Below are 72,089 nucleotides of genomic sequence, written 5' to 3'. Positions count from 1 at the left end.
GAAATCATCTCCAAATAGTAGACAAAAGATTATGAGTTTGAATAGAGTTTGGATAAAGTGGATAATGTGCTGCAAAATTCCCTGTGAAGTTGATAAAGGTTGTATCCCTAGCAATATCTGTAATCCCTAGACCTTCCTCTGATCATGCTATCAGCTCCTGTTGAAGTGCCCCCAAAAGCCTGAACATCTTCACAAATTTTTAATGTGAGAAACACAGAAGAATTGGGCTGGCTAATGCTGACTGAAACACAGTAAATGTTCAAACAAAAGAAAAAAAAAAAAAAAAAAAGATACTATATCAAAGCAGCTTTAGTTTAAATGGTTGAAACTTTCAAGTTCCAGTTCAGCAAAGTACTTAAGCATGACTTGGCTGGGTCATATGTGGTTTTGTTCAGTGTAGATTTACAGTAGAGTGTAGTGTTCTTCAAAGACCTCCAGTAACAACAGTTTTATTCATTTTCTTTTTTTCTCCTCTGCTTCTTTAATTAAGGGTTCTGTGACTCTGCAACCAGTACAGCTTGTGGTATTGCAGTGATATAATAAGAAATCCATGCCCAATTGGACACGATATCTTGACAATTTTGCTTTTCAGTGTGAAAGTGTTCACACAGCTCTACCATCTAACACCACTGACACTCACTTATTCTATCTCACACTGCAGCTGTTTGCATGCTGTTTCTTCCCAACTTCACTGCTGTTCTCTACTTTCTGACTAGCTTTCTGGTTTTGGACCCAACTGCCACTCGAACACTTTTCACTTCCCTCTACCAGCAACAAAGACGGCACAACCTAGAAACTTGTTTCCAGTTTCAGATTTGGTATATAAATTTGAAAAATGACTGACTATCAATTACTAAATGAAAACGATAGTGAGCTTCATTCCTGGCACCTTATGCAACTGCTTCTAATGTCAAAGGAAGTAGCATGCCATAGCTGAGGACCCCATTTGTCCCTCACTGATTAATAAATATATCTGATCTAGTACCTTCTTTCTGGCCTTATTGATAGATGAATATGTCAGGTGACAGAGACAGAATAGTCACTCCTGAAAACTGAAAAGTCTCTCTTCACAGCACTACAGTGGTTTTTTTTTGTTTGTTTGTTTGTTTTTTTTAGGCTAGATGCATTAAACTGATGTATAATTATGCGGGAGAGTGTGGTCCTCACTATGATACTTGCAGTACACTGCGCAGTTTATACACATTCCGCTTCTGGAAATTAAGAATTATGAAAGCACATTTTATTTTCCTTTCATATCTTCCACAGTGTGTATAAAGTTATTTTTAAACTGACATCCAGAAACTGTGCTCTTTTAATATTTACCCCCTCCACTGCATTTGTGCACAATGTACGCACATGCACACACGTACACACATGCTGCAGCCCTTGGAATCCACAGTGAGATTTGACTTCACTTACAGAGGATACTCTGCCATGACTGTCACCAAAGTTATATAATTGGAAGGAAACAATAAAATGACAGATTGCTTGTTCTAAATAATTGGATAGACAGGGTAGCAAACAGTGGGTTATGAAAAATATTCCTCAAAGGATGTCAAACTTCAATAACTCACATAACAAAAAGACACCGATATCTGTCCTCCTGTCACAATGGAATAATTTTAAGATCGAGTTATAATTTTCTACATCAATTTTTAAATCTTTTTTTTTTTAAGAAATAGGGAGAGAAAAGTCTAAGGATCCTTGCTGAACTTCTATTAAAAATGACACAAAAATGCTTGGCTGTATGTTTTGGGGTAGAATGTTTCTAACCTTTAAACAATGTGAAAATATTAAGCTCAATATTATTAATTAGTTTTCAGTCAACAGAACACACAGACCCTGACTGAAATCACAGCTCTGGTGTGAGAGGTGCGACGCACATATTTTGCCAAAGATAGTCCTTTTCTACAAGAGATTTTATCTTATAAACTGTTATTGAGGTCAAAGAAAAATAACTGCTTTATTCCACTCGAGTGTGTTAGTAAAAGAGCTTGGAATAAAACCTGATTTTCAAGTTGGCCTATCATCTAAACCACACTTACTAGCTGTCACTGTTTATTTTTGTACATTCTAAAAACTAGGACTTGTACAGTACCCACTAAGATAAAAGCTAGCATAACTGAGAGGAGTAAGATATTTCCATCACCTAGTTTTGCTACTCACATTTTAGCAATGGGCCCTGCAAACTCTGTCTTCAGAGACATCCTTCCTAGCACTGGAGAAATATCAGGGAGCAATTTTCATAGTCAGATGCTGGTTAATGGTTACTTGTGGCAGCACAACCTACTGGCCAATTATTGGCATTCCTTCCTGGTCCTGGAGATATCCATCTCCATCAGCTGGAAGATTTTTGCTTTTGTGACTGCTCTATCATAGATTCACCATTGTCCCCACTCACATATTACATCTTAATCAAGAGCCACCTCACTGAAATCCATACTCAGTGTTAGAAAATGTGAAGTCTGAATTAAGATTTTATCTGTGATTTATCTGTCATTTTACCTGGTTCACAAACCCACTGGAACAGATGTAAAGAATCCCATTGACATCAGTATTCTTTGGAGCAGCTACTACTCCAATCTCCGTGTAGCATCAAGCTTTTCACCAAAGCAAGCTTATTCACCAGAAAAAGCAATATGCTCATTGGTAGATCCTAGTGGTTTTCTCTTCAAGCTGAAAATAGCACAAGCATCAGGCTTTTAAGACTATGCTGCTACTTTTTACATCTTCATTAATATTTTCTGTAACTTTACAGAGTCTTATGCTACATTCATTTCTGTGGTAAACGAGAGCTGGAAGTGCATTCCCTATGTCATGTTTCTCTTCCACTGTCCTGGTTTCAGTTAGGACACTTTCCTTGAGTGAAACTTGAAATTTTGAAATTTCTAACTTGAAATTTTGATACGGTCAAAGGTTATACACAGTGTTTCTTGTAAGCAGTTGTTTCATATTTGTTTGTTTGTTTGTTCTGTGCTGCATGACTTTCTCTAAAGATGTGTTTATTTGCATCTTCTTAACTGAGTAGAATATACTTGAAAACAATTTAAACAGCAGAAAAATGATAAAGCACTGGCTTTCAGGCTTTCAGTGTGAGGCAACAGTCTATAGGTGAGTCTGCAGTTTGCAGGCTGTCTAGTCTAGAGAACAGTGCTGGTGTCTCTACCCGGGAGAAGAGTCCTCAGGGGAAAGAAAGAAAAAAAAAAAAAGTTAATAATATTTTATAATAATTCACAAATCAATGAAAATATATTCTTATTATATCAATTCTCACACAAAAGGTACTACCTTGTGCTACTGCACTACCTTTCTACCAGAAAGACAAAAGAAAGAAAAAATTTTTTTGTCTTTCCATGACTTGGAGTCTTTAAATCACGTCTATATGTCAGTTTAAGAGATACATTGCAGGTTATACACAAGTTATAGACATTATGCAGACATTCTGCGCCGTGGTTTTAAGGACAACCTGTGCCATTGCAGCTTGTGGGCAACCTAACAGATAATATCTTATATATAACCAAAGCAGCAGCAGTTTCCTGTACACACAAATATTGTTAAAAAGATCTGTGGGCAATATTTTACCTGAGAACTGTCTTTTGGATACAATAGAACAAGATTATCATAATTCTCATGGATGTAAAAGTGATAAATGTAAAAGCCTTGGTATGTCTGTTATTTGTTGTTTTGAGATCCTAGTAAAGGATTTCATTAAGGGAAATTAATACCTTAATTGCATTCTGTTTTTTTATTATCATCACTGCAAGCAAACCTCCAGAACAGGACTGGTGTGGTCTGGGAAGGGGTAAGGGGAAGGGGAAGGGGAAGGGGAAGGGGAAGGGGAAGGGGAAGGGGAAGGGGAAGGGGAAGGGAAGGGAAGGGAAGGGAAGGGAAGGGAAGGGAAGGGAAGGGAAGGGAAGGGAAGGGAAGGGAAGGGAAGGGAAGGGAAGGGAAGGGAAGGGAAGGGAAGGGAAGGGAAGGGAAGGGAAGGGAAGGGAAGGGAAGGGAAGGGAAGGGAAGGGAAGGGAAGGGAAGGGAAGGGAAGGGAAGGGAAGGGAAGGGAAGGGAAGGGAAGGGAAGGGAAGGGAAGAGAGAAGAAAGAAAAAGAAAAAGAAAGAAAGAAAGAAAGAAAGAAAGAAAGAAAGAAAGAAAGAAAGAAAGAAAGAAAGAAAGAAAGAAAGAAAGAAAGAAAGAAAGAAAGAAAGAAAGAAAGAAAGAAAGAAAGAAAGAAAGAAAGAAAAAGAAAGAAAGAAAGAAAGAAAGAAAGAAAGAAAGAAAGAAAGAAAGAAAGAAAGAAAGAAAGAAAGAAAGAAAGAAAGAAAGAAAGAAAGAAAGAAAGAAAGAAAGAAAGAAAGAAAGAAAGAAAGAAAGAAAGAAAGAAAGAAAGAAAGAAAGAAAGAAAGAAAGGAAGAAAGAAAGAGAAGAAGAAAGAACTATCTCTAGGAAGAAGAAAAGTCTTCAACAGAGTGTACGTGTTTAAAATGCTGCTTTGTGGTAGCATGAATGATATAAGGTAGTGGTCCATATGAATTGCTCATCCCTCCACAAATAAAGTGCAGTTGCTGCCAAGATATCATGGTAGTTTGTGTTAACTGCCAACCATAGTTGTCTTCAATAGGTTACAAAAAACATTCATGTTTAAGATATATTAATGGCACTGCGTTATCTCATAATAAAGTACTTGCAAATATGTGTCACTGCTGAACACCCACATGGCACCCTATTCTAGGGCATATGGTACTGTATGCTTTTACTAGGCAGTGAGTGGACTAATTAGACTGTGCCTTAAATAGGTATTGAGTTTTAAAGGGCTTCATGGTATTTAAGTATACATTTGGTTTAGTGAACAGAAGATACGTTTTCCTAACTGGGTTCCACACTAGTAATTCATATTTCTGACCGTGTATTTTGGTAAGCATCTCAGAAAAATGAGGTGTTAATTTTTAGAAACAATTATCGTCCTGACCTTGATGATTAAGTATGATAATTAAAAGACGTTGTGAGTAATATGTTTTATATCATAAACATTCATTTCTGATTTACTTACTGAAAAAAAAAAAAAGCCATTTTAGAAAAGAAATGAGTATTTTTTTAACATGATTAGCAAGCCATCTGTTGACATTTCAGTACAGTCTCTTATGAAAGTCCCTAGCTTATTGCTTCAGTTTTAACATAGGAAGAACCCAAAATAGTATATGTCTTTTGCAGTTAAATCAGAATAAGGTGATTTAGAAAGGGCAGATTCAAGAGAACAATAAAATACATAGTTCCTAGAGCTCTGCAAAAGTTTCATAATGAAGCCTGAAGGCAAGGGGAATTCTCCTGATTTTTTTTTATATATATATATATTATTTTTTTTTTCACACTGGAAATGGATCCAGATTCCACAAAAAAGATTAGCTGATGCTTGAAGATTTTTCAGCTAACCTCATCAGAGTTTCCAGATACCTTTGCTGAGTTTCAAAGTTTCAACCTGGGCGATGCCTGGGTGAAACCCATACTGGTGTAGGGCTTACCTACCTGAAGAATAAACTATAAGACTGAATAGAGACTTACACTACATCTGTCTGTCTTCAGAATTCCCCATACTGAAGGGCAGACAAAGGTGCTTTAGTAAAAGGGTGCTTTACATTTCTCTTTGAAAGTAGGACAAACTACCTCGTATTCTATGTGTGCTGAAAATGTCCTCATGAAGCACTTGCACGGTAGTCAAATAGCAATTCACAGCCTCACTTAGTACACACTGATTTCTTCCCAAACACATGCTGAAGATGAATAAAGAAATATTAAAGCCATCTCATAATTACACACCAGTACCATCCCAGTAAAATTAATAGTAAGTTCCTCAAACCTGATTCACCACTATGGTAGTCCACTGTCGGAATATGGAGTGTCCCTGTCAAATCCTTGTTGTCCCTGTCAAATCCTTGTTAAAGACACAAGATTCAGCAGAGCTTTACTTTGATATTCGGGGTTTATTTGAACCTGTATCTCAAAAGAACTGTCAAGCAGAACAAGTATGTATTATATGCCTTATGCCACCTGTGTCTGCATAAACTCAGCAAGTGCAGCTTCATAGGTCCATTATTTGGCTTTAGCGAACAAACTCGAGAAGATCTGACAGAATCGACCAGTGTGAAACAACCCATGTCTGGTGCATCCCACCACAGCAGGTCTCCAGCAATGCCCCTCTTTACTATGATAAGTAAAGGGGAAATATGCCTACAGAGCTCAGTGTCCTCTGTAGAACCTTCATTGGGAAAATCCAGACTATTTCATACCTGCCGAAACTAAGATTTTCTAAGGATCCAAAATACAAAAGCAAACCTAGGAGTAAAATTCACTTTTGTGGATTATTTATTTATTTAGAAACTGCACTAAGAAAACTTGTTTCCTTTACTTTTAGTAGTATTTAGTAGGCTAAATATACTTCTCATCACCCATTCTGATTTTCTGATACAGTTCGTATACAATTGCTCTGCTCCCGCCTGCTCTCAATCTCCCCTCCCCTACTCCTATTCCCTATTTATAGGAAGTTATGCAGGAAGAGAAGGAAAATGCAGTAACCAGATATCTCACAATGGGGAAAGGAAAATAAAAAGAAAAACTGGTGGCATTTTTTATTTTTTTTACTTGTCCTAATTTTTCTCACAAGCCTCAGTTAAGCAAAGCTTTACAAAGACACTGTTGACTTCCCCTTTGTCTGTGAGACTTTTGCAGATAGAGAATAGCTCCAGGGCTACTCTAATCTCCCCAAGCCACTCAATTAGCATTCGACCCATTGTGAGAAGCCCATGCATTGAATTTTCAGTCACCTGGGCCTGGCGGACATCTGTGGATGATGAATGTTTGCTTGTTCTCACGATACAGGGGTCCTGAACAAGTGGACAGCATATGTACCATAATTTCTTGGCTAAACACTGCAGTCCATTGCTAATTATTAAAGATGCAGAAGCCTCTTTCTTTCTCTCACCCTGTCTCTCCCTCTGCCTCTCTCACTTTCTTTCTGTCTTTGTTCTGAGTAGCAGCCTCAGCAATGGAAGAACGGCAGTTTAGACTCTAGTGTCTTGTTTGATTGAAGTGGGTTGAGTACAATATCCTTCCATTCTGTTATATTTACAAACCAGAACAGCTGAACTCTACATCAAAGAGCAGCCAAAACATTTCTTCTGTCACTTCACAAGCAGTGCATCTCACCAATGTCTGCTTATATAAAGTAAGCAATTAAGATTGCACTGAACTCCCCTAAAAAACTGATACACCTGCTTGGTGCTTGAGCTCCTCTTAGATCCAAACATCTTAATCTAATCAATTCTGGTTTTGTGTGTGTGCTGGGGATGGAGTTGAGTGTTTATTTATTTATTTTTAATCTTAAACTAATTAAGTTTGATTTATTTCTGGTCACTTTTGTAATTGAATGTACCTGGGCAGAATGGGATTTTAAGAAATGCTTAATAGACGAGGGCAAAAGGATGAAAGGACTTTGACCCAATGCATCATTTCAGTCATATCCTACTTTAAATCTTTTTTTTTTTTCTGTGCACTTACAAGCCAGAAATATATCCTAAAATATAAAATGAGGTAGACATCAAGGGCTCTGTTATAATCCTTGATTCAATACAAACAGAAGAGCAACCTTGCCCTTCTTCCTACATGTGGCTTGCCAGCACCATAACAGCTTATGAGGTGACAGTAGGGGGGTTATCAGTCACTGTCTTGGAGGAATGGGTGAAAAACAGACAGTGGAAGAGCTGTGGGGCCAGCCATCCTACCCCACAACTCTAGTCCTAAACCAAAAGCCAGACTGTGCAGTATTAATCTGGTTGCCACACTTCACCTTCCAGCTGGGATCAGATTGCTGTGCTCACCCCTAGCTGGCTTCCACCAAGGCTGTACAAACTCTGCTCAGTCTCATCCTGATGGTGTTTAGGTACCCATGGTGTCAACCAAGGACAGGAACAATGCTCATCTGAGACTTCCTTGGAGCACAGCTGGGGCTCACCAGCTAACACTGACCTCTCAGTTTTTAAATCATCTTGTTGCTTAAGCCTTTGTAGCCGGTGGACCCATGTCGTAGCATATTCCATATGTGCACCAATGTTTCAAACCCAAAAGACTGTAAAGAGTAAATTCCACTGAACACTTTTTAATGTGGTCTTTTGGCTGGGGTCAGAAGTAATGTACTCCATCTAGAAAATGTTTTAAATGCTTTCCATGTTCATTGTGAAATAACAATGTCCTCTGATTAAAAAGCCATATCAAAGCTAAAGGGGTGGGTAGCACAGCTTTCTACAAAGAATGTTTCAATTAGATCTGAAATTGTATCAATAAGAGAAAAGAAATGACCCATGCACGCTGAGCCTTATGCAGTTACATACCCCAGAGAAACTTTCTTTCTTCAGAGAGATCTGTGTTTGTGTGAGTGCACAGGGTGGGAGGGAAAGGTTATACTGCATGGCAGCTGTGCCAGACACTGAGCTTCTTTGCAGTGCTTACGTGATTGATCTCTGCTATTTAAATGAGTTTCTAAAATTACACACCTAACTTTTCAGAGGTTGCACAGCATGTTTTACTGTTAAAACAATAACTTTCTAAAGAAAACATTTCAGTGCCATTCCTTGTATCAGTGAAAAAAAATGTTAGTTGCTGGCTTCGAATCAGTAGGGTGGGTGCAGATGACTGTGGGCACAATTATCACTGCTGCTGCAAAAACACGGTGATACATCTCTTACCTTAAAACTGACCTGCACAAACAATGCATCAATCAGAAAGCAGATCTGTCTATGTACTTACTTGTCTGTCTCTCACTGCTGTATGGCTCTGATCATCATAGTAGTTTGAAACCTTTCCTAATCCACCTACTGTCCCTCCTCTTTTCTCATTCATTTTGACAGTGATAACTGCTTGAGTCTTTCCTGTCATCATTTGCCCTTGACTCTGGAAGAGTTTGGAGATCTTTCAAAGGCTTGGCCTGTTGTCAACATCAGACTATGGCAAGGAAATGGATGGTAACAACACACAGAAAGGTCTGTACTGTGGATCTTGCTCTACAATTAATTCATCTACTCTGCCTGAGAATTAACAGTCCTGAATCTATGTAGGAGCATAAGCGCTTCTGATATTGAATGAGCTTTAAAAACGTCTCTAGGAGCTAACCATCAAGCAATGAATTCTGTTTGTCTGGAGATTATTTCAGCTTATTAAAATATTTTCCTTTGTGGTATATCATGCAATCCCATACGTCCATCGTTGTTTAGAATCTTTGCCACTTTTTTTTTTTTTTTTTTTTTTTTAGATGACATTGCAGGTTATTGCTGTTTGATGCAGTTGGAGTTGGCGTTTTAAAATATTCATTTCAGATCAGAAGTGATGTATTTGCTTGAGACGTGAGTGGTTTATAACTGCCAGCATTGACTTTAAATTTAATGACACAAAGAATGTCACGTACATGTGACACAGTCATCATTCCCTTCATTGTAATGCAACTTTGTGGCACAGACGACATCATTTGTATGCGAGTTTCCATGCAAATAATGTCATTTGAATCCTTTTAACAGAAGATAATGACACAAAATTCCAGGAGAACAGGGAACAGGCCATGAAATAAGGACTTTCAAGTGACAAATGGCAAGTTACCTTCCTTATTTACATTTCTCTAATTTTTCTCCTTTTTCTTATTGCTCGAGGCCAGTTGCACCCAAAGGAATGGTCAGGGAGGGAATAAGAGCTACAAACACCTTTATGTCCCCACTAATACATAGTCTGGATAGAGGGGCACTCCCCCTGGACTGCACTCAAAGTTGCTCTGATAGTTTTATTCCATTCAAAGGCGGTGTTTTTTTTTGTTTGTTTGTTTGTTTTGTTGTTGTTGTTGTTTTGTTTTTGTTTTTGTTTTTTTTTTTCTTTCTTGTTTTTTCATGTTTGTTTGTTTTTTACTTTAAATCTTTTCACCATTCGTAATAGAAATGTCAGCACCCTTACCCAATACAGCAGGCTTTACAGACACAGCCACAATCCCTGCTCAAGTGGAGGAGGCAGTAAGAACCTCAATATGTACTAGTTCTCCCTTTTTTTTTTTTTCCTGTCTTCATCCTTCACAGATGAAATAAACCCAGGTTTTCTGTGGCCCTCTAACATATTGTCCACCAGTTTATCCCCTAATCTCCAACAAAGGGACAGCCTCATGCCTACCTAGCCTCATTTTCTGCAGCCATAACCCAGCTGTGATGAAATGAATACTTGGCCCCTCCAGACAGGGCTTTCCTACTTGCCTTGGAAAGCCTCTGGAAGTCTTACAGCCCCGTGTAAGTCATGCATGGATAAATAACTGCAGCATCCTGGACTGCCCACCCTGGCACTCTCTGTTCCATTTTGCTATCATGCCTTGGATTGATGCGTAGACAGTGCCGTTTGGATAGACTGTGTTCAGTTAGTCCTTGTTTATTGATTCAAGCATGTCTCTTTATTTCTGAGTGAACTGAAGTGCATCATTAACTGAATGAAAAAATAACACATAAAAGCATAGTTGTTGATTTGTTTTTGGTTTTGTTTTGCTTTGTTGTTGTCATTTTATTTTTTTTCTCTCGTGTAACTTTACCATTTTTAAGCATGGCGGTTTGTAGCTAATACATGTACTAGTGAATGGAAACACTATTTTGGATTTTTTCTCCACCTCCCTCCTACTTTAATTTATGCACACATATCTTTCTATTCTTAACATTCTTCAGAGCAGAAGGCTGATTACGTTGCCTTTCTTGCACTCTGCATCCTGAGATGGGATTTGACAGAAAAAATCAAACAGTTGCTCTATCATGCCCCACAACAATGTTTCCAGGGGTGCTTGACGTGTCAGTGCCTGCAACAGAAGATGAGGCTATTGGTTTTTTTTCCAATTTTTCCTTTTTTCCAATACTTGCATGTTTAAGCACTGCTGTCCTCTAAGGAGAGCACATATTCTCTATAAGGAGCTGTATTAGGGGCTCACCATGGCAAGTCTCAGCATCCAATTTGCATAGCTTTCTGGCACAAAAAGTAGCTTTCCCTATGGAGAGGGTGAGAGGATTACATGGAAAAGGCCATTATTCACAAAAATGAGTTTGTCTGTTATGTCATGTCTTTCACAGCTTTAGGCTCCAAAACTTCAAATATAGTAAAAAACAGCCCTCTTAAGGTAAAAGAAAAGGGTCAGCACTGTGTTTTCACATGATGAGAGAATAAATCACTTCCCTCAAAGTGGTACGGGGACATTCCCAAATTGGAAGTGATTTTGAATGTCTGTGCATTGTTATTTTTGCTGATCTTTTCACATCCCCACAAGAAATGAGCCATGTCATCTGTGCTGTTTGGATGGTTACTTGCATGGTGTTCACCATGTTTATAGGTGGCTGATCATTCCTTCCTCTCTGATGATGATACCACTTGCACTTGGTCAGGGGCAGTCCACAGGGCACCCAAAACCTGCACAGCCAATATGAGAGCCACTGCCCAGGTACTTGTACTTTCCAAGGTTTTGAACACCCCTGGAAACATCATGGTGACCATGATAAGCAGGAGTTTGATTCTTTGTGTTAAGAAGTCCCATCTCAGTATGGAGATGCAAGAGAGGCAACGTAACCTTGTTGGAACATCTGTAACATGCTGCAATTTGGGTGCTGGAGGCTTCCTACATGGATGTTCTCACTGGATGTGCTAAAGTGCTGGGCAGAAGAGGAAGGACGTATAGCTTGATGGTGCTTGATCTTGATGCATTAAACCACCAGCTGTCCCTAAGCGCTGCAGCACATCTGCCTTATGACATGTCCTAAATCCCGAATAACCAGTTCAGAAACCTGGCAAAATTGCCATAGACTCCTTTCATCTATTAATTTAAATTTTCTTCCTGCCAAAGAAGTGGGTAGGTATAACCAGGAGCTAGGGTTGCTATCAGTATAGAGGCAACTTTAAAGTATCTCACACACAAGGCCCCACAAGCACAATCAGCTTTAAATTGGAAGCATATGAAAGGCACAGATTTCAAGGCAGAGCAGTGTAGTTCCAATTTTAGCTTGTAGCACTGGGGCAAATACTATAAATTTTGAAGTCTGTGTAACCTGTGAAACACATCCATTTTTGCTGTGCAGATAACAGCACAGAGCAGCTCATATGCACCAAACTACGGTAGTGTAAGGCAAGCTGATCGTTGACCTACTAAATTCTAGGAGCTTCCCCAGCTGCTGCCTGCACCAGCCTGTATGCATAGGTTTCTCACAAAAATGTAATTAAAAGTGCCCTTTTTGAGGTCCATATGAAACAGAGATATATGCTGCCTCTCAATCTTTTCCAGACTACAGGGTCAGACAGTGACCAGACACGCAAATAACAGTCAAATTATACAGGAAGTTGTCAAAAGGGTCCTAGCACAGGCAGAAAGGACTTTTGACCTTCTCAGGTGTCAAAGGTCTGGTTCAAGTTTCTTTATAGTAATCTGTAGCTATGGCAATGAAAACAGACCCTTTGAGTGAATCAGTTTGTGGATTTTGCTTTGAAAGTTTCTTTGACTTTCATATTTGAATTGAATTTTAATTAAAAAAATGTTTAAAGTAGAATTTATTTACAATAGAAAAAGAACTGAGTCTGACAGCTGTGAGGGTGCGTGCAGGGAAAGAAAAAAAAAAAGAAAAGAAAAAAAAAAGAAAAAAAAAGAAAAATAAGGATAAAGCAAAAGTACTATGATGTCTCCCCACATGAGAATCAAACCAAAGTTTCTTCCTCCTCTGTCTCTTTCTCCCTCTTTCCCTTTGTCCAACCACTTAGGGAAGAGGTTACCTGCACTTCCATAGAGCCTAAAAATATTTTCAGAGACACTAGTAGTCTGTGAGAAAATCAGTAGGATGTGCTGACAGTGTCTTCAAAGTCAGACAGAAAAAGAAAAGGCTAAACGCAAATTAAAATGGTTTGCAAAGAGCAAAAAAGGGTTGCTGTTTTTTTCCACCATAGCCACTCATCATAATCAGAGCCATTCTTAATTTTTGTTGTTGTTGTAGTAATAGTTGTTGTCTTGCAGATTCATTAATGCAAGTATAGGAAAAGATTAAAAGAGTTTAGATTATGACACAACTATCGATATTGGTGCCTGACAGCAATATTATCACCTCATTGATATAAATGCTGAGCATAGGTGATTTTAAAAGTGTGACTGATTAAAGCAACATAAATAGTAGTCTTGGCACTAATGATGTCAAGCATAAATCTGGGACCTTGACAGTATCGTGTGAACCCAGCTTCTGACTGTCCTGAAACCTTCCATTTATGCATCTTTGCAAACATACCTGTCACCTTCTTTTTTTTTTTTTTCCTCCTGTTTTTAACTGAACACAGCAAAATTATTTTTATCAATTTTTAATGTTGTTCCTGAGCATCTACTGTATTTTATCAGCATCACCTTTTTTTTTTTATTATTAAAAACGAACAAGCAAACAAACAAACAACAACAACAACAAAGTTGTAAGTGTTCTCAGTACTAGCCAAAATAGTGCTGGAGAATGCCTGTGAGAAGGAGTTTTATTCAGCGTGGTTTGTAATCAAGGCAATATTTGTCATTAGGCTACCACATTTTTTACTAAATTTATATTTTTTTCCTCTTCTGGGATATTTCCTGCTTACAGCTACTTGAACAGGTAAACTCAATAGTGCAGATGGGCTGTGTACAATGCATCGTGTCCCATTAAATGTACTGACTGCATGCAAGCCGTCTCTGAAGCACATTTTCCAGTTGGTCTCAGGTTTATCAGTATAATTGTGCATAAATTTCCAAGAAAGAAATTCTGTACAGAATTCATACAGGTTTAATATCAACAGCTTTCACTCTCCTTCAGCCAAGAGAAGATACACAGAGGGAGCTTCAATGAGAGTAGATGGGAATGGTGGGAACACCCTGTGCTTTCCCTGTTTCACAGCTTGGACTCAGCTACTCTTTGCCAACTGCTGGGCAAAGGAAGTGCTCAGGACCACAAGATATACTTCACAACAGCAGGGCAGGGAAATATTCAGTGTCTGGGTGGCAATAACATCCGTGCATGGAGTCCAGGACGTCTGGCCAGGCCTCCTCAGCAGGGAAGAGGAGCTTTGAGCCAGAGGTAGAGATGGGCTGCAGACAGCCTTGGGGAGAGGAAGAGATGGGTTAGCATTTATGCATGTGCTCTTGTGTTCTTTCACCCCAATAGATACAGGCACAGAGACCTACAGTGTCATCCATAACATACCTGAGCTGACAGGGTAGGAGGAGAGGTTAGTAGGCTAGTTTTCTATGAAATCATCATCCAAAGCTGTCCAAAACTATATCATAACAGGACCTGTTCTTTATTTCCCATTGCTTTTAAGATTGGGTTATGGTCCTACTGTTTATCACATTCACCCTCCAAAGATAGGCAAACAATTGAATCAGACATCCAGATTACAACAAATACTGGAAACTGTAATATCCGTGTACCATGTGGCACAGAGGAAATGGTATTCCTAAAATCACCAGTCCTAATAAGAGGGAAAGTGTTATCTTAAAGTAACATATACACACACTAGGTTCTTTACAGTGTAAACATGCCATCAGCTATCTAAACAAACTCATTTTGGCTCCATGTAAAGACTTAGTAGCTATTTTGCACTTACACTTTAAAACATCTTTTGTTTGAGGCTCTTCTTGTATCCCATAATTGAAAATGAAATTATGTTCCCTACACATCCTGGAATAGTAATGGTTATTCCTTTTTTGCCTATAGTGTAGTGACTTCTGACTTCCATTATATATACACTACAGCACTTGAATGATTTTAGTGGAGTGAGGGACCCAGTAGTGATGGACACTTCGGGGCTCTAATAAGGCAAAGTGTGAATGAAAAATACCTTTCCTTTTACACCTTCTCAGCTAAATGGAATGCTATGCCTGTGTCCCAAATATGCCTTGGAAGACGCCATTCCAATGTACTGAAGTAGAGAAGGGTAGAAAATAGAAAACAAAGAGCTTTGAAAAAAACTTCTGAATCAGAAATAGGCAGAACTTCTAGAAATATTTCATCAAAGGAAAGGAAGAATAAGAGGACACTGGAACTCTTGCACTCCCTTATTTGCCCTACCCTTCCCACTCCTCCCCAGTCCAGAATATCCTTCCATTACAAAACTCACTAGGGACACCAAGAACTTGTGCTCAGATTTTCTTAGTGTCTGATACGGTGCACTGATTTTAATCCAGGTCTCTTCCACTTTGATGAATAGCCTACAAGTTATTGTAGGGCAAACCTCTGAAATCATCCTCCTACAAATTGTACCTCAAAGGAGAGAAAAATTTTTGCCCTGTGAGTGTTTTCAAAGACAGAAGAGGAGAGAATATTGAAAAAGTTCTGACAAGCTCCATGTTCAAAGTTTGAGAAGATTCAATTATTATTAATAATAATTGAATAATAATTGAATAACAATAATAGTAATAGTAATAGTAATAATAATAATAATAATAATAATAATAATAATAATAATAATAATAATTCAGAGAAACACCGTTCACACCCAAAAATCAAAGGATAACCACTGCAAATCATGGAGTATCTGGAAAACAAAACAAAACAAAACCAAAAACAACAGCAATAAAAACACCCAATGATTGAACCTTTAGATTACTGGTTTTAAAATCTAGATCTGTGTGTTTTAAAAGAATGTTACCTTTTAAAGAAAAAGAGGAAAGCTAAAATATAACACATGACAATAATCTGACTATAATGTTTTGACTCAATGAACTAATTTCTGCTTTTATTTAGACATCATTGCTGACTTATTCCTATTCTGTTTCGAATGCAAACAAGATATGGGCCTATGTTTTTTAGACTTTAGCAGAAGCTATCTGAATCAAAGCATGTAAATTGCATCATGATAGCTTTGGAGCAAGAGGATTCTCAGAACTCTTATGTTTCTCTCTCTTCTATATTTTCCAGATCCCCAGATTTTAGAAACAAGTAAAATGTAGCATCCTATGGTTTTAATAATTGGTAGTAGCAATGTGTTTATATATATTTGGATGGAAATTCACTATAGTTGTATTTTTTCTTCCTGGTTCCTCTGAGTAATGAGGTCCCAACTTTTTTGCCATTACAAGAAGTTTTCTGTGGTTGGAGGGCTGGAAAGATGGCATTTCTTTTAGACCAAGAAGGAAGTTAGTGAGAGAAAGCAAAAGCAAATGCCGCTTTTTTTTTTTTTTTCTTTTTTTCTTTTTTTTTTTTCTTCTTTTCCTATTTTTTTTTTTTCAATGCACAGTGGATAATTGCACTTTTGACAAGCAACATTTGATGGGACAGACTTTATTTAAAATGCCCCAAACAGCCTTCTACTAAGCAAACAGTAATCGGGCTTAAAGGAAATATTTTTGCTCCTTGTGCCAAAATAGAGATCTGATCATGTTTAACTAATCAGAGGTACTAAACAGGACTTGGCCTAGTGGATTTGTCTACTTCTGCTTTACAGAGAGAGACCTGTCAAGTGCAACCTAGGCTGTTCCACAGAAAGAATCATCATTTGAAAAGATGGTTAAATTCAAACATGCTTTGATTAAGGGAGTCAGAGAGCCTAATTCACCAAAGTACTAATTCTGCAGATTGAGGAGTAGAGGTGGTGTTGTATGTAGTTCCTGTAAAGTAGATGGAAATCCTATTACTTTCAAACTTAAATATGAATTTAGGATTAGAAATGTCTGCCTGTTAACTTTTTTTATTAAGAAAATAAAATTATTTTCTTTTTATTATTTATTAATTTGCATATTTGCATTAAGCATGTACAATTAAGTATGTATAATTTTCAAGCTCCCAACCACCTGATTTCAGCAAAAGAAACAGGTAGAAAAAAAAAAAAAAAAAGAAAAAAGAAAAAAGAAAAAAGAAAAAATAAAAAATAAAAAAGAAAAAAAGAAAAAAGAAAAAAAAAGAAAAAAGAAAAAAGAAAAAAGAAAAAAGAAAAAAGAAAAAAGAAAAAAGAAAAAAAAAGGTCTCAGTTGAGTCTTTTCACTTGAATCCTAAGAAAATCATGCAGGGCACCTTGCAGTATTCTTGGTCTAATTGATTCTATGAACATACAGAAGGATTTCCTTTAAAAGAGGTGTCATGTTAAAACCAGACAGGTAGACAGACAACAAAACTGAGGGGACAAATGGTTTTAAATAACTTACTAGAAGGGTGAAAACTGATAGCAAAATTTTCAGTGTAGATCTGATTCTGCACCAGTGCTTTCAGTGGGAGCAACCTTAGGTGCTTTGGGACAAATCTAAATCCCACTGATATCAGATGAAAACTTTAACTTTGGTGGGCAGAGGATCAGCTAAGTTTGATTAACTTTTGCACAACGTGTGTTTATCTATCTGTTCAGGCCTCCAAGGTCAGTGTCTTTCTTTTTCTCTGCATCTACCAGTTAATAGTACTCTCATTATGTAGTATCTAAACATATTTTCACCGTCTTCTTCCAGTGCAGTTCAGATTTTTTTTTTCATTTATTTCTCTATCCTCGTGATTTTTTATTTTTTTTTACTTCCCTATTAGCTATGAGAACTGTACTTCCTAAAACTCCTACAGGTGGCAGTTGGTAATATCTTATCACAGTAACTTAGTAAGAAACACTAATATGCCAGCCAAGCCATCAGGTATGTCTGACCTTCCCCACTTAGCAGGAATGCACTTTTGATCAGTTCTCATTGTTTCAGTCAGGAGTTTAAAACTGTGGTGATGAAAATGAATGTCTTTTTTGAGGAAAGGCAGTAAAAGAGTTATTAAAATGATACCTGCCAGGAAAAGGGAAAAGATTATAGTTAACAATCAGCAGATTAATGTTAATGTTTGCAGTACCTGGAACTGGAGAAGTATATTTCAGTTCTCCAGTTTAGATTCCACTCTCTCCTTTCTAAGGCCTTGCTTAAAAAAGTTAAGGTAAATCACTAAAAGCTTAAGTAAGAACACAGTATTTTGATTTATAAGAAACCAGTATGAATGCTTTTATTCAGAATTAGGATGTGTTTGCCTCAGTTTCATGCTTTATCAGGGTATCTCTGCTACGATACACAAAGGCCCTTGTACAACCTAATAGCTATCTATCTAGTCTTGAAGAATCAGTAAATATCTGAGGGCTAACTCTTAAAGTTGCCAAGTTGTGTACAGGTCTTGACTAATTAAATTAGTTATTACTATTACAATAATTTGGTGTTGTTAAATGTGCAGATCTAAACCACAGAGCAGTTAATCTTCCCAGAGTTCACTTTGCTCATGCTAAAAGTGGTCTCTCACTCCTTCTGTTGGTGTAGATTATGAATAAATAAATAAATAAATAAAATAAATATGTTGATACTTATTGTCTGGAAGAAAATCTTTTTCTTGCAGCGATAACCTTTCTAGTTAGTTAAACTTTCTTTTCTGTGAAGGAGATATGCACTGCCAAATCCCTTCTTCTCTCTCTCTCTTTCTGTTCTACACCCTTTTCCTCCCAGTTCTTTTCCTCTGTCCTACACTATTTCTTTCCTTCCTGCTTACATTTCCAGTTAAAAGTATATTTGCCTAAACACCATAACACATAGATAAGAGTTGGGTTTTACATTACCTCCTACTTCAGTCTGATATATATTTTTTTAATACTTCCAGAATGTTTTACCAAAATGTCTGACCTCTATTTACTATGAACAGATTACTCATTCAATCTCAGGGACAGTGCAATCAGGTTCAAGGACCACACGCTGAATGCAGACAGTGGGTTTGATGTCTGGAAGTGACATGAGGCAGATGTGAGAGGGGTGATTTTAGCCAGTTCCGTGCCTAAGGGACCCCCATTTAAGTTGCTGCTCCTATTTTTCACTCACACATTAAGCGTATATTACACTTTGTCAGGTGTCTTTGTCCAGTATCTGGCCAAATGGACAAAAAAATGATCTTGCATATCATTCTCCTTGGGTTTCTTTGTTCAGACCTTCTTAGAGGAAATCCTTTCAAAGAGCAGACAGGTGAAGAGGAACTTCCTGGTGACCTCTCTAACCCAATCTCTCATCACGCTATGTTTATTGTGCTCCCAAGCTGGCTTGTTTATTAAGGTGCTGTCAGTGCAGCCAGTTACTTCATAACATTCCAGTATTGATATTTCTGTGCTCATATCCAGAGATCTCTCCCTGAGTTCTCTCACACCCTTCCAGCCTGACTGGCTTGCTTTCAAAGGCCCTCACCAGAGCTGAGCACATGTAGACTTGTGTGTGTGTCCTGTGCAAGCTGTCCTAGGAGTAGCTTGGAGAGGGCAACAACAGCAGGAAACCACTGTATCTCCCCTCTGACCACATACCCTGGTAGATGGAGTAGGAAGGAGAGAAGGGGAAGCTCTTTGTGGCAGAGGACATGCATAGTGCCAGGCACAAGGATCATGTCTAGGGGATCAGTGACCCTATTGATTTCTATAAATCATTTCCAATCCTGTCCCTACAAGAGCCCAAAAAATGTACATTACTGCAGCTGCATGCTTGTGGCAAAGTAACCAACACTCGAAAAATGTCCTTTGTCCCCCAGGAGTTACCTACAGTAGGAAGAAGGGGGCTCACCAGCACCTTGTTATGTGCTCTCAGGAACTTCTAGCTGGAGGAGAACTACACAACTGGGATTTCTTTCCTGAGCGAGGTGTGAGCAAGAGGATGGTATCAGGTTAACCATTTTACCTTGAACCTTCCATGAATAATTCAGACACTTCACATTTAATATTCATCCACATAACCTCATTTGTCACTCACCAAGGGTCATTACTTCCTACCCACATCCAATTTTACTTGTTCCTGAATCTTTCCTTCACGTCCTTATAAAAGGGTCAGCACAAGTGGGAGAGATAATTATGGCCTCATCTGCCAGCTCAGTCCCCAAAGTGGAGGTTACTGTGTGAAGTCACGTGTGATTTTTGTGTGCACTCGTTCTCCTGCCATGAGAGGATACAGATTACAAAAATATATTTTCATAAACCCCACATTAAATGCAGCAGTGAATGCTTATGAACCGTGTGTCTTTGTGTTACCTCACTCAAGGTTCTCTTGAAAGGGACTTCTTGAAAACTAGCTCAACAGGGAGAACTGGATCAGTCCTTTGGTTCTGCAGACTGATCTTTCTAGTTTAGCAGGTGGCTCTCTGGTTAATATCACCAAGACGATTATTCCCAGAAAACCAGGCCAGAATTCCTAATGTTACAAGTGAAGGTTTGCACTAGAACACTTTATAGACATTAGACTCTTTTTATTAAGAAATCCAATGAACGTATATCAAAATGACAAAATGCCTGTGCTTCCAAACCTGCAAAGCTACTCGACTTTGCCAATTCTGTATCAGTGAGACTCTCTCTTACCTAGTCAAAACATTCTCAGGAACACAGATAGTGGTGCAAGTTAGAGCAGCCATCATGCTAGTAGGAGCACAGTCTAATTTTGCAAAAGCTTAAGAAAGAAGCCTGTTCAGAGTGAAGCAGTCCTCTTCCTGTAGACTGAAAAATGACAGCTAAAATCAAAAAATTGTAACCAGATGTTTCCTAATTATCCACAAAATTATATTTTTCAACATTAACTTAACTCCTTAATTTCCTGATTTGAGCTGAACCTTTGCACTTGCTTGGATATTAAATGGTAGGGCAATGATAACTTCTAGTGGTTTCTTCACTGTCAAAGAGCACAGCAAGGTCACAAAATCTTCTTCCTTCAGCTGGTAATTTTTTTAGACTGTAAATATGCCTGGAATTCCACTCAGATTTTCCTGTCCCAGTTTCCTTCAACGCCAACAAGCTATTGGTCTCTTCACTTGTAGTCACATCAGCCAGTGAAAAGAAGCCTTGGAAGCAAAAAAAACATCACTGATTGCTTCCACACTGAATGCTTCCACAATGCATATTTTTTAATATAAAATAACCCATATCTGTATCATGTGATAATGAGAGCAAGGCTGACAGTCACTGAACTTTCAAACCACTGTCAGACCAGATTGCAGGTATGGGTTGGTCCAGAAGTTCATTCTATTCTCATGGCCTCACCTACACACATAATTATGCTGTCACTCCTTTCTCATGAACATATATTTTCCAGGTCTTTTAATGTGTGCTTTTTACTATTTGTTTTGTAAACCATTTGAAATATAATATCTTTATCCAATAAATAAATAAATAAATAAAAATAAATTGTTGATGTGCAAGTGACACAAGACTGAAGAAGACTAGTAAGACTGGAAAGAAGAAGCCCTGATGTTACTCCCTAACTACAACTCTGAATGAGAGTGACCTTATGAGATATCATGGGAACTTTTCTTACCGGTTTTTCTTTTTGCTAGTCTTAAACACATTTCATTTACTAATAAATTTACTAATAAATACTTCTTCCCAAATTAATGAAGTTGATGCAGCGTTTCATACGTTATTTTCATCTGAAATTAATAATCTTGATTTGATCCAAGGCAAGGAGAAGTAAACTGTAGAATTCCTGGAACTAGTTTTGAGCTTCAGCAGTTCTACAGTTTACTTCTCTTTGCCTCCTTTGCCTGAAGTGAGCAACCTCCTCTGAAAATACCACAAGGACTGGTGATTTTGGAGCCTTACTGTTCTTTTGCTTCCACTCCAGCTAGAAATAGCAAGTGCAGGAGTTCACTACAACAACAACAACAAACAACAACAACAACAAAAGTCAGTGATGTTAAAGGGAAAAGTGATCAAACTTCCAAAAAAGTGACTTGATTGGATCTGTTTCCAAAATATGAGCAAAAATTTACACTGAGTTGGTCCTTGTAATGTCTGGACTCTCAAATTAATTGAGATGTATTTGAGCAGAATATAGTGAAAAGGGAGATCTTAATGAACTGAAGCCTGTTCTCAGAAACAGCTAGCTGTGTAAAGGGAACCCTGTAGTAAAGGTTAAGTGTACACTGTATATTATCATCTTTCTTTCTTTCTTTCCTTTTTTTTTTTTTTAATAAAAGGAAGAAAGGGAAAAAGAAAAAAAAAAATGTTGTGAAAGTTTAAAAGTATGACCTCCAGAACCAGACATGCTGAGACTGGGCAATATTGAAGCCAGAAACAGAAGGGGTTGGATAAAAGGCTTTGTGATATGAATCCCTGTCTCTCCTGCCCTCAGCAGAAAGGCTTAAATATCTCCTTCTTGGACAAACAGATCAATACAAGCTTTTTAACATCTTCAATGAGAGCTCATTAATGCTCTCATGGTGTCCTCTTTTGTGCCCTGATGACCTGGTGGGAGCCAGGGAAACTGAACTGCAGCTTGGTAATTATCACAGGAATAACACTTCATATCATCTCCTAGTGAAATGTGAATTGTTTTCCTAATTATTCAGGACAGCAGCGAGTGAAAGTGCAAACTAATTGAAAAGACATTATGATTTATTTGAGTATGTGAGATTGGACCTATTAGTTTGGGTTAAATGTTAACCAATAGAATATTTGCCATCTCTTTGAAGAGCTGAGTTCCAGTAAAGCACAAGAACAGAAAACTCCAACAGTCACTTTCTTCATTAAGTGTAGTTTATGGATTTTCTTTTGCCATTGGAAGCTTCTCAATGTTTCTTCCTTACAATGCTGGTGTTCAGGCTGTGTTCAAGTTCTTGAGATCTTTGAGAATTTAAGTGATAGGGGTGGGTTGTAAAGTGATGACTTTTCTTCAGACAAATCATGACAGAAGTGAGAGTATTAAGTGATGAATACACCGAATAACTGAATAAATATCCACTTATACAACAGCATGGGTGGAATTTTATAAGGAAGCTGTCCTCTTCTTTGTACAAACTATCTTGTGCATGTCTTTTAACATCATTTTTAGTCTATGCTGTGTTTCAGTAAAAAAGGGATGAAAAGAAATTTTCAGTTTAAAATATTTTTCCTTAAATTAAAGAAAGTACAGCACCCCCCGCCCCCCCAAAAATAAATAAATAATGGAATAGAAAACTCTAATATAAAATGCTCTGAGCTTACTTGCTACATAGCTTACATGCTACTCTAACATTCAAACTGACCAGTTTGATTGAACTCTTTAGTGGCTGGGGAAGAAAAGAGGTGTTCAGACATTTTAATGAAGTTAGATCTTCTTTAAACACTGAAAATTAGAAAAATCAAACCCTCTGCTTATGTGTGACTTTTAGTCCTGCAAAATTGGAATACTCAGAATCATTCACTCTTTTTGAAAACTGAAGCCACATATATAATATAATAGGTATTTAATTTATATGTTTGCTCATTCAAGCACCTGTCTCAAGAATCTTATTATTGACAATGTAGTTTACTGTAGTGCCAAGCTACTACTACTACTACTACTACTATGTATTAGCCTGGAAATAACACTGTATGCATGGAACTGGGAAAATGCTTTTTATCTTTGTAAATAGTGTGTAATTTTTGGGGTGACCCATCTGTTAGCCTAGGCATGTAATAGCTAATCATGATACAGTGCAAAGACACCAGAACCCACAATTTTTAATTAAAATAAAAATATACAGAAAAAAAAAAAATAAAAGGAACAACAACAACAAAAAAGCTGCTCTGATCTATTTTAGTCTCACTTTATAATCCTGTTTTTAGTGCAAGAATTTAATTATACATATTTTCATCATTTCTTATATTCTGACATATTAATTAAGGATGCTCTAATTCAATTCCTGTGGCACTATTGGCCTACCCTGTAAAAACATTTTCCTGTTTTTGTATAAATACAAAAATGAAGAGGAAGGTAAAGGCAGCACCTCAGTTTGCTGCCTACACGCTGCTGTTCCCTGTCATTGAAATAGCAGGCTAATTATTTTATAAAGTGATAGATTCTCCCATCTGTACAGTGCTTGGTGGCACTACCACTTAATAAAATATACATGGGAAAACAGCAGTCTCCTGAAGTTTCCTGGGCTGAAATGTGTGTTTATCTCTGACTGAAAAGCTATAAAAAACAAGGTGAAGTGCCTCACACTTACTATGACTACACATGGTCTCTTTCAGCATTATATACTCTTCGAAAACTTTTTAAGTAGTAAGTAAGGTTTATGGACTCTTATGTCTTCTAGGGTCCTCCTTAAGGCTCTTAGTTATGAGAAGGCATTACCTCGAGGCTAAAGGATATGGCTAAACAACTTGGTTTCTATTGTTTTTGTCACAATGGATTTAACCCTTCAACAAGGAGCCCATAGTCTGTCAGGTTCAGTATGCACAGGTGAATGTTAGCAGTAACTAATACAATCATATGATGATAAAGAGTGCACAGACTGCAGTCAAACAAATATCAAAGGCAAAGCTACCATCCATAGCTAGTAGGCCTTCAGAAGCAACGCGCCTAACATTGAATCCAACCATCTGAGACTGCAGCTAAAGTGGAGAGGTTACCACAGAAGATGTGATGACTTGATGTGCCTCAGTCAAGAGCTGAGCCTAGACTGGCTGGCAGAGCTGGCAGTGTGCACTCCTTAGCACTGCCTGACTTCAATACTTGGCCTCTGTGTGCACTGTTTCTCTGGTTCAGGTTACTTTGTCTTGAGGAGGCAGGGAAGGGAGAAGAGTGCTGCTTTCCTATTTTGTCAATTATCCACTAGTATTTCTGTTGTGGCTTGTGTCAAGCTAAATGCGTGCTGGGTCCATGTCCAAACACCCCAAAATGCACAGGGGAGTTTGGGAGCATCACTGACTAATGAGGGATATAGGCCAGTGTGGAAATTAAAAACAAAAATACTCTGACAAGCACTGAAGGGGACAACAAGGCCCACACAAACACTGACACATGCTCACAAGGGAGAGAGCAGAATAGCCTTGGATTCTTCAGTACTGGCAGGTGAATTAATGTCTGTAGAATTTGCTCAGACTATCATTAACATATGCCTGATAAATATGGCAGTGGGATCTCAAGGTCTCCACTGTAATCCTTCCTTCTCCTTTAATTCAAAAGAAAGTGTTGTACCTTAAAGCAATGCTGACATACAACAATCATTTACCCATCCCCTGCTCCCGTTGAAGGGACATGAGCTGGTTGTGAATCATTCCCTCAAGAAATCTTGACTATTTTTGAATTTCTTAATGTATTTTTATTTAAAGCCTAAATTAGACTTAAGCCAGTGATAGTGTGTCTTGAACCACTTTTGAAAATAAATGAGATATGCTGATGCCAAAATATTGGTAAAAGGGGATTAAGAAGACTAGGCTGCTTTCCACCCCAGTGGCTTTGCGTTACTATTAAGAGGGATGGATTAATATCAGATTTCTGGTATCTGGTTCCTCAGTGATACTGCTTAATTATCCAGATAAGTGATCACAGTCAAAGCATGAGTGGCAGCACAAATATAAAGAACATCATCGTATTTTTTTTTTCCCTAAAAAATGTGTATATTAGTTTTAGTATCATAAAAATACATTCTTAAAGTGCTCATTAAAGTTTAAATTTTAAGTAGTTTTTAGATACTTAGTTTGGGTTAGTCATCTCTTAAAAAGAAAAGTAGCAGTTTATTCATTCATTAACAGGCACAGCCAAGTGGCTCACACTGAAAGACTTCCATTAACACTGGCCTGCTTGTCCCTGTATTAAGCAATTTTTCATACCCAGTCCCCCCCATCAGATTATTCCATATTCTTTCTTTTCACTCTCAAGACCCTGTTGCAGAGACCTTACCCTTGTTGAGGGGGGTAGGCCTTCAAGCTTCCCCTGGCTCACATCAGAGGCTGAAAACATCTGGTCTCCCTGCTTAAGCTGTGGAAGGGAGGACCATGAATTCCCAGGTTGCTTCTAAGCCCTGATCTTCTTTATAGCTCTTGTCTGTGTTAGCCGGTAATTTTATACAACAGCACACTTGATATGCACATGCATGTGCATGCATTTGTGTGACTACCTCTTAACTTTCAACGTAGACAAGTACTTGGATTGATCAGGATCTTAACATGAGAGACAGATTTGGCACTTAGAATTGGTTCAAATAGATTTATATATTTATTTATTTATTTAAGTCCTTTGTTCAAGAATCTCAGATTGGTATCAGACATGATACAAAGAGGAAAAGATGATTTTAGCAAAAGCCCCCCACCAGAAATCTTTTGTGATCTATGCCCAGCCTTCTTAACTTGCCATCAGGGCAGGATTTTCAAGTATTCTGAAACTGAAAGGCAGACTGGAGATTTCTGAGAGGTAATTATTTTCTTGGTACCCTAAGGGCATAGAGGATAAAAGATTCTTACTGGTGTTGTTCCTCTATTCCCTAAGGAATCAGAAAAGAGAACAAGATGTCCATACCCACCATGCTTAAAAGAAAAAAAAGAAAACAATAACAACAAAACAAACAAACAAAATCCTGCAGGCATTTTGTCCAGAAAAGGAAACACTTAAGGACATAATAGGAATCCAAATCTGAATACAACCTAAACAAGAACTAGAGTTCCAGTTGCATCCCTGACTGCAAGAACTTCTTCAGCCATATATATATTTTAGACCTCATTTGTTCCTAATAAAATTACCATGCCTTTACTATACATTGTAGAACCAGCCAGAATACAGCTAAATTTCATACCACAGAACAAATGTTTACATTTCCTTTCTTGGTGTTCTGCGTTTCAGTCACTCATTCCAACTACAGCAACATCCTCATAGCCCTTCCCTCCAGCTTACCAAGAAGCAGGAGAAATCAAGATGTGATTCAAATTCCCATTTGCATTCTACTATTGCAAGCGAATAGCAAAGCAAACAGCACTGATGGAAACAACTGAGTCAAAAAAACAACTGCCTCATCTTTCTGCTTTCTTCTAAGTAGGGTGCTAAAACCTAAGACGACTTGTAGATACAAAAGGGAATTGAAAGCTGTGGACTTGAAAACTCCATACATTACGATAGCAGTCTATATCTCACCCAAACAGTTTCTCACTTCATTCTGTAGGTGGGGAGACTATTCGATGGTGACTCAGAATCAGGAAAGACTCATCATACTGGTTCAAATCTGAGTCTGCGGTGGGAGGAGGATTATTGCTATGGGTCTAGCACCTTCATTTCTGCAACTGAGACAAACTAGAGGCTATAGAAAGCATCTTTTAATGTGCTCAGCGTTTTGCATGGATTTAATGCTAACAGGCCAAAGACAATGTGTACTCACTAAAGAATATGTTCCATGATTGTTGAACAGGCCAGAATGTCAGTAGGCCAAACTAACACAAAAAGAAAAATAAACACAGAGGTGTGTGTGGCAGTAATTCTTGACAACAAGGATATGTCAATATGTAAATATGGGATAGTTTAGATAATAAGAATCCTTTAGTATGTCTTGCTTGTTTTTCTTGCTTTGGATTATTCTTCAAGTTCCATCTGAACAATGCTGAGTTCTTGTCAGAACAGAGTCCTCATCAAATAGGTCAGCTGATGAAAAAGCCAAACCAAAGTCCTTCAAACTGGCACTCATCTGAGCTAATAACATCCTAGGATGACGTTAAAGACCGTTGTACTGTGGAAGGTGACATCTTTTGAAGAGGACATGATTAGTCCTTTGAAATCCTTTACCATTTTATACTACTTTCCCTAGTGGGACTCATATGTTCATATGTTATAACTTAACTGCAGCTAACTGCTATTCTCAGTGCCTACCTACATGTATATAAGATTTTCACCTCCAGTTCAACGTACTGTATATTTTTTCCTTGTAGATAAAGCAATATTATTTTGTATCAAGATATCTGAACCTTGGAGCTAGGAAATTAGTATGTAAACTGAGAAAGGTCTCTGTTCAATCCTGTCTATAGATCAGCTCTGTTCCCATCCTGGATCTTATATCATATAATCTTGGAAGTAAGGTATTGAATCTTTCCTAGATTTTCACAGATGCTGCAAAGTTTGATGTAGCTGACCAGGACTCTAAAGTGCTCACATTGCACATTCTTCATTCTCAGCAGCTGAAGAGCTTGTGATCCCTTGTGTACACCTCCTCAGTTTCAACATAAACACAAGACCATATGGCTTTACCACACTCCTGAGTCATTAGCTAATGCCACCCCTCAAGAAAATATAGTAATAAATGTTGTAATCAGAATGAATAATCAGAAAAATAGAGAAAAAGTCTGCAACAAGAATTCATGTACTTTTCTACACATCAGCTGGCACTGTCCATTACCTGAGACAGATAGTAAACTAGGCAAATCTTAGTACTGAAAAACAAACAAACAAACAAGCAAACAAACAACAAAAAGAACCACTAGTCTTATATAACTTACCTTGTACACGTAGATAGTGCCTTGGGATCTGCTGGTCAGCTCCCATTTGACCATCCACACTTTCTTAGACTATTTTAATGTGAAAAGTTGTTTCACCTAAGACCGTGGCAGACTCACTACAGGGTCATCACTGCCTGTCCTTGTTGACTTGGAAGCCCATAGGCTGACTAGAAGGAGCCAAAAAGTTTTCTAATGTGTGTCCAGTGGGGGAGCTCAAGTGGTACCTCCCAGCTGCACGCTCTAGTCAATCTAGAAGGAACTGAGGTCCACTTCTAGGATTATAGAACACAGGATATAGTAAGAATGTTAAGGCAATTTGATTACCAGAAACTGTCAGGCAGGAATAGTATGCATTTCTGGATCACCCAATCATCCTGCATTTCATCTCATTCATTATGCTGCAATGGCAAGACAGTTCCTGGAACTGATCAAGTTTATCTCAGTTCTAGAGAGAGAGAGAGAAGAGTTCCAGAGAGAGAAATGAACATTTGCTGTCTGAAGAATAAGTCAATTAACTCTTAGACCCCATTTCACAAAAATAAGAACAAGCAGAAAATGCATAAAATTATGAACTGCAATATTTTAAACTCTTTGGAGTGAGCAGATATAAAGGGAAAAAATGTGTCAAGCATATTGTTTTGTCTGCTAATAGAATGTCCAACTGTTTCCTGGTGAGCGTGTTATATATCTGTAAGCACTTCGGCCCTATTTTACTAACAACACATAAGTTGACATTGGTGTGCATGTATACCAATATATTCAATACACATATACATACCCAACACTAATAATATGACAAGAATAAAACACAAACTCTTAATGGTCATACTCTTAATGGAAGAGTCTCACCACAGATGTACGCTCCCATTTTCAGCTACCTGTGAAGCAAAAGTTTAAATAAAATATTTCTTCCTGAGTAGACTAGTTACAAAAAAATACCCCCATTATTTATGCAGTTGTTTGTTTCACTGATAATTTAACCAAGACCAGAAAATAGAAGGAATGCTTTTGAGAAGTATACAATAATATTTTAGTCAGTTTCTTTTTAGCTGTGTCCAAGTCATACCAATGTTATTTATTGAACCCCCAGTTCTGAGGGCTGTTAAAGTTTCAGCTAAGTACCAAGATTTAATTTGCCAGTCCAAAGCCTGTTTTCTGTTGTTTTAATTGTTTCTCTTGTGATATTTATTTGTTCGTTTATTTTGCATTCAACACCAGAACACTATGGCAGCAGTTCTAAGCTGTTAACAATTTCTGGAGAAAAAACATTATGAGGAGTTACCTGATGGGATTCCTATTTACATGGTGTATCACTACAAAGAAATACAAGGCTAGCTGTTCAGTGTGTCTCTGACGTTAGTGGTGATGTGCCAAATTATACTACCTCAAAACCTGAAGTGTCCATAATGGCACTGTCATCAGAAGAAGCAGTGAGATTTGTGGTGAAGTCTTCTACAATAATCCAAGCCCTCAATGTTGAAGCAAAGCACTGAGGTATCTAGCAAGAATATTGAAGCTCAAAATCTATTCCCCTTACACATCTTTACAGTTCAGATTTTATTGCATGTTCTCCCCTTATTTTGTGGCTATTTTGAACATGAAGCTCACACCACAGGTTGTTACTGTCCTCAAAACAACCATTACATCTCCAGGACTATTTGCCTAGCAACTTTCAGAAACCCTAAAAGAACTTTAAAACAAAATGAAGATAGATCCACAGAAGTCTGATAAAGAAGGTGAAAAGCATTTTTGTTCTCCTGAAGAATATACGGTGTCAAGAAGCATCAGAAATATTTTAGAAATCAGAAATATTTATATCTTACAGAAGGACTCTGTGAACAGGCAACAAAAAAATCTCAGAAATTCTTCTCTCTCAATAAATATGTTTGTTTTCTTTTTCCTTCTCTTCTCCTTCTCCTTCCTTCTCCTTCTCCTTCTCCTTCTCCTTCTCCTTCTCCTTCTCCTTCTCCTTCTCCTTCTCCTTCTCCTTCTCCTTCTCCTTCTCCTTCTCCTTCTCCTTCTCCTTCTCCTTCTCCTTCTCCTTCTCCTTCTCCTTCTCCTTCTCCTTCTCCTTCTTTTTATTTTTTTTCTTTTTCTTTCTTTTTCTTTTCTTTTTCTTTTTCTTTTTCTTTTTCTTTTTCTTTTTCTTTTTCTTTTTCTTTTTCTTTTTCTTTTTCTTTTTCTTTTTCTTTTTCTTTTTCTTTTTCTTTTTCTTTTTCTCTTTCTTCTTCTTTTTCTTTTTCTTCTTCTTCTTCTTCTTCTTCTTCTTCTTCTTCTTCTTCTTCTTCTTCTTCTTCTTCTTCTTCTTCTTCTTTCCTTTTCTTCTTCTTCTTCTTCTTCTTCTTCTTCTTCTTCTTCTTCTTCTTCTTCTTCTTCTTCTTCTTCTTCTTCTTTCCTTTTTTTTTCTTTTTTTTTCTTTTTTTTTTCTTTTTTTTATTTTTTATTTTTTTCTTTTTTTCTTTTTAACAGATTCACACATTAAAGTTAGATCTAGGTCTGATGTAAAATCCATTTAGCTGCATTGAGGTTAATGAACCAAAGATGATATACACCCATTGAGAATCAGCCTTTGTGTGTGATCAACTACAATGCTATTTGTTTTTATTGGCTTAGCCATTGATGTGTTACTATGTTGTTCTGCAAGTTTTCTTAATCGATAAGGGTTAACGTACATGAAAACTGTGCTTCTGTGGAATTAATGCCTGAAAAAGACTCTCCTGAAGCCAAATTTCCTTTGAGATGTGTTTATGTACTGCAGAAATCAGAACATATTTTAAAATTGAATTTTCTGCTAAATGAGTGAGCTACCATACACTTATCTTCCATGAGAAACAGGACAAAATTTTCAAAATGAGTACACATTTCTCTCCTCATAAGAGGTCATCTGGAAGTAGGGGAATATTAAGGGAAAAGAATGATATCTTATGCACACAAGATTAAAAGTAATAATAATAATAATTCTACTTTATAAATAAATGCAAAGCAGTGTTAAAAAAAAAAAAAAAAAAAAAAAAAAAAGCAACATATTATAAATAGACACCTTTGGAAATAAACTTCAGAAGCCTCTAGAGAGCTTGAGAAAATAACTATCTTGCACAGCATTAAGTGGAAGGAGTTCCCCTAAGGGAATCAAGGGATCAGAGATATCCTGTCTTGGTTAGACTTTGATAAGTTTGCATCTATGTCTTTTTCTTACTGCTGGTAATAAGTTGAGAGATGGATCGTTACACGGAGGCAAATGGCAAAATTGTTTCTTTGGTAGGGAATGCTAAAACTGACTGATTTTTTGGGGAATTACATTAGCACAATTTCACACCCTATTCAAGTTGCACAAGGGGAAATGGATTCAGGGTTTTCTTTCTCCCCTTTTCATGACCTCGTTGTGTAGCCCTGAACAAAACGACTCAGAACTACTTCAAGCATAAAATAAATCTGTTCTGATGAAACTAAATATAAAACATCAATCTCTGCTGATCTCAAATAAGATTTTTTGACAGACCTAAAGAAACATCTTTAAGTTTCTCAAAGATGCACAAAACAAAGCAGGATTTTCTCATTTTCATAAGTCAAAAATTTCAGAATTCTTGTTGGTAGATGAAGAGAGCAGGACTCACCTCACCTAAATTAAGGCATGAACAGAGTGGATACTGATCTCCGCATGTGGTTAGATGAATGTCACTTAAAAACATTGGAAGCTAAAGCTCTTCCCTGCAAGTGACCAATAAAAAAACTACTAACCAATTTGCTGCAAATAAGTGCAATCGCTCATTTAAAAGTAATACAGAATCAAATAAATTCTGTCATAAAGTTTAAAAACCATCTGGAAGTTATATTTCTTTTCTGAGAGATTTCTAATTGTCAAAGTGAATGTGCTTTCTCCCAAACTCTGAAGGCTTTTTGTTTGCTTGGTTGGTTGGTTTAGATTTATTTTATTATTCTATTTTATTGTATTTATTGTATTTTTAATAGGAGTGTTGCTATTTAATCAAGTCTTCTTCTGGTTTCCTTTCTTACCCATATTTAGCGATGGAGTTGCCTCTTAGAAAGAAATCTAGACCCAGCACTTTAACCAATAGTTGCCTATAGCCCAAGACTGAAATATGATTTAAATCTATCTATTCAATTCCATGTACCTGTAACATCTTATTCTGAGGAACTGGAGTACTTGAAGTCAGAGATTTAAGACACTTGGTATACTAATAAATACATGAACCATAAGATTTACACTGGCTAGCATAACATTAAAATTTGCCCTTCTGAAAACTGAGCTGCTACACTAAAATCACTAAAATGGAACAAAATGTTACGTTGCACTGGAAACTCAAAAAGAGACAAAGTGCTGTAAATATAACTGTCACACTGTTGGCCACTCTTCTTTTGAGTATTTCCATTGATACATGGCTTCATATGATCAATTAGTATTTCTTGAATTTGCTCTCCTTTTTTTTTTTTTTTTTTCTTAGGATGTTAGAACTCATAGGAGACAAATAATTCCTGGAAACATGTCAATTGTGAAGACACATCACTTTAAGAAAAACAGGAAAGATAAATAATAATAAAGTTGGAAAATTCCAATTTAACCTTGTCAGAGCAGAATATGTAGTTATTATTTAGAATTACTATTGTCTTGTGATTAAAAAGAAGTTAAAATTGGGAAAAGGTAAATTGATTTCAACAAAACACAGGAATTAAACACTTTATGAGCTTTGTTTTGCATAAGATTGCAAAGCAATGATTCTGTTTGTTTTGAATAAGAGAAGAAAGCAGAATTCTTACTCTTTAGCAATAAAAACATCAGTTTCTTTTCTACCTTTGTTAACAACTCAACCCTATTGCTAACAAGAGAAAAATCACATGCCTAAGAAGCCAGGAAGTCATCTAAGCCAAGCCCCACAAAGACATAATTTTTATGGCCCTAATTCCCTCAAAATATCTCAATATGACATTATTTAGATGCTAGAAACTTCCTCAGAACAGGAAGCAAGTATGCAGAAAAAACATGAAAAATGAAACCTCTACAAGCCTAACCATGTTAATAACATATTCATGTAATAAATAGACAGAAATACAATATGTACACCATGTTTTGTATGAATCATTTATTTAACCTTCATACATATCCTAGTACACTTTTTTTTTTTTTTTTCTCCTAGACAATTAAATGTCATTAATATAGAAATAATACAGAATACATTTTGGCAATATCTTTCAAAGTCATAGGAGCATTTTTATTCATCTGAAGAATTTGAAATAACTCAATGGGTGTAAACTTAGGAATGGGAATGTTGACATGTGGCAAGTTTTGAATCTGACCCAGCCCTATATAAACAATGTTAAGAATTACCAGGCATACAGTGAATACAAAAACACAGGAATCTGCCACGCACTCCTCTACCTGTAGCATAATATCAGAGGAAGATCTTAACAACACAGAAACAAAGTTTTGCCATTGACTTACCAAGGACTGAATCTCACTCCTGGAATTTCAGATAAAACAAACAAACAAACAAATAAATAAATAATATTTAATTAATAATATATCAGAATATAAATAAGCTAAACATCTCTTCACTTTCCTGTTTTCCATTATTTACCAACATATTCTGCTCTATTTCAAATATTTGTCTTATGTAAAATGCTCCCTCTCTTTCAGTAAAAAACAGAAAACTTATCACAACACTATCACTGTAGTTTTTAATGAGACCAGTTTGGAAACAATATTTTTAGGTAGACAAATTGGGATATTGCTAGCAGTGCAGAGGAGGATACTCACAAGAGCCTTTGTGGTCTTTGATCACATGAGGCCTAACCAGCCTTGGATGCATTCCTCTCCAATTCTGCCCTTTATTACCCTCCTTAAAACCCATTAGTGACCTGAAACTTACAGGAGTTTTTTGTCTGCTAGAGCTGCAACTTCTTGCTTGCACTTCTCTCTACTATAAGATTTTTACTTTAATGATGAAGAAGGGAAGCAAACATTATAGACTGATTGCAGAGAGATTTGCATGTAATGTCCCTGCTTGGGCTACTCTTTATTACTGCAATATAACAGACAATTTAAACATGGTATTCAAGTGTATGAAGAGAAATTCAGTAATACCTGTGTATTATATGCACTTTCTATAATTATTATTCCATCGTATAAGTGTAATTTTAGAATCTTGAACCAATATTGAAGATAGTTTTTGTGTTTTTATGAGAGTTTTTAAAGGTTTAAGCAATTACCATTCGTAAATGTTTTTATTTAACCTTAGAAAATGTAATCAATCATAATAAAATAACAATTACACAGGGAAGCATCTCCTAATGTTTTATCTCACAAGCCATTCTTGCCAAACAAAAGAAGCTGAAATGACCTAGTTACAAAAATCCTTTCCTTTCTGCATCCTGACAAGGATCTACAGGCCCTGAAGGAACCTGGATCCAGCATTTTCTTCCCTGGAGAAAAATTATTAACACTAATCCTTGTCTTTGAACACAGCAACCTTTTGATTGGTGTAATTTAGCTACATTACCTCACTTTTCTACGTCTGTCACAGCATCCTATAGATGCAGCAAGATGCAACATAACTGAATTCATAAGCCTTGTACAGAAAGGGTCAGAGTACTAATATGTTAATAATGTGCTAGCTTGCAAATTATTATTTCTTTTTTATTATTTTTACTTTTATATATATATATATATAAAGTCTCAGTTAATTACGTTGTAAGGTTTGGCAGCCAAACTGAATTTTACTCCTGTAAATTTGCAATTCTGTGTTCTTAAGTAGATAAAATGAGAGAAATCCATTACAAATTGGTTAAAATGTGTGACCGTGATATTTGGCATCTGGTTTTATAGATGTTCAATAGCACATGTGTAACTATCTTCTACATGTCTGAACATGCGAAATTAAAAATGCTTGCTACTGGCCACATCATATGTTGAAAAGAACAACCAAAAGCAGTGAAGATATGGAGGACTTAAACCCTCTGTCATTTTCCAGCCTGGACCAGTGTGCTATAAGCCAATCCACCTGAAAATATTCCTCCTTCAGCCTCTCTTCTCTGTGGTTCCTCCTCTGTCACACACAGAGACATACATGCCTCCTATCCCATCTTTCACCTTCTCAAATGTCAAATATAATTAGTTCTTGTTTGCTGTAGGCTAGAGTATGGACATAGTCTATGTCTGAGTTGACTCAAGGGAAATGGCTTCAGGTTGCACCAGCAAAGGTTTAGGTTGGATATTAGGAAAAATATTATTTTTTGAAAGGGTTGTGAGGAATAGGAACAGGCTCAGGGAAGCAGTTTAGTCACCATCCCTGTAGGTATTCAGAAAATGTGTAGATGTGTTGCTTAGGGACATGGTTTAGTGGTAGACTTGTCAGTGCTAGGTTAACAGTTAGGATTGATATCTTGGAGGTCTTTTCCATCCTAAAGGACTCTATGATTCTGTGATATATTATGATCTGTTGTGGATGAAGCCAACTGGACAGTTCAGGTAAGCAGAATGGAAAGCTTGGGTTTATGAAGATTTTGTATTTCTTTAAGGCACTGGTAATGCCAGGCTTTGTGATTTTGAAAGACTATCTTCAAGTAAAAAAAGAGGCCTTTCAATGTCAGCTTAATTAGTCTGGTTGCACAACGAAGATAATGACAGAAGTAGATTCCAGAAAAGGGAAAACTGGAGAGAATCAATATAGCAGGTTAATAAGGCATAATATGGTTAAACAGGAAGACTGCAAGGGACAGTCTTCATACAAAGGTTACCAAAGTCTGTGGAATGTCTCCCCATGCCTTGAGCTGCCTTTGGATCAAATCTATAATAAGAAGAAAATAGAAGAAGTAAACAAATTAGAAGAAGGATAGGGAGGAACAAAAGAAAGGGTGATGGATTAAATGGAGGGTGTACATGCAAAATAAACAGAGGAAACAAAAGTGCTTAGGGTACATGATCTACAGTGAGAATTAAGGGAAAATAAAAAATTAAAAAAAAAAAAAAAGTGTAGGAAAGTTGGAGTAGGGTTTTTCCCACCCATCTATTCTGAAATTGCCAAAAACGTTTCTAATTTAAAATGGCTTCATTCTGAGTCATACGCTTAAGGAATGTGAAACCTCTCTGCTTAGAATCCATCCCCACATATTTTTCATACAGAAAATCTCTTTGTGATTGTGCAGATACACAACCATGGTGTCAAAGGTACTTTTTTTAAGCATTTCCTTTCTCCATTTGAACCTTCTTATCATTGTTTTTCAAATTAGGACTGAATGTAACATCCAGGAAAGAACTAAGTTAAGGTTGCTTCTCAGTTTTGTCTCTCATGAAAGAAACAAGTCAGAATCTCTATTTATGTTTAAAGTCAAGCAACTTTGAGCTCAATTTGCACCTTTCTTTTAGTGGTACAAGTAATATAAAATTATGTACCTAAAAGTCCAGATGGACAGCCTCACTTTTCCTTGCAAGCTGAACTTCTCTGCTGAGAACTAAGACAGGTCATGTCACGTGGGATTGTTCTCATCTAACTTTAAAGATCTGCAGTGTAGGCACGTACATCTGAGACAGTTATCCCTGCACTCAACTGGGAGAAATAGGCAACTTTAGGAAACAATTTGTCTGATGTAGTTGAGTGTCTGCTTCAGGAGGGGATATGCTGTGTACATTACAGATGTCTGCACTTGATCAAACTGCTTCCACCCATTAATTTTGCTTGCATGTTTGCTCTCTATGGACCTTTTCCTGAGCTTTACCCAACTTAGATTCTGTTTAGATTCTCTTCACAAGAGGAAAAAAAAAAAAAAAGAGAGAGAGAGAAAAAAGTGTTTGTTTTGAATGCTACTAAACATTCAAATATCAATGCAGTGATTTGCATTGATATTTGCACTGATATCAATATCAGTGCATATCAATGCATTGATTTGCACAAAGCCAGATTAGCTGTTTTCTATATTCAACTGGAGAGGAGTTAACAAATGTATTCGCTGTAGCTCAACCAAATTTTTCATTTGCATTCTACTTTAAATTGGTAGGAAGACTGGAAAAGAAATATTTTCTGATTTTGGCTTGTGGAGGAGTAAGAATATGTTTATGTCCAACTTATAGCACCACAGGGATTCAGCTATAGCTCAGGTCTCTAGGTCAAGAAATATAAATCTTATTACTGTAACACATGTAGGTCTGTTGATACTACTATATATTTATATCAGTGGGATTTGAAATACTACATGCATCATTCCATTCAGTCTTAAAATAATGAAAGCCTTAATTTTATTGCATGCATCTGTTCTTATGTGTTTTCACAATAATAGTGTTCCTACTCTTCCAAAGAATTTAGAAAAGACATAGTCTGCAGAGATATCTCATCTGATAAGTGATAAGTCAACAACTGAATACAATTTGTGAATAAAATTTATAGCTGACCTTAGGAGATGTCTTCTCCTTCCAAGGCTCAGTTTGTTTTTCTTCCATGTGGAAAATAAATAAATAAATAAATTTGTCTCCTTTTGCCTTTGTTTCCCTCTCCTTTTCATCTAGCTAGTGTGTAAAACCTTGACCTCAAGGACTGTTTATTAGTAAGTGTATAGTGCCTGGCACAAGGAAGCCTGAACCCTCTTTTGTGGCTTCTACTATATTAGTAATAATAATAATAGTATTTTTGAAGATCTATTAAAGTACCTATCACTGACTGGAGATAGAATCTCAGTAAACATTAAACCACACTGTAGTATATATTCTTACAAGTACTGCATCAAATTGAATTTGTTGGAATATGAAATGGCGTTCTACGAAGCACTGACTGTTTCTGTCAGGATACATGAACAATAATCGGATCATCAAAATGTTTTTCACTCACACCCAGATGCCACAGCCCCCCCAGAGGATGCTGCTGCCACTGCCATGATGTGATAGTTGTTCTCATAACAACTACTATGCCTGTACAGTTGGAGCTCAGGACAAGGATCCATTTTAAAATACCCAGTTGTGAACTGCAACTCAGCAGCAAAGACCTCTGAAAGAAAAAGGAGCCATTGTGGGAACCTCCAACAATCCCAGTTAAAGCTATTCATCCTTGTGAATAGGAGCCCGTGATGTCAAAACAGACTTTCCTCACCAGTAGCATACATTATAATAAATGATTTTCTGCTCTGCATACCTCTTAAAAAGCATATTGAAACCAATAGTCAATGACTTGTTATCAGGTGCTGATCTAGGCTGGTGGTTTTAATGGTCTTACTGATTTGCAGTGTCAGCTAAGTGTTACACAAAAGCCTTACTTGATAGCCAGGCTGTTTTCACACCACAGATAATCTGCTGGAAGTGATGCTGAAACTTTATAAAGAGGCAATAGGCTGAGCAACATCAGCATGCCCCACTCCTCCAACTTCACCATGGTGGTGACAGGTTTGTGCTTGAGGTGTTGTGCAAGAGGAAGCGTAGCTTATTTGTCCACATAACAATTGCACCCTACCACCACAACACCTGACGGGTAGTGAAGTAGTGAACAAGAGATTTCTGCTTACTTTAGAAGAGATATGAAAAAAAAAATGTTTTTGTTATGATGAAATGCTTGGAAGAACTAGGGACTTACATCTAACATGGAAAAATATGTTCTTGACTTGACTACACAGGTATATGAAGATATGGATCTGGAGCTGGATATAAAGACACTACAAGTTTAACAGGTGATATTGTGGGTTGGGGTTGCTCTCTGGTGTACGGTGCATGTTTCTGCCTTTCTCATGCACTGATCAAAATGCCTGACACAAAATAAAGATGCAGAATGAAGCACAGTGTATTCCAAAAGGATCGTCAGTCTCAGATAAACCAGTATTCTTCATGTGAACCATTTAGTTTGAAAATATATATGAGTCCCATTCTGCACACTTGCTGTCAGCAGTTCTAACGCACTTGAATAACCATAATGACAACAACGGGTCTGCTTGTGTGGATAGCTGTTATATGAGCAGAGACTTAACAAAGCCATTTATCTGTGAACATTTTGATAGCCCTACCCCACAGTGTGGGGCCCTAGAATCTACAGTTTCAAACTACCATTTAGTTTCAATATATCATATGCCAGCACTTGTTTGTCTAAACACATCATTCAGAAAAACACATTAGTGTTTTTAGTCAATTATCTACTCCATTTGTTTTCTTAGCTGTATGTGCTTTTGAATGGTTATCTCAGCTTGGTACTGTGGTTCTGTGAGGTGTGTCCAACACTTAGAATACAATATTTCTCATGCTTACTGAAGCAGAGAAAAAATAGTGGAAATCACCAACAATGAACTTCACATACTTCTGCTATACACAGCATGCATGTTTGAGTCTAACCCTTCAATGCTTTCATATTAAAAATTCCCACAAAACCTGAGACAGTCTTTGCTGAATCTAAAAGCCCTGCAGGATCAGTCCCTTAATGAATACTTTAATGTTTCTGCAGGTGTATTGAAAATAGCTAGGTGCTTAGGGATTTCTGACTAGTACTGATATGACTGATAGGTAATTCTATGAAAAATCAACGCTTTGTCTGGGAATAGAACTTCTTCAATTTTGTAGTCATTGGTGCATTTTCATAAATTCACAGAAAACAGGACTGAAAAGACTTCTTGTGCCATCTAGCCCATCAGCTTGCAATAGTGCTTATATATTTCCCCTCAATTTTAGCAAGAGTGGAACTACAGGCAGATAGAGGTCAGCCCTAAGATTTAAGTTTCCACAGGACTCTCTTATCCTTCTTTCAAAAATTGGCTCTGAAGTGCCACAAAAAAAAAAAAAAATAGGGGTCCTTGTCCTTTCCACTGTTCAACAGGATCCAAGAAAAGAACACCACATCCTCTTCACTCAAGATCTCAGGATGGATTTGAACTACAGTTGCTGAGGTGAAAGAGCTTGACAAGGCACACTGCTGTCTTCCTCTAAACTGCTGGAATGGCATCAAAATATTTTATTCTATGCATCTCTCCCACACTTTATTCTGGTTGGAAATAATATGCTGTGTAGTGAGTTTAAGATAATAGCAAAGTATCTAATTCAAACCAACTGAACTAATTGGACAAAAAAAAAAAAGATGCAAACAGCCCAGCCTACCAGACTGTATTTAAAACAATTGTTAGCAATCTATAAATCCTGCTGAATTGTTTGATTTCATTAAAGATGTATTTGTTACTAAGCAGCTGGCACACAAACAGCTGCTTTAAATAGAGAGAGATTTCTTTCCTGCTCTGTTTTACCATGTTCTTCATTATTTTATTTGCACATTTTCAGAGACAATGACTACTGAATAAAATCAAAATGCAGATAAGCAAATCACATCTTCGCATGAGCCTGTGGTGGGTCAGGAGAATGGATAGCAGAAATGACAGACTGCTTTCCTTTCTACTATCCCTGAACATTGTTTTTCAGACTTTCAGCAATCAGTCATGACTGTAAAACCAACGTTGGTACTGCCCCATAAATAAATAACTGATAAATAAAAAACTGATAAATAATAAAGACATCATAGCTTCCTTACAAAGCCCTGAATTTTGCTTTCTGTTAATACTGACCTTAACATTAACATCCATCGAACAGTGTTAGCCCACAAAATGAGGATTTCCCAATGTTTTAAATGTGCTTCATAGTGGAGCCAGGTCCTTTTAAAACACACTTTAAAGCAGATTAAAACTGGACCCTACCCAGGTGATACCTCTGCCCCATTATGTAACAGATAATGGGGCTAATAGTTTTTGTGAAATGTTTTGGTAGCAAACCAGGTAACTTTCCTCTGTGGTTATGTTGTCACTAAGCAAGGTGGAACATGAGACAGCTTTTAGAAAGGAATCCAAGATCGGATAATAAAACAGCTGCAAATTTGAAATCAGTCCCAGGATCACTTAGGTACATGAAGCCAAGCCAAATTCCCAGAGTGCAATATAGACACAAGAAAATCTTTAGTTTTCTTGGTTTTCAGCCAAATCTAGCTGCACCATGACTGTGGTCATCATGATGTTCTCAGTTCTGCACTCATAACCTGAAGTAGAAGAACAGTCAACTGAAAGACCAAGGCGGCACTCCCTGCCAGTTCTAGAACCTGCCAGTGTCCTTTTGGCATAGAAAGTTAAGTTTTTCTCTCCTCATCATCCTCCAGTAAAGATGGGCTTTGAAGCTATGGATATGTTTGCAGCAATACTATTGACTTCATAGGGAAGTATCCTTTATTGTTGTTATTATTAACATTTAATTGGAGGCTTTTATTTCTAATCTGAAAACCCTAGCTCTTCATCAGACCTTCATTGCTCTCATACATTCATCTGTTTTCATGTTGTCTGTCTAGGCTGCAATGCACATCCACAACCTTCAGCTAACTTGCTAGTTGTTCAGAGTTTTTCTTCTCTTCACCTGGCTAAGAGGAGCTGTGCATGGGCTCTTCCAGACAAGCCCCAGTACCTCTTCTCAGTGGTGTTCCCAAACAGTCCAGTGACCTGGAGACCTTAGAGTTGGACATTAGAGTCAGTATCAAGTCATAGTAATGTCATTTAGGGTATAGCATGAGATAGAGTCGGGTGGTTATTTTTAAATGAATTATTGTTTGAATTGAAGAAATTGCAAACCCAGAACGGTTTAGCTAACAAAGAAACAAGGGAAAAAAGAAAAAGAAAAAAAAGTTGAGGTAAAAGTACTAGAATTCAAACCTCTGCTGAAACAGTCATCATACACAACTGCACAGTCCCAATAATATGGTTGTTCATGGTATATATGTGGCTCTGGTGACATTCACTGATAAAGATGAGCACTTTCATGAAGTTGTTGCATCAAGGACTTTTGTTTGATACTTTCTGTATGACTGGTACAAGCAGATGAAACCTCAAACTAAACCAAAATTAGACTGATCCCTCCTTGAATATAAAAAGAAAGAAAAGGAATGAATTGCATTGATGCTGTTTTATTCTAACTTCCCTTTGAATTTTATGAGACAGATCCTGAGTGGACCTCATGAGAACTATGCTGATGTACACAACCTTAATCCAAACACAACTCAAAGGCCTAATTACTGAAACATCACACAGGAGTATATTCTTGCAATGTTTCAGACTATTTGACAACCAGGTGGTGGCATGAATATCCTAAAAAGAAAGCTTGTCTGTCAGCCTTGTCTCTAGACCAAAGAAGTTTGGATAAGCATGCAAACTTTTTGGATGCATATTGTAAACATTTTGAAGTCTGCCCTACACTAATTATCTGTTGCATCTCCACTTACGGTCATGCAGGTTCTTTGCAGCCAGCCACAAGAGAAAGGAAGCAGTAGGTATCTTTTTAATATCCATCTATTCCTCTGTAGTTTAAAAAATAAAATAAAATAAAATAAAATAAAATAAAATAAAATAAAATAAAATAAAATAAAATAAAATAAAATAAAATAAAATAAAATAAAATAAAATAAAATAATAATTCTATTTTAGACAGGCAGAATGTTTCAATGGAACTTTAGATTCATCCTAACATCTTAGGTCCTGCTGTGCTGACCCTCCCCTCTCCCTCTGCTATCTGCAGAATTTGTATGCAAAATCCACACAAAGATTTTGGAATAGGCCATCCATCCCAAAGCTTTTGACAAGGAACAGGGACCGCTTAAAAGAAAAGGTCTTTTGAAGCAGTGTTTCTTTTTTTTTTTTTTTCTTGTCCTTTTTTTCACCCTGAATTCATGCACCCTTAACGACTTCACTGGTACTTTAGCCTGTGTGGGCTTCGTCCAGCACAATAAATGAAAGTGTGCAAACCCTCTTTGTTTAACACACTGTTGGAAGGTAGAGGCTGTGTATGGTATAAAAGAACCCAGCTTGCTTAGGAGGCGTATGTCCAGTGGTTATCAGTTCCTGTTATAAACCAGAGGACAACATGTTTTCACAATAAAATATGTATATTACATAACATTTTTGGCCAGAAGTTTTCAAGCAGAGAAGTTAATAGCAACTTCTCCCATTGAAGTTGGAGTGAGAATAACTTTTAGGCAGGAGTCGAAAGAATGGTTTTTCATATATCCATGCAGATTAAGTAGGGCATAGAGAACTAAGATAGGTCATCTGTCCACATCAGTTTCAGGCAGCTGAATGTTACATCTAAGGCTTAATCCTTCAATATCCAGTCCATTACTTACTGTGTGCATCAAAAAGTTTAGTTAGCATCTAAAAGGATCAGGTTACATATGTATATACACCCATTGTCCCAGTTCAGTAAATCAGCAGATGATGATCCCAAAACAGAAGGAATTTTCAAACATTATGTTTTATTCCTGGCTGTCTTGAGCATGGCTGGGACTTTTCTACAGCCAACTAAATCCTTTGTACATAACACTATATACAAAATTTGACTGCAGGTTACACTTTGTCATTAGTAAATGCTCGCTTTTGTAAAAGCTGGGTGACAGACTGCCAGAGTTGCTCAAAAGTGATCATGTGAAATTCTCAACGTTATCTAATACAGTAGGGTGGTGAGACACTGGAACAAGTTGCCCAGAGAAGCTGTTGATGCTCCAGCCCTGGAAGTACTCAAAGCCAGACTGAATGATGCTTTGGCAACCTGATCTAGTGGAAGGTGTCCCTGCCCATGGAAGGGGCATTGGAATTTGCTGGTCTTTAATGGTCCCTTCCAACCTTCCAACCCAAATTATTATATTATTTTGTGATTGCTCTCTAGTAACCCTACTGGTACTGTTTACATATGATGTAAATCATGTCTCCATGCACAAAATAATAATAATAATAAATAAATATATATATAGAGAGAGAAAGCTTAGACATATGGTTGCGTAGTCATAGCTCAACATGTTAACATGCATCAGCTCAGCTGAGTCAGGTTCATGGTAACAGCATTTGTATATGGTTAAAACACTAATTATTACATCTTTAGTGAATATCTCATTCACATGCAGTTGGAGTGGTCTAACTGTATCCAAAGACAGTTATGACAGTTCAGTTTATGTAGAAATCCATTAGTGAATCTAAGTCCCAATTTAAATGGTGTTACTTTAACTGAATGCATTCAGCCAGTGCATGACCCTGCTTATTTCATCTGAAAGGTCATATTTGTCAATTTAAATTAACACTGTAAAATTAGAGATTTAAACTCTAGTATTAAAATAGTATTCAGACTTCAATGAAGGGAAAAACTGTCCATCCTGCTTTTGTTACCACTAAGCCACATCATTGTCAACTTGGACTTTTCTTGAGAGAGATGTCATCTTCTGATTAATATCACACTGGTATACTTCCCTCCCTGACTTGGTGCTACAGAATTCAGATAGTCCTACACAAAAATACAAGTGTCCAGAGCACTGTCAGAGTTATACAAGGACTGAGGGTGTCACCACACTTCTGCCTCGGAGGTAGCAGAATAATAGCATAATAATAATATAATAATAATGATAATAAGGAGCACACAATAATATTATAATAATAAAATAATAATGAGCACAATAATAGACTACAAATACAGTTTCAGCAGTATGATCTGGCTTAGAAAACAAATCAAGACTCTTCTACCTGAACTGTTTAAGCTAACCCAGGTCTTTTTGTCAAGCCCATGTTAGGTTGAAGCTAGGTATGTCTTTCAAAGGAGACAAAAGGAACAAATTTTCAGTCATGGAGATGAATTTAAATGAGATAACAGATTAAAAGTTCAAGCTCAGTTTGCCTGTGCTCACAGCTGCTCAAAACCTATGCAGCTATGTAACTGCTTTGAAGAAAAGGGAGACCAGGCTGCAATACTAAACCTCTCTGCAGGTTCCCATGCTAACCAGCTTTTGGGCAGCTTAAAGTTAGGACGGTGTGTGTTCACATCTGTCTACAATATGTTGGGACAACCTATCTTGCTTGAAATGTTAAAAAGAAAAAGATGGGGTATGAAGAATTTGTAGGAGAACATACAACTCACCTACGTATGTCAAAACAGCCTCAAATATAACTTTTTATGTGAAAGCATACTATTTTGTAAATCTTTGGAGATTTCATCTCCCCACAACACACATACTTACACTTTTACTCACCTCCCAAACACTCAGTTTTAAATAAAACTCAAGTATCTCCTGTAAATGATTCACAAAAGTCTCACCAGTCATACGGCATTTAGCAGGGAAAAAAAAAAAAAAAAAAAAAAAAAGAGAGAGAGAGAGAACAATTAGGAGGAATATTTAAGAGTATCTTTTTCATTATAGTTTGGGGAATTTTTTTTTTTTTTTTTTAATTTTCTTGATGATGTGTTGCATTGTGCTGTCACTTTGGGGTTTGTCAGTCACATCTGTTAATGTAATACAGTATGACTGACACAACATGTGACATGTCAGCATGAAATACATCACTTGGAAACTTTGGCAAACATATTGAAGAGAAGGAATTGCAGCAAAAAGACTGCTTATATATTTTAAATTTATTTATATTTTTTCTTTCCTTGTCTCTGTCTCCCTTCTTTCTCACCTTTTCTTCTGCTCTGTTCTTCTTCCTTCCTTCCTTCCTTCCTTCCTTCCTTCCTTCCTTCCTTCCTTCCTTCCTTCCTTCCTTCCTTCCTTCCTTCCTTCCTTCCTTCCTTCCTTCCTTCCTTCCTTCCTTCCTTCCTTTCTTTCTTTCTTTCTTTCTTTCTTTCTTTCTTTCTTTCTTTCTTTCTTTCTTTCTTTCTTTCTTTCTTTCCTTCTTTCTTTCCTTCTTTCTTTCCTTCTTTCCTTCTTTCCTTCTTTCTTTCTCTCTCACACATACACTCTCTTACTTTCTCTCTTTCTATCTCACTTTCTCTCTTTCTCTCTCTCTCTTCTCTCTTTCTCTCTCTCTTTTTCTCTCCTTTCCAACAAGTGGAAATATTTATTTCAAAGATAAAGACATAACTAATAATAGTATACAGAATTATTTTCTAAGCTTAAGGACTTGCTGGTATTAATCATTGGAGAAATTGTGATCTGCTATATAGATACAGCATTTCAACAGGCTAATAATGTAATTTCCACCAGTGGACTGGAAAACAAAACAAAACAAAACAAATTAAAAAAGAAAAAACACAAATCAGCAATGAACAAACACAAAATATATGCTTTTTAATCAACCATTAGCATACTGTTAGTTATCACAGTAGGCAGTGCAGCCTCTATAAAAGCAAGTTCTAGCCCTAGTGAAAATACTAATACAGACATAAAAATAACTTCACAATTTAACTAACTCATCACAATGACAGGGTGGAAGTCTAAGAAACTCCCAAGACTGATGCTGGCTTCTTTAGGCTAATGGGAAGCAGGACTGTTTTCACTTCTTCCTTTGAAAATACTGAAAATGCCTTAGTTGTCTGGTGTAAGCTTACCAGGAGTAGTCCATATTTTACTCTCTAGAATGTAAGTTGGTGCAAAGCAAAGTGCATTTGTGATGACAAATGTATAAATACCTCAGAAGATAGGAGACAGGAAAACATGCACAATTTAATTAACCTGAAGAAGTCAGTAAGCTTCTTTCCTGAATGTCTCACAAGACTGGGTATACTGTTCTTGAATGATAGTGGCATCTCAGATTTACCCAGTATTATCAAGGCAATCCGTCCTGGCCTATTACCAGCTAGTTTTGAACTCAGATTTTGGCCCCTGTGCAGAGCTGCTCATTGCATTCCTTTATATGTTTCTGTTTTTTGTAGTTCATTACAAAATCTTCATTAAAGAATGAATGTATACCCAAAGTAAGCATAAATAAGAACATGGCAAGTGCAATAGGCACACAAAGTCAGAAACAAATGCTTGATAATTTGTTGTTGTTATTGTTAAAATAATTGCAATTTTTGCATTCTTTCTATTTAACGTTGTGCTTAAATATTTTTTTACTTTCATAATACTGGAATTTGGCCCCTAATTTTCAAGAAATATACTGAGTATATAAATATATTTGCTATATATATATGTATGCTTCTTGATGGGACTTTAAATACAGCAAATGTAATTCAGCCTTCTTTCTCTTGTATTTTCCTCATTCTCTCTTTTCTCTCTTTCTCTCTTCCTAGAGCTTCCACCAAAATTGTAAGACAAACTTGTCACTCAAGCACTTGTGTGCTGTTATCTATGTTGTCCTAAGATCATTGAGTGGTCTTTTTTATTTGCTTGTGGGAATGTTACCAGCATATCTCATAAATCAACTTTCTCAAGCACTGAATGTAGTATATTACTGGTCTTCCTTTTGTTTTGTTTTGTTTTGCTTGTCTATGATGAAAAATTAGACAGTAGTACCTGAAAGTAACTCTTCTATGAATAACAAATTTTTCTGCAATTTATCTTTTTTTTTTTTTTTTTTTTTTTTTCCTACTGCACTTTAATCTGTTAGTTTTATCTCTATGGTGTGGTTTGGAAAAAAAATGTTTGCTTTGTAACTAACTGTAAGAATAAGAGACACCCTGAAGTTTAACTGACTCTATCCATTACCGTGTGAACCACATCTTGCAGGCTTGCATAACAAACTCTTCTCAAGAGGTTCGTGGGAAAGGTATGAGGAGGGTTGCACACAGTCTGGTAAAGGAAGGATATTCAGTGCTGCTGTTCTTACATACTTGTACTTTTATCACTTCCTATCATCTCACTGGTCGTTAACCTCAAAAGTAGGACAAACTGCTAGAAGTGCTATTATGAAGCATTTATTGGGTATCACACAATTGGTTAGAAGCAGAAACCAGTGCAACAGTTAATAGCTGTATTAGCAGCCAGTGATACCCAGCAATCATAAAGTTCACTATTCCTTACTGCCTGATGTGCTTTAACTTGTTTTCACACAACATTGAAGGGCCTTGGTAAACGCACAACAGAAAAGCATTTAGGATCTTAACCTGACATTTACTGAGTAGCTCTATGCTGCTGTTGTAAGAGCCCTTCTGGGGTTTGCATTAGCAGAAGTCCAGAGATTTTGTGACTTGCCAAATGTAGTAGAGAGCAAAAGCCATCCAACACCTGTGAAAATTGCCCTCTCAGTTTTAGTGCTGCCTGGGAAAGGAATCACTGGGGGAGAGAGCAGACATTACGGTTTAAAGAAACGGTGTGTGTGGAGGGGCTGGTTTCAGCTCATTAAAAGGAAAGAGAGAAGGAGGGAGGGAGGGAGAAGAAAGAGAGAAGAAAGGCAGAGATCTGAGTTTTGCAAGGAATATCATTTAGGCATATCAGCTCCCAACAGCCTGAGGGGCACAGCCAGCAAGATGTAGTTACCCTGACCAGAAGACCATTGTACATCGAGGAGTCGGTGACCCATAGTAATGTTAACCTGAGTACACCCATGCCTGTGTTGTGCTGCACATATAGCGTGGCCTTCAGACCTGTGTTGTTCTGCAAAATCCCTTGCCCACAGGATAAACTCTACCAGTTTGTTGTAACAGAGGAGCCTGCAGACAGCTCTCACTTGGTAGGAGCAACTACGCCACCTGTGTGGCACTGCTTTTTTTTTATCTAACAGTGCAGCATGAGAACATCCATTCTGTTTGACTGTAAAAATGATAAATAGAATGTTTCCTTGTAAGAAAATTATGTAATATATTGAAAGACCAAAATGGGAGAATCTCTGCTATAGATGGGGTCTGCATAGTATGCTGCACATGAGTCCTGTTTGATGCTACACAGCTCAGGGCAGTCCAGCATCAAAAAGAATGTAAGGTTATCTGTGCTGTTCTTATACTGTTAGCTCTAATAAAAGGCATTTTAAATAATAACTTACAGAGCCTGAGTGCCTTTGTTATCAGGATCATACTGGACCTGCACCTCCTGATGCAAAACACCAGGCAGGCTGCAGACATGGCTCAAGATGCTTAAAGGGGCCTATGCAAGTCCCTCACTCAGGTGGAAGATGAGAATAGGAGAAGAGATTTTGAACTCACTTCAGCAAAGTTAAAAAAGCCTCTCCTTATTCTGAGAGGAAGGATGGTAAGTTCCATCCCCATCCTTACATGCAAAGTGCCACTCTAGATCAATCAAAGAGGAGCTCTAATCCCAAATCAGGCACTTCCATGGGTTGCACAGGATCTATAGGCTCTGGTATGTAAGTAATGTGATGCAAGCTGTCACAAAATGTAATGCTTTGGATTTTCCCCAAAAGAACAACCACATTTCTAGATTCTAATTTCACAAACAGGAATAAAATCAAGGAGGGGGAGATCAATGTTTCTTGACTGCTATTTCAACACTCAGGAAACCATACGTGTATGAAAACAATTACCTTTAGATGAAAGAATGATGAGTGCATTAAGTGAACATGGTAGAAGATGACTCATAAAATATTCCATAGTCATTAATGCACAGAGTGGTTAACTAGAGAAATAAAGAATTAAAAGGTTGGACCTCTCATTAATACTAAACTTGTCTGCCTGTTTCTATATTTTACAGCTATCTGGTATACTTGCATATATCTCATTTACAGTGTGGGCTAAGTAATGTCCACTATAGTTAATGTTTTTGGCATAATCATATATTCCTGAAAGAGTATTTTGGAACTAAAACATTTCAACATTGTTCTTTTATCTACAGTTAATTTATGCTTCAAGGAGACAGAGGCTAAAATCTGTGTAACTAACTGATTTTTCACCTTCTTGGTTTTCCAAAAAATCCATCACTGTTCGCATGGACATGCTACATTGTTTTGGGTCATCCTGAAATTATTTTTCAGGATTCTTGGCAGTTAGCATAATATTATTTCTGGTTGAAACAACATTTTTGTTCAGCCTGGAAAAAATATTTCAGTTAAGTTTTGGTTATTTTTAATGACAGAAGAGAACTTAGGCAATGAAAGGCTAACTTCAAAATGGGATTCAACTACTACTTGCAAAACCCAGAAAGGACTATTGCTCTGCCCATGAGACCAGTGTTGAGGGGCTACTCTGTGGTATGGGAGAGACAAGTTTTAAATCCTTAAGGGCTTTGAGTTCTTGATTGTTCTGGGTGGTACAAGATTACTTCAGTCTGACTAAAATATTCTTAGAGACACCTTTGGGGAGGCATTTTTAGCACTCCTCTGATACGGATACTCATGTTCCTGATTTTTGCCAATTAGTTATGTTGTAAAAGATAACTATTCTGAATGACTGAGAAGAGCTAAGTGACAACTGTAATTGGGCAGGCAGAAGCTAAAATTCATGGTCTGAAAGCAGCATAGCTATACTACATTCAGGATGCACTCGAGCTACTGCTGAGCCTCTTCTGGTTCTATTGCTAGTTTAGTCCCATCTATAGCTCTGGCACTTCAGTATCATGCTGAATTGTAATCAGTATACAGTAGTTAAGCAGTGTAGTTGTTAAGTACTAGGACTGACCCCACTTTCCCCAGACACACACACGAACACACACAAACTCCCTTCCCACAGTAGTTAGATCAGTCCTAGGTCATGTGTTCTGTTATGAAATTAGCCTCGAAGAGACTAAATTAAAAATACTTGCATTTTTCCATGCTTCAGATCTTCAGATACTTTTTTTTTTTTTTTTTTTCCAAATACATTCATGAAATGTAGCTTGAATTCACATACACTTTCCACTTCACTATATATATATATATATATATTATTTTTTTTTTTTCCCACTGGCTAAATTACTAACTGCAAACATTAGCTTGGGCTGAATGTTGGCAAAAACCTATTCCCTGTGAGGACACTCAGGCATTTGAGTAGGTTGGCTGGAGTCTCTGTCCCAGAGGTTTTTAAGACATGACTCAACAAAGCCCAGAGCAACCTAGTCTGATCTCATGGCTGACCCTACTCTGAGCAGCCAGTTGGTCTAGAGACCTCCTGAGGTCCATGCCAGCCTGGATTAGCCTGTGATCCTAAGATATTCAATTCCCTCTATTCCCACTGACTTCATTGGGAACAGCAGTTTTTCAGCATTACTATGAAAAGAAACTAGAAACATATTCATGAGATCAGATCTCACAGTGGTATAAACTGGCAAGCAGTGGCTGAAGAGACAGCATTACCCAGAGACTAAGACACTATGCCAGGCCTCAGAAAATCTAGGCATCCCCTGAGATCCTCTCTTATTTCATACGTTTGTCTGTTCCTCTCAGAGGTGTTTTTTTTTGTTGTTGTTTTTTGTTTTTTTTTTCCCTCATATATTTCGACAGGGAGATTCTTTGGAGACCAACTGCCTCATGGCACTTACAGTCTATACAGTCTATAATAAAACTGGATTTCAATTTCACTTGGGATTTCAAGGCTCAGCTATTAGGTAAATAATAACAGTTCACTGCTTTCAGTGGATCTATACCAGTTTACACCCTCTTTAGGAACACTGAAGGCCAGAAGGATCATGTACTTTCAGATTGCATGTTCCAACCTCCAAATATAAAATTCACTAAGGCAGTGCAAATAATTATTATAGGATTGAAGCCCTGCAATAATATACTCTGTACTGTTTAAAATAAATAAATAAATTACAAATATAAATTTCCTGTCTTGAAATGTCTATCCACAGGTTACAAAAGTCATCTCAAAATTTAATGTTAACAAATGGCTTCCCCATCAGCTTCCAACGGTTAGTATCTGGTATCTGAGAATACACTCAGACAAAATGGATTTAAATTTAACAAAGATAGGCACCTTTGAAAATTGACTATCAACAGGGAAGGACAGAATATCTCAAATATTTGCTTGCAAAAAATATATGCAAGTGCACAGACTGTCCATCAACATCCATGGAAAAAAATACTGCCCACATCAAAACCAGTAACTCCACATGCAAAAGACAGTGTCAAGGGGCAAAGTAGGATGGCTATATGCATGTATAACTGCAGAGTTCATGTCTGAAAAATTGTCCTCCTTGGCAGCCTGCCTGAGCAGAGGAGGATAGATCACCCTACAGAAAGGTGAGGCTTAAAATTATGAAATGGGTTAGCTTATCACTCACCCCGGCAGACTGTAAATACTGTAAAATCCTCACTGACCATGGCTTGCAGTAAGGTATGTAACATAGTTCTGTATTTGCTCAGTGTCAAAAGAGGAAAATTCCTCCTACATATTTGCTCTTAGAAAGAAACCCAGACATTAGGCTCCATGCTCAGTAAGATCCTTTGTGGTTCAAACAATCTGCAGATCTTGTACACATTTGTAAACTCTGTCTTGTCATTCTATGTGAAAAGTCTACTGAGCAAGTGAGTTAGCTTCAAGGCACTCAAAATAAAAGACTAATTATTGAAATAATACACTGTTCTTAAAGTCATACCTGTTAACCTGTATATCAGTCATGTACATATGTGTCTACATGTACATGTAGATTAGAGTTAGAGATAGGTGTGCATGTCCAAACCATCTCAGCATATATATTTAGTTTATAGATTTTGCAGAAGTTGTCAAGCGTGTCCTCCATTCTGTATCAGGTGCAATTTAGCACAGAACAGTCACCACCCAAGCTCCCGAGCATACAGGTAGCCTGAGCAAAGACTAATACATAGAAATTGAGGGTATTCCTGTCAGAACTCACAAAAGGCAAATAGACCTTTTTCCTCTCCACATAAGAATTAGACAACAGGCAAATAAATAGGGAAAGGAGGGAAAAAAAAAAAAAAAAAAAAAAAAAAAAAAGATATGAGGACCAACAGACATAATCTGGTTAGAACTCTGTATCTACAAAATCCTTTGCACTGGGTCCTCAAAAAAGAAGATTTCAAGATACGGTCACTTTCCCCAGAGTCCCTGAGTACACAGGAGACACCCTCAAAGAGATCTGGTATCTGTGGGGAGTCTTAAGGTTCATAATGCCATGGACTTAGTTATGCACATGTCCTGGGTGCTTTTCTGGCGATCTTGTCAATAGACAACATCTGCTTAATAGAGTTTTCCCCAGGCTGCCATATCCTATGTGAGGCCAGTGGAAGAGATGATAATTTGGAAGCCATGAACAGTTCGTTGGTAATTCACTTCTGTGCAATGAGCCAACACAAATAGAGAAATTGGTCCAAATTGGTTTCAAATATTTGAAAAGGACTAGGTGAATGTTTCTTATGTTGGATTTGGGTTTGGGGATTTTTGGAGTGTTGTCACATAGCAGGCATAAATCATGCTTATTTTACAGAGTTCAATTAAAATCTTGTATTCAGAAGTATTATGTAAATTGATGGTTCAAAATTACTGAAGAGTGGTTACAAATATTACCAGGTTTCTTCGTGGTTATTTATATCTCTCATTCAGCTTAAAATCCTTTCTAAGCAATCTGTAAAATACCACACAGAAACTTCTTTATGGTACTTCTACTACTATTTAGTTATTTTAATTACAGCAGTCTGCGATGATAGTGGCCATGGAAATCCTGAGAAAAAGAAAGAGCAGGAGGAGAAAGAGAGTCAGAAAGTCAGAGTTCTCTAAAACTAAAAGTGGCAGTGGGAGAAAGTGAAGTTAAAATTCATCCAAGGAATTAGTCTCATTTTCAAAGTAATATTCATAGACCATTTAGAATGTCACCATGCTTCTTAAAAACTGTGATTGATGGTATCTGTTGGCAGGATAATGTAACATGAAAAAGAATATCGGACTGTATTACATTACTTTTTCCAATCATTTTTTTTCCCCTTTCCAAATTTTTTTTTTTTTTCTTGAATTTTAATGTGTATGAGAGTCAGGGCCCTGCTATGGGCCAAATATGCTCTAAGCAAGAATCATACAGCCATCTCCAACGGCTATGTCATCGTGTCTTATTTGCCCCTTCACAGACCTTGCACATGCTGCCCCCCATTTCACTCCAGTCTGGGCAGCAACACACAGCCTGGTTTTGCTGAATGACACCAACCCAAGGGATGGTTTTGAAATGTGATCAAGAGAGAACTAGAACACATGAGTGAATTAACTGGACCAATGTTATTAAAGTTCATTCTAGGAGTTGTGATTGAGAAAGATATTTTTTTCTTTTGAAAACATCAGAATTATTTCATTTCTGGTTACTGTAGTCTGTGTTATACAATTAACAGAGATATATTTCAATTTAGAATCATTTTTTATTTTATTGCAGCTTTTTCAGTGACCCTGCCTTCCTACTCTGTGGAGACAAGCACCTACCCTATGGAGGCAAGCACTTGATAAATGGAAAATAAGTCGTACCAGTATGTAGCAGTGAAGTACTTTATTGCCCACTTCTCATGCCCTTCCTTTACCATTTTGTCTTCTGATCTGTGCAATTCTCTTTCACTCATTATTAGTAAGGCTTCATTCCTTTTCTGCATTTCTTTCCAACCTGTTCTTCCCCTTGTTCTCCTTACTCTATGATCCATGCACACACACAGTTTGTCTACCTGCAAGTCTCACTATGAAATAAAGGTCAGGAACATTTATGAGTCTATGGGCCAACCTACTGAGACAGGACCAAACTGGATAGTCCTTTGAGCCTCAGAGTTGCTGCTGAGACATTTAGGGTCCATCTTCAGAGCCTGAAAATGGTGAGAGAGCTCATCTTGAACCCAGCATGCCTTCACAGTGTCCTGTTTCTTCTCTGGTGAAAGTATCATGTTTTGCAGGTTATCTCAAATACCCAGGCTGTCAAGTCATGTGGTGCTACCTGAATGGGTTGTCAGTGTTTGTGGAGATGAACTAGTAGAACAATGTGAGTTAATATATCTATGTATCACAAGCAATATATCTGCAAGTTCACTTTTCAACCTGAAGATGGTGAAGACGTGGTGGAATAGACAGGGATGTTGTGGGTAGGACAAATGAGTCATGACCTAGCATCTGCCTTTGAACTACTAGGACCCATTCTTGCACTGTACTGATAGGCAGACACCAAGCCAAGAGGATCATCTTGAGCCGTCACAGACACAGTATTTCATGGGAAGAACATTTTCAGGAGACTTAAATCAATATTGTTTGTCAGCACTGGTTTCATGCACAAGTAATACCGGCAGCTACACTGTGAAGGTATGCTGCGTTCAAGATGAGCTCTCTCACCATTTTCAGGCTCTGGCAAGGGAATTCAAAGTTTCCAATCAGAAAGGCAGAGCAAAATGCAGACTTTGCAAACTCATGCAAATTGAGATTGAAACAAAGGTCAGTGCAAACCCTTGTGAACTACTGTTAATCTCAGAGATTCTCAGGGCTCTGATTGTGCATTTTAATACATTGGCAAAGGTTTTTGCTTTTGCAGAACTAATCAGGACCCTGACTGGATCTCAGACCAAGAACCAAGAAGAGAATCAAAACCCTTTTATTTCCCTTGACAGAACAGGCAGAACATCAGGATAGTCAAACCCATTCCTTCAGGGCTTTAGTGACTGAAATTCTGCGTTTGCATACCAATTTTCCAGTTGATAACTCCTAGAACTATCAGGACATAAAGACCTGAAAATGAGCACATTTCTAGATGACCATCAGTGTATAATTAGCCCATTAAAACTGTCAAGATGTTACTTTTGTTTAGTTAAAAGATGAATCAAAATCATTCTGTTATTTAAATATAGAAGAGGAGAAGAGGTGGTAGGTTGTGTCCCCTCTATCTCTACCCCACCTCCCTTTTCCAAAGAAAAAGCAAGCTTGTTCCTTCACCTGTGATTTATTATTAGGGGTGTGTTGCTGCTGGAACACTCTGTTGACACCCCAGATTGGCTTTCTGGTAATTCTGAACTGTTGATTTCACAGTAACTGGTAGCTGCAGGTAAGCAATGTTAAAGTCAATGAGAGCTGTGATGGAAATGTGTAAAGTTCTGCAAAATTTTAATCCCACTCAAAAAATCAGACCTTAGGTTTTTCATAGGGAACATTCAAAGACAACTTTTGACTGCACCTCAATCCCCATATGTAAAATGGAGATGATAACAGCACCTTGGCTCACAAGGTTTCTGTAATGATCAGTTCATTCTGCTTGTACAGAACAGAGGATCAGAACTGCCAGTGCCCTGAAGCTCCAGTCTTTTACATCAGACAGTGACCTGGCCTCAGGCAGAACATCATTCATGCCAAGAATTCTTCTTAATTGGTGGCCACGTAAGGCTGAGACGTTGAAGTAGTTGTGCTGTGATGCAATGTATCACGAGACATGTACATGTATATTCTCAGATAAGAAAATGTGTTGCAAGGCAGCAGACTCATGTTTTTACATCAACAATTACATTTTGATTGTGATTTTCATTTTCCTAACATAGTTTTGAATGAGCAACTCTTTTGTTCACAAAGCTTGGAAAAAGCATGCACAGTGCTGTAGGAAACTAAAGGAGCCACATGATTTAAATTCATTAGTTCAGTTATTCCTTTTTTCCATAGTTTTTAATAGATGAACACTAAGAATAGATGATTTGCAATCATCAGCTGTGTGAAGCTTGCTCTGTATGCATGGCATAGTTTCCCCATGAAAAGCTTTGTTTGGAATGCAAAAATTTACTGGTGGAAAATTATACATATAAAATTTCCAGCACATTTCTGAAGAAGGATAGCAGGAGTGCTTCTGACAATTTGGCCCCAGAAGTCCCAAATCTGCAATGCTTGTTTGGATGAGTTTGCTTTATTTTTGTCAAACTATATATATATATATATATATGTATATATATATATATATATTTTTTATATATATATATATAATATATATATATATATATATATTTTTTTTTTTTTGCCTACCCAACTTGTACAAACTCTTTGCATATTTTTTTTTATACACATGAATAAAAGATATTCCTGCAGACTGATGTAGTACACAGGCTTTCCAGATCAAATGTTTTCCTTCTCCAGGTGAAATGTGGAAATGAGAGATAGTGTTGTCATTATACTGTATTATTTGTTTGTTTGAACAAATATGGCCACAGCAATCGTTTTCATCGATTTTCTACGAATAACAGTTTTTTTAAACAGAAATCAATAAATGCAAAATTTTCCATAAAGCCTTCAGTGAAAAATATTCCTCCCTCAACCTCATGTATATTAAAGTGCACAGAATATGCTGACTAGCATAATGCAATAAAAGTGATTACTGGGAGGCAGTGGAGGTGATTAAATATCACACAGTAGTCAGAGTTACCTGAAAATATTATGCATCCAACACTCCAGAGACGAAAAAACATCACAACAAACAAGTTCTTTGGAAGTTCACAACTCCCAGCCAGCCACACTGCTCTGTACTTGGCTCTGCAGATGGGGTTTTAATGGACGCATGACAACAGCAGTCATTGTCTTATACAATGTGAAGAAGTTCATCATTAAAAGGGAGGCAGATGAATGTCCGTTGTAACATACATATTTTGACAAGGAAAGTTTAGGTTCTCCTGAGAAAAAAACATAGGCAAAGAATCTGCCTGTTTACGACTGACGTGGTTAAATATTGAGGAGGTTGTTCAACTCGTTGCTGAGTGAACTGGAGAATTTACTGTTGGCACTAGGGAGATTAATTCCTCACTTGATGACTAGCTGACTTAGCCACACATTTCTAAGTCCAAAATACAGTAATGATTTAAAACAGGGAAAAATCATCAATTAGTCATTTTCAAACTCCCTCGAGGTATTGAAAGTATGGAAACTATTATTTGCAGTGGGGAGAAGTAACTTAAGTCTTAGTGCAGAATATGTTGATGATGGCATGAAACTTTAACAAATACAAGATTCTTTGGGCTTCTTACTAAATTTATTGTCAATATGGGTGAAATTTGAGGAGGGAATATGAGTAATGAACCACAGATCAGAGAAATCCCCATAGATATCCTTCTATTCATTAGAACACATTCTCTGTTGAAACTGTACATATTGGAGTTGATTCTTTTTACTGGACCTCTTCTTCAAATCCTTCATCTCCCTGTAGTGCCAGACTGCAGCCCTTTGTGTCATTGCAGACCCCCACTTTTAATGCATCACCAGCTTGCCAATCTATTTTTTTTCAAAACTCTCTATGCCTTAATTTATTCCAGATCTTCCTTTAAATAACTGAGAAGCATGAGAAAAGTAACATAAACAATGGGTCTGGTCCCAGGAGTTCTCAAACACCTCCAGTTCCATACTGGCTTCACTGTAAACCATACATTTTCAGTGAACCTTCTCTGAATTCTGATTATTTCTCAAATATATTGACTCCAGACCCTTGATCGTAGATCTGTTCTATTTCTGTGCCATAAATACACACCAGTTTATTTGACTGGAGCTGTATCATTTATCAGCAGTCCTGGCTATCAGGGGAGGTCCCAGTTGACTGGCGGCTAGCAAACATGATGCCCATCTACAAGAAGGGCCGGAGGGCAGACCCGGGGAACTATAGGTCTGTCAGTTTGACCTCAGTGCCAGGGAAGCTCATGGAGCAGATTATCTTGAGTGTCATCACGCGGCACTTACAGGGCAAGCAGGCAATCAGGCCCAGTCAGCATGGGTTTATGAAAGGTAGGTCCTGCTTGACGAACCTGATCTCCTTCTATGACAAAGTGGTGTGCTTGGTGGATGAGGGAAAGGCTGTGGATGTGGTCTACCTTGACTTCAGCAAGGCTTTTGACACCGTTTCCCACAGCATTCTCCTCAAGAAACTGGCTGCTCTTGGCTTGGACTGGTGTACGCTTCGTTGGGTTAGAGACTGGCTGGATAGCTGGGCCCAAAGAGTTGTGGTAAATGGAGTCAAATCCAGTTGGAGGCTGGTCACTAGTGGCGTTCCCCAGGGCTCTGTACTGGGGCCAGCTCTTTAATATCTTCATTGATGATCTGGATGAGGGCATTGAGTGCACCCTCAGTAAGTCCGCAGATGACACCAAGTTAGGTGTGTGTGTCGATCTGCTCGAGGGTAGGAAGGCTCTGCAGGAGGACCTGGATAGGCTGGACCAATGGGCTGAGGTCAACAAGTTCAACAAGGTCAAGTGCTGGGTCCTGCACCTGGGGCGCAATAACCCCAAGCAGAGCTACAGGCTGGGAGAAGAGTGGTTGGAAAGCTGCCTGGTGGAGAAGGACCTGGGAGTATTGGTTGCTAGTCAGCTGAATATGAGCCAGCAGTGTGCTCAGGTGGCCAAGAAGGCCAACAGCATCCTGGCTTGTATAAGAAGTGGTGTGGCCAGCAGGTCTAGGGAAGTGATTGTCCTCCTGTACTCAGCTCTGGTGAGGCCGCACCTCAAGTACTGTGTTCAGTTTTGGGCCCCTCTCTACAAGAAGGACATGGAGGTGCTCGAGCGGGTCCAGAGGAGGGCAACAAAGCTGGTGAGGGGTCTGGAGAACAAGTCCTACAAGGAGCGGCTGAGGGAGCTGGGCTTGTTCAGCCTGGAGAGAAGGAGGCTCAGGGGCGACCTTATCGCTCTTTACAGATGCCTTAAAGGAGGCTGTAGAGAGGTGGGGGTTGGCCTGTTCTCCCACGTGCCTGGTGACAGGATGAGGGGGAATGGGCTAAAGTTGCACCAGGGGAGTTTTATGTTGGATATCAGGAAGAACTTCTTTACCAAAAGGGTTGTTAGACATTGGAACAGGCTGCCCAGGGAAGTGGTGGAGTCACCATCCCTGAAGGTCTTTAAAAGACATTTAGATGTAGAGCTTAGTGATATGGTTTAGTGGAGGACTTGTTAGTGTTAGGTCAGAGGTTGGACTCGATGATCTTGAGGTCTCTTCCAACCTAGAAATTCTGTGATTCTGTGATTCTGCATGCCTTTTAACTATTTTACGTCACTGTGAATTGACTAATTTGGTCAAGATTCCCATACGTAACGTTTCTCTACACAGATTTCTGTATTCTGGATCCATGAGCAAAGGTATGAGCTGTCTAAGCACAAGATCATTTGCTTTACTTATGTCAGACTGCCCACATCAGCAGAACTCTGCCCTGCTGCTCAGCCCTGCAGACCAATGGACATTGGTCCAGGCATGGCTGAGTAACCCTGTGTTTACTCATGCTCAGCTTCTTCTGGGACCCATTTAAATTCCTCAGGGAGGAGAAACACAGGTGCAGCCCAGTATTATGAGCACTACTCTGAGGATGACTTATACTCCAAGAATTGTTTATGCATTTTACCAGGTACATTATTAATGTGAACTTCAGAAAATGCCCTAAAAGCAGAATTCCCAAGTCAGAGATTCATTTGCAGCATCCAGTGGAAACAAATGTTGGAAAAGGATTGAATGAGGCCATATCTTGGTTGAAAGAATGAGATAAATTGCAAAAAGAATCCAAGATTATTGAAAGCCAGTTTATCAGCATCATTCACTGAATTATGTAGATTTTGGATTTCAATAGAGAAAGAAAAAAAATCATATCTGATGTTGTCTTAAAGATAATTGAACATGTTAAACAAAAACATCATCCTGAAGCACTTGTTCTCAAAAAAAAAAAAAAAAAAAAAAAAAGTTTCCAAGTGCTTTATAAGCTAAATTGTGAAACCCCAGTGTATAATAGGGAGAATTTCAGATATAAATATCTTGGCACAGCTCCTCTTTATTTATAAAACACAAATGCTCTTAGAAATTACTTCATAGTTTCTTGGGGTTTTTAATCTCTACAATTGAGATGTACATTCTAAGCTTTACCGTTCTTATTATTAGTTGACACTATTGAGGGAATCCAATGACCAGAAAAAAAGATAAATCTAAAAAACAAAAAAGTTTAGGACTATTTTTTTTAATTTGTTCATGTTCTTCATAATAATCCTTTTCATCTAAAAATAAAAATAACCAAACTATCTTTATAAATATAAACCTGGCCTTCAATCTGTTAAAACAATGCCATGCTGAGGCCATGTTCAAACACAGTGAGTCAATGGCAGTGGTGAAGCTTTAATATTATGAAAAGAGAGAGAAGGGGTGTATAGCTGGTGTATAGTATATACGGTATATATGTTTATTATAATAAACATAAATTTGATATATATTTATATTTATTATATATATACTGTATACCCTATATAATGTATAGGTATATACACCCTATATAATGTATAATGTATATAGGGTGTATTGTGTATATTTCTTTATGTATAACTGTGATACGTTAGAGGGAAAGAAGCAGAGCTAAGGTAGAAGGATGGGCCTGAAGCATTTCACAGAATAATAAAATGGCTTGGGTTGGAAGGGTCCTTAAAGATCATCTAGTTCCAAACCCCATGCTATGGGCAGGAATGCCACCCACTAGATCCGGTTGCCCATGGCCTCATCTAACCTGGCCTTGAACACTTCCAGGGATGGGGCATCCACAACCTCTAGGCAACCTGTTCCAGGGCCTCACTATCCTCTGAGTGAAGAATTTCCTCTTAACATGTAATTTAAACTTTCACTCTTTTATTTTAAATACATTCCACCTTGCCTTGTATGCCTGAGAAAAAAAGTTGCTCTCCATTTTTTTTATAAGCCCTGTTTAATTACTGTAAGGCTGTAATGGGGTCTTCCCAGAGCCTCCTCTTCTTGAAGCTAAACATCCTCAGCTCTTCATAGGAGAGGTGCTCCAGCTCTCTGATCATCATTGTGGCCCTCCTCTGTACTTGCTCTAACAGGCCCACATCTTTTTTGTGCTGGGAGCCCCAAACCTGCAAGTGAGGCCTCATAAGGGCAAAGCAGAGGGGGACAATCAACTCCCTTTACCTGCTGGCCAGTCCTTTTTTGATGCAACCCAGGATGAAGTTGGACTTCTGAGCTTCAAGCATACACTGCTGGCTCATATCGAGCTGTTTGTCCACCAGAAACCCCAAGTCCTTCTCTGCACTCTCCATTCAGCCTGCTTGGGATTGCCCCAGCCAAGGTGCAGCACCTTGCACTTGGACTTGTTGAACCTCATTAGGTTCACATGGGCCAACTTCTCAAGCTTGTCCAGGTCCATTTGGATGGCATCCCTTCCTTCTGGTATATCAACTGCACCACTCAGCTTGGTATTATTTGTAATTTTGCTGATGGTGAACATCAAGACAATCCCCTGAGGGACACCACTCATCACCAGCCTCCACCTGAACATAGAACCAACACTGTCAACACTGAAACCCTTCAAATCCTTTTGTCTCCATTTTAGAGATTAGAGTGTCACATGGGACTGTGTCAAAGGCCTTGTAGAAGTCCAGATAGATGGCTAAGGCCATTCTTCCCTTGTCAACCAATGCAGTCTCTCCACCACAGAAGCCCACCAGATTGGACAGGCATGATTTGCCCTTGGTGAAGCCATAACAGTTGTCTCAGATGACTTCCTTGTCTTGTAAGTATCCTAACATTGCTTCCATGAGGATCTGCTCCATGATATTCCCAGGCATAGAAGTGAGGCTCACCAATCTGTAGTTTCCTGGGCTTTCCTCTCTATCCTCTTTAACGAGTTCATCCACACTGGGGAGCACCAGGTCTAGTAACGTTTTCCTCTTGTTGGTGTGTCCAAAACCTGGACCAGGAAGTTATCCTCGATGAACACCAGGAGTCTCCTGGACTGCTTACAGCCTGCTTTCCTAGCAGGCATCTGGGTGGCTGAAATCCCTCATCAGGCTGAGAGCCTGTGAGTGCAATGTTTCTTGTAGCTGAAGCAGGAAGGCCTCATCAACAGGCTCCCCTTGATCAGGCTGGATGTAGTAGACCCCAACAACAAGGTGTCCTTTATTGGTCTGGTCCTCAATTTTTACCCACAAGCTGTAAGCCTGCTAATGACTGTTTCTCAGAGGCAGCTCTTCACAATCTATTCATTCCCTGACATAAAAAGCAACATATCTGCCTCTCTTTCCTGGCCCCTTCAGGAAAGTTTGTATCCCTCAATTTCAGTTGTGTGATTTGTCACAACCCATTTCCATGACAGCAATTAGATCATAATTTTCAAATTGCACCATGGTTTCCAACTCCTGCTTGTTTCCCATGCTGTGTGCATTATATAGAGGCACCTCAGCTGGGTGTTATTAGTTGCATCGCCTTTTTAGAGATGCCCTCCCCAGTTCCTCTGGGACAATTCACAGGTATTTCCCTGTTGCTTCCTAAAGTGTCAGTATTCCCTACTTCTTTTCTGACACTCAGAAGTACATCCCCTTCCCCCACTGAATCTAGTTTAAAGTCCTGCCAATAATCCCAGACAGCTTGCTGCCCAGAACACTCTTGCCTCACCTGGTCAGGTGCACCCATTCAGTGTCAATATGCCTGGTCTCTCAAAGGTGTGTCTGAGATCATAAAAGCCAAAACCCTGAGTGCAGCACCAGCCACCCAGCCAATCATGAACTTGATCCATTTGTCTCCTTCTTCTTGGGTCCCAGTCTCCAACTGGGAGGATAGAGAACACTACTTGCACTCCCAATCCTCAAGATTTTTCCAAGGGAAATAAAGTCTCTTTTGATATTTCAGAGCCTCCTCATTGCAGACTCATTCAATCATTTCATCTGTGTGAACTTGGTGGATTATTGCCATCAACTCATATGGAAAAAACAGAGCATCACCATATTTCATCTTACCTGATCACAGACATAATCAGTTCTTCTAAGCTGCTCTTCAGGCTTCAGTGCATTGGTACAGGAAGTCCAGGTCCTAGGATGGTTCTAATGCATCCAAGCAAGGTTGCAGTTTGAGTGGCTTTACATGAAAAGAATAATGTCAGAACTTGTGGTTTAACCTGGCCGGCAGCCTAACACCACACAGCCATTCACTCACCCTCCTCCCCCCTCCCTCTCTGGGATGGGGGAGAGAAATGGGAAAGTGAAGCCTGTGAGTTGAGATAAAGACAGTTTATTAAGACAGGAAAATAATAATAACAATAATAATAATAACAATAATGATGATAATAGTACTACTACTAATAATGTGTACGAAACAAGTGATTCACAATGCAATTGCTCACCACCCGCTGACTGATGCCCAGCCTAACCCCGAGCAGTCCAGTCCCCCCACCCCGGCTAGCCACCCCTATAAATTGTTTAGCATGACGTCAGATGGTATGGAATACTCCTTTGGCCAGTTTGGGTCAGCTGTCCTGAATCTGTCCCCTCCCAGCTCTTGCTGCACCCCCAGCCTGCCCATTGGCAGGACAGAGTGAGAAGCTGAAACGTCCTTGGCTTGGTGTAAGCACTGCTCTGCAACAATTAAAACATCAGCATGTTATCAGCACTCTTCTCATCCTAATCCAAAACACAGTACCCTACAAGCTACTAGGAAGAAAATTAACTCTGTCCTAACTGAAGCCAGGACAGAACTAAACTCATGTAACAGGCTAGATGGGGAGAAAAAAACATCATCTAAGGGCAAGACTTTTTTTCTGAGGTAAACTCGAATGGTTGAAGCTAAACTAAAATATATTTCTTGCTTTTATGCTTTGCCACTACTTTTGAATGAGACAACATGAGTGTAGAAATGTAAGTCATTGGGAGAAATCATACCAGAAAGACAGGACTCCAGATGTCTCATTCTAAAAGATGAAGAACATAATGCAGATAATTTATATATCAGAAGGATACAACCACACTTTGTTTTGTCCTTTCACTTGAAAAATAAAATAAAATAAAATAAAAGATTCTTTTATTTATTTATTTATTACAATTTCCAAGCCTAAATTCAGACCTGAGATGTTTACTGTTTTGATAATGACTTCAGAGCACTTTGTCTTTTCATTTCAGTATCAGGAAAAGCCTTGAAGTTCCACTTGAAGTTCCATTTGTAGCCCACTTTGCTACAAATTATCCCATACACAACAAAGTTTACATGCTTTGCCCCCATAAAGGCAAAAGTTCCATTTCAAATACCAGTTTCCTTGCATGACACTTTTAGTAGGCCGAGCTACAAGAACAGACACAGAAGCTCTGAACATTTATCTGCATTTATCCGTATTCAGAACTGCTAAACATGGACCAATCTCCATCCAGAAGCTGTACAGCTACATTAGTCCTGCACTGTGACTAATCTAATCCGCCTTGCTGAGATTCAAGAGAAGATTAATTAATAGAATGGTGGGGGGGAAGTTAAAAAGAGAAGAGAGACAAACTTTGTTTGAGAATGTAAGTACAGAGTCATGTTGGGAATGCTGACGTGAAGAAACAGCAAGGCTGCTCAAATTGAAATGCAGAGATAAAAAACACAGCTTCAACCTGGCTTTGTTACCAAGGCAATGGGATTGTGAGCAACTAGATTAAATGAAAGTGAAGATCAAAAATGACCCCAAATCCTTCACACTGCCAAAAGTTGTATCCCACTTAGTAAGATGTCTCAATGTTCTGTGTCTCAGGCACCTTTAACAGCAAAAGCATAGTCTTAGATTCGTGCACAGAGTTTCTCTCTGAAGCTTGATTTTAACACTGACCTTTCTAACAATGTGTAGTCATACCATCATCTAAAATAAAATAAAAAATTTTAAAAAATAATAAAATAAAAAACAACTGCTGAGTAGATAGATCTAAAATCTGCAATCTAGGCACTGGTCATCAGATGTTCAGACAGGTTTGGAAAAGCTTCAGAAGGTCATGATGTCTACCCAAATTTATTATGAATTACTAACCAAACATATTTACCAAATCTTTCCCATAAGCAAAATACCTGTCAGACAAATCATTTCCTAATTTGGGCTATTTTGAAAAGTTATATCATTTATACATTTTAAAACCATCATTTTCTCCTTTCCATGCTAATCTTTTTGGTTTCATTCAAGAATATACAAGATCAAAGGTGTTACATTTGTCTAAATAAGGTAATGATGAGCCAGATACCCAAAGAAATAGGGCAATAAATGTCTTTCTATGCCATGATGTGGCTCACCAAGAACGGAAGATTAAGAGTGTTTTTAGATGACTTATCACACTCTTCTCAAGCAAATTGCTTGGAAGCAGCTTGTCTACTAACAGAAGAACAGAAAAAAAAATATATATATATATTAAAAATTATGTCAGGGATTTAGTTTGATCCCAAATCCTTTCAAGTCAAAGGAAAGGTTCCTGTCTGAATGACTCACATGGATAATGAACTTGATTTAAAATCAATAGGTCATCAGTATATAGTTGAGAATGTCACAAAGTAAAGTTATCTTATGTGAATAATCACACATGGAAATGAATTAAAACTAATGCAGGGTATATGACTAAATATGATTGATACTGAATTTAAGTCATAAAATCTGTTTTGATATAGATTGGTAATTTGAGAATTTTTCAGAGTTTAGTTGTCTATGTCCAATGGATAAAGAGATGGTAAAGAATGACACTTTAATAAACATATTTGCAGTTTTGGAATAAACATATATATCTTTTTCAAGGAAAAAAAAATGTTAATAAAATTGACAAAATGGCATTACAATAACACCATCTAAGGAGTAGCTAATGCTTGACCAGAAATACCCCACTTTTTTGTGTATGTCAGTGTACTAATACAATAGTTCCTGCAGAAATGCTTTTACCATCAGGATTAATATACTCACTTACTATAGAATTTCCCTGGTAAGATGCAGAGCAGTGTCTTAGCCTTTATGTGTTACTGATTCCTGCCTCCCCCCAAAATACAATGTTTCTGTCACCCTTTTTTTTTTTTTTTTTTGAGAGGGGGGCAGTATTTGATACTAAAAAGAGCATGTAATCTACTCTAAGTTGCACAATTCTATTACTGTGTCCTGACTCTGCAGAGGCCTTGACCAATCTTTATATTTGCATCTTGTTTTACCAACAATCTCATGTCACCTTCTTCTATACAAGAGATGTTTACCTTTTTACAGGCCAGAGATGTACCTGGTATTATATTATTTATATATGCCTGTCACACTTGTTGTTTGTATTTTATAAAGCTGGGCGGGCAATAGTGTCTTTGTTGAAAAAAATAAAAATAAAAAAAATGAAATAAACACAATTTGTCACTTGTATTAATCTTTCATCACTGTGATCATGCTGCTGCTCAAAAAAACACCTTTAATTGCACTACCATGTGCATTCCAAGACCCAAAATTTCTGTCCCTGCTGGCAAGCCACAGTCATGAACATTGCCTGAACCCAAAATACTGCTGTAAAAACTTCATACATTCCATACCATATTGAAATTCAAATTACCCCTTGACATGATGTGCCTTGACAAGAATGATAAAGACTTGAAGCTCCACCTTTTTGGTTATCTCTTTATCTTTCTAAATTTCATTATATGGACAATAATAAATAAAAGTTCATACACTTCCTAAACTCGAATCTCAAGAGTTTTTGCTTCTCAGTCTCTTGGTCACCCTGCTTACATCACTTACAAATGAGGTGAATTTTTCAGTTAAATTCTATCAAGACAATCAATAGCTCAGCAGAAATGCAAGCCATATAAATCTTCTGTTTTCAGTATTTCACATAGGTTCTTCATAGATCAATTATCTTGGAAAAGCTTTGAAGGAATTCATGTGTCTCAAGTTGTCTATCTGTAGAACAGTAACAAAAATAGTAACAAAACAAACAAACAAACAAAAACAGTTATTGCAGCAAAAAGAAAGAATATGAGAAAACTTCCTCTGTCTATGAAAATCTGGACTTCAAAGTAAAACTTGGATATTACCCGTAACTTCTCAGACTGCACATTCCATTTACAGAGCAATTTCCCCAAAAAAATGCTGGGTGAACAGAAGGAAATTCTAAACTCAGATAGCTTAGCTAAGATGCAAAAAAAAAAAAAAAAAAAAAAAAAAAACAGATCTGCAGGACTTTCTGCCTGAAATGCAAGTCTCTAAGCTGGCCTTGTGAGCAAACACCCTGTGTTGCCTGTGCCACCACTAAGAGCCAAAAAACGAGATGTAAAAGCTGTTCCTAGAAGCAAACACATATCCCACTCAAAGGACATCTAGCACAGCCTTTGCTTTATGGATCCAAAATTAATAGATGAAAAAGGGGCACAGGATCAGAAGCACGGGTTATGATTTTCACTCATAGTGCTTGCATTGCAGTTCATGAAAATCCAAATGTAAAGCACAGCATACAATTCCCTGACTCAGCTTTTTGCTTCTGTTGGCCAGTGGCATCATGGGCCTATGCACGCAGCCAGACAGGTATGGGAAAACACAGCAAAGGCATGGGCATTTTATCAGCCTCCTCAACAAACCATGGCTGCAAACAATCCTTCCCCAGTAAAACTGCAGGCTTGTCTGAAGATTTATGCCTGTTTTCAAATGTATCTGCATTAAAAAACAATAGACAGATTTCCAGTTGGCCTGATAAGGGTGGGATAGAGGAAGAAAAAAGTGGGGAAGTCACTGAGGCCTTCCATATGTGTGGAAAAAATGGAGCCAGGAGAGAGTATGATGCCGTATGTCATCGATTATCACATTGATTAAAAGAGAGTTTCTTTCCTCACCCACCCCCACTCAACAAGCCGCTAACCACAGCTATTTCACAGGGTCTCTTTTTGCCCTGCTTATTTCATACACACAAAGATGACTGTTGTGGTCCAGACAGTTTACATTTGGTGTGTTTGAAGAGTAAGAGAGAAAATGTCCCACTGTTTCCTACAATACACTGTTGATGCACAGAAAGTTCTCATGACTTTAACTACCAGGATGCCACGCTTTGTTGCTCCACAGGGCAAATATCTACACTTTGCTTTGTTTGAACCCTGAGGGATTGGACAGCTTTCACCACTCAGGTAGCAATGCGCTGCCTGATGGGTAAGAGCTTTCCACGTGTTATAAGCGTGCAGTTAAGCACGTTAGTTCTCTGCAAGAAAGATCACAGCTGTGTTGCTCTGTAAGCTCTGGAGGACTTACTGTAGACATAAAGGAAAGCTTAAAGCAAAAAATCCAAAAGCAAGCAGAATAACATAAACAATTGCTTTCAAATGCTGTGGTAGGCATCACTTCAGAATATTTTAGAATATTTTTAATGTTTATTACACACTTTGAAAAAATGTTACTGCCACAGAACTGTATTATCATGAGGTTACATATCAACTGAAATTTTGAATAATAGCTGCACATTTTGGGGGCTTTTTGACTTTAAAACCAAATCTCAGTACTTGTTTATATGTCTTCTAAGGCACTTTAATGCCTTTGAAAATTTGGTCTTGGTCTTAAAATCCATGTGGTCTCTAGCGAAGGGCATAGATTCTAAATCTGAAAATTAACAATCATAAATGAGTTTTTTTTTTTTGGTCACAGAGTCCAGTTGAATGTTTCAGGCAGAGTCCTGTGTGGTTTGAAAGGCAAAGCATATAAGAGAGAGTTTCAGAGAGAATAATCCCTCCAGGCATTTCAGCAAGATTAAGGAAAACAATTTTAGGTATAATATTTCCTTCACTGCACCCATGTAGCAAATGATAACAAGGACAAAACTCAAGAAAAGGAAGACACCATATCAGCCAGAACATAGCAGAGCAACCCAACTCCTTTCTAGAAGACACAACCACACAGATCTTGAGAAGAGGAAAAACACCTCTCTCTGGTTCCCTGTATTATACTGTACTTCCATGCCTGGTTTGAGGAGTAATCCTCTCACAGAAGAGGTGATCATTGTCAAGGAACTCAGACTATACATTAAGTGATTGAAAATGAGTATTTATATTCTATGTTATGAATAAGAAATATTTATTTGCAAAGTATTGGACAAGGTGGGCCTTGATATAAAGACCAAACTCAGTTTGGGTTGTAAATGGTAAGAGAATTTAAAATCTGTGAAAGTCCAGAAAATAAAGAGAGTTAGGGATACAGCAAGATTTGCATATGAGTGTTGCAAGAGCTAGGTTGATTTAGTGATGAAAAATGGATTTAATTAAAGCATTTAAGACTAGGAAGGGTAGACTTAAAAAGTAGCCAGTCCATCTTTTTAACAGTGTCTTAGGACACAAGTACAACAGGAGGGTCACTTGAAGTTAATGACAGGTAAATGTAAAACAAAAGAGAGAGAATAATACTTCACACAGCATGTAATCAGCCTATGGGATTTCTGTCATGGAGGGTCACTGAGTCAATAACTTCAGCTGAATTTTAAAAAGGGGAAGGTAATTTTATGACCAAGATGATAATTTTATGAACAATGGTATTTGTGTTTGCTAAAATAGGGATCATTAAAATTCACATGGCCAGGCAGAACATGATTACCAAGAAAGAATTCATCCCACCACATTCACTGTTCACCCCAGACTTGTCTCACATTGCACAGTTGTCGAATGTTATTTTTTGATTTGATTACTACTGTTTGAGACAGCAGTTAAACGTCTCCGCCAGAGAGGGATGCTGTCCACTTGTCCTGGCTTCAGTTAGGACAGAGTTAATTTTCTTCCTAGTAGCTTGTAGGGTACTGTGTTTTGGATTAGGATGAGAAGAGCGCTGATAACATGCTGATGTTTTAATTGTTGCAGAGCAGTGCTTACACCAAGCCAAGGACGTTTCAGCTTCTCACTCTGTCCTGCCAATGGGCAGGCTGGGGGTGCAGCAAGAGCTGGGAGGGGACAGATTCAGGACAGCTGACCCAAACTGGCCAAAGGAGTATTCCATACCATCTGACGTCATGCTAAACAATTTATAGGGGTGGCTAGCCGGGGTGGGGGGACTGGACTGCTCGGGGTTAGGCTGGGCATCAGTCAGCGGGTGGTGAGCAATTGCATTGTGAATCACTTGTTTCGTACACATTATTAGTAGTAGTACTATTATCATCATTATTGTTATTATTATTTTCCTGTCTTAATAAACTGTCTTTATCTCAACTCACAGGCTTCACTTTCCCATTTCTCTCCCCCATCCCAGAGAGGGAGGGGGGAGGAGGGTGAGTGAATGGCTGTGTGGTGTTAGGCTGCCGGCCAGGTTAAACCACAACACCACTCTAACACAGACACACCTGAAAACTGGACTTCTGCATTCATCATGAGCCAGGTCCTACAATGCTAAAACACTGTAACTGCAAGGATACCATGGACCAGAAGTGGCTTAGGTTCATACCACTCAAGGAGGCCTACCACTAAAATCTGGATGGTGTCTATAAAAGGAAATTCCACTTAGATTCCCTCTAGCAGATAGACAACTTCCTAATGAAAATACTTTGTTTATAAATAAAACTAATACTTTAAATACAAGAGACTGCGCATTTCATGATTAACGTATAGAGCAAGGTTGCTCTGGCTTCAGAATTATAGAGTGAAATGTTATGAATCATTAAATGACAATAATTTGAATAGACCGCCATCATGGACGTTTCTAGGGGCAAAGTCTGCTTCTATGAACAACAATTTGTCATTTTATCCTTCTGGCCTGTTGTCTTTGATTACATCAGACTTCATAAAAAAAAAAACTTTTTGCTTGCCATGGAATTGTTTGAGAGGTGCGCTGATTGGGAAGTAAGTGGGGGTAGTTCATATTAGTGGGCTAAACTTAATTTAGCAAATTAATTTTAAAATGAGACTTCTTTCACTGTATCTTCCATCCCTGAAAATTCACTTCTATGGGTATTTTGGGGAAGGTTCTCTGAATAGTTTTAATACACAGGTTTCAATGTGAACTCTTAAAAGTACAAAAACTAGTTCTCAGAAGTTCAAAGGATATCTTAATGGTTCTTCTAAAGTTTGGAGGTGAACTACTAAAAGTGAAAGCTAATAAATCCTGTGTGTAGTTTTGAAGAAACTTGCATGGAATTCTAGTGACAATTATGTTCAGGAACATAATTACTATCTGGCCTATACAACTTATATATATGATAGGAAATAATTGGTTACACAGTACAAACCTACCAATATGTTTCATTAGCAGCTTTATTATAGAAACACAATTAATTCCCATAAATAAACATCCATTAATTTTGAATTAATACTGTAAATATATAGTAATTATGTAAAGGAAGGTGAAGGGGACACCTTATTAAAATAGCATGGTACTTAAACATAAAAAATAATTTAAAAAAATAAATATCTTGAAATTTTCAGCATCATAACTTGGAATCTGATCCCACGATAATAGCATTATTAATGTAATGTTTAATTACTACTAAATAAAATAATAGTGATTATTAACATGCATCTTAAAACCATTTCCATGGACACAGAGTTTAGATTTTGCCCATCCTACTTATAAATAATAATAATACAAAAAAAAAAAAAAAAAAGTTGAAAAGCAAAACATAGTATTTAGCCCAGAACAGATCTCATTAACCAGGGATTGAAGAACTTT

Source organism: Netta rufina (genome assembly GCF_964035555.1).
Source record: "Netta rufina genome assembly, chromosome: 5".
NCBI classification, from domain to species: domain Eukaryota; kingdom Metazoa; phylum Chordata; class Aves; order Anseriformes; family Anatidae; genus Netta; species Netta rufina.
This window is presented reverse-complemented; position numbering follows the sequence as displayed.